A 72,089-nucleotide genomic window follows, 5' to 3' on the forward strand; every position below is an offset into this window, starting at 1 on the left:
GTAGTATGACTGAGGGATTGAATTGCACAGTAACTTTCCACTGAAGGGTATGTTTGGATTTGTCCAATACATTCCTCATCTTCCGGGTAGACATGATACGTTGCTAGACGTCAATCATGTCTTGTGGGTTGATCGGATCAAAGAGTTTGATTAGATCAAAGCATCAGAAAGGTTCGGATTGCTAAGTCAGGTTTAGCACTAAATTGAACCTAAATTGGATTAGAGGTATTCTAATCAGGTTAGGTCAACTTGCACCTGCACCTACTGCTGGCTAAGATAAGGAACCCAATGGGTCACACACAAGGGAATTGATCAAGGGTCTAATTGGATTAGATCATGTTTGCAAGATGAACATGCTAGCACGTGTTGCAAACCCTAGCTCCTGATTCAAATTAAATTCGAATATGATTCTTAGATTTGGTTGATCTAATATGATTAGATCATGACCTAATATGGGTTAGCTAAGAGTTGAAACCCATTTGGCTTTAATTGGACCTGATTTGATTAGGTTTAATGTTTTCTTTAAGTTGGTTAAACCCAATGGGATTGGGTTTGATAGGGCCTTCACTTCTGGACCATTGGATCGCTTCCTGGATGAAGGATCTGGTCCACTGGTTGGCGCCTTCATCTGGACCATTGGATGGATTCCTGGATGAAGGATCTGGACCATTGGTCAGCGCCTGAATCTGGACCACTGGATGGATTCCTGGATGAAGGATCTGGACCATTGATCAGCGCCTGAATCTGGACCACTGGATGGCTCTCTAGATGAAAGATCTGGACCGTTGCTCAGCGCCTGAATCTGGACCATCGGTGATGGCATCTTACTTCTGGACCATTGGATGGCACCCTGGATGATGATGTCTTGATCTGGACCATTAGATGGCACCTAGATCTGGACCGTTGGCTTTGGTTCACTGCATTTGGGCCCTTGGATCATCAGGATTTAAGAGGAAGATGTGAGAAAGAAGTTGATACACCCTTCTCCTTAGCACCCCATCATGATGGGATGCATCTCTTGGCACATGCCTCATCATGATGAGGTGTGTGGATGGGATGCATCCCTTTATGATGCATCCCTCCATCTCTTATAAATAAGGAGGTGCCTTGGGGTTCTAAAGATCATCAAAGAAAAAGTCTCTCCTTCTCTCTCCCTTATCCCTTCTTTCTTACAAGCCTCTCTCTTTTGTCCTAACCCAAGACAAGAGGATCTTCTTTAGGACAAAAAGGCTAGTGAATGTTTTAGAGGTAGAAAGGAAGAAGGAAGTGAAGGAAAATCAGCCAATTAAATTCTTTGGAAGGATTGAACAATTAGAATCAAGTTTTGGTGGAGCTAGAGTCTTGAACCCATTCCTGTGTGGATCAACATCGGAGGGTGAACATTTGGGCACCTTAGGACATCTTCAGACATATTGGATATAGCATGATAGGTATTCTTCTATACCAAGATTATATTTTCTACATTATTTGGTTATACTATTAAGGCGATCTTGGCTTATTAGGGTTTCATATAATAGGTTTTATAAGAAAATTTTATAATCCTGTATCTTCCGCTACGCCCTAGGGCACTGGGAAACCCAACAGTGGTATCAGAGCCACCCTTAATCAGTTTAACCAAATGATAATACATGCTATTATCTTGATGCTATGAGATAGCTAGGTTGTTTGTATGCATGATTAGTTTATGCTATGAGATAGTGTTATATTCATGTTGTAGCACAGTATAATTGCTAGTACTAAATTATAGAATGTGCAATGAGACCAATATAGTAGTATGAAAACTTTGGACTGACCCATTCTGGAACAATCGACTCAGTTGGTGTCTAGGAAGGAAGCCACAGGTGGTTACTTAATTAGGACCTCACTCTCTGAGTGAGGGGTGCCTCCCACCTGCTTTCCTGGCCAATTATTTGATTGTCCTTTATGGTTGAGCTTAATGTTAGTAAGATACTACTATTTGAAAGCCCTCACTAAATTCATAATTAAGTCGTAGTGTTAATTGCTTTAAGCTGAGCCATTCTGAATCAATTGACTAAGTTGGTGTCTAGAAAAGAGGCTACAGGTGGTTATTTAATTAGGACCTTACTAAGTAAGGAGAGCCTCCCATCTGCTTACCTGGCCAACTATTTGATTGACCTCCATGAAAAAGCTAATTGCTGATATAACACTATAAAGGTCCTTCCTTCATGCTTAGATATTATTATGTCAATATCTACGCTAGCTTGTTGTGATTCCCACAAGGCTAGTATTAGGGATTGATATTGTAATATCTTGGTGCATATGATGCATATGGCATATTTTAATATGTTGCCTTGTTGTGATTCCCACAAGGGCAGCATTATTCAAATATGACTGTATAAAAATGAAGGGTTTGACTTAACTAGACACAATAGTTTGTTGTGATTCCCACAAGACTATATGTGTGCTAGAGGACAGAATAAAGTTGGGAATTGCATGGGATGCAATTGGAAAGAGTTTCCTACCTTTGAACTTATAAGGGCTTGTTGTGATTCCCACAAGGTCTTTTATAAGGAATTTGGATCTCAACCCCACTAAGAAAATTAGTATTTTCTCGTTCATCATACTTGAGGGTTATGATATTCAACAAAAATAGTGGGAGTAACAATTAGATAAAAGTCCTTGTCTGATTGAATACATGTCATCATGATTGGTCTGCTTATATTAGTGTTCTTTGTAATTATAGATTAATTCTGCAAAAATGGCATCTTCACTCTCACTTAGAGGTATCTTAGATACAAACAAATTGACTGGTCCCAACTATGTGGATTGGTTGAGAAATTTAAAGATTGTTCTCACACAAGAAAAACTTTCCTACATTCTTGAAACCCCTGACCTAGGGTCAGCAGGGGAAGATGCAACTGAGGAGGAATTGGCCACATATCGTATGTGGAAAAATGATAGTTTGACTGTCAAATGTATCATGCTTGCTTCTATGAATAATGAATTGCAGAGGCAGCATGATAGCATGGATACTCACTCCATACTCCTTAACTTAAAGGAGTTATATGGTGAGCAGAGCAGAACTGCTAGATATGAGATATCTAAACAGTTGTTCCGTGCTAGAATGATCGAGGGATCATCTGTGCAAGACCACTGTTTAAAGGTTATAGACTTAATCACTCGATTAAGTCAACTTGGTTTTGCTATGGACAGTGAGCTCAGTCAGGATTTGATCCTGCAATCACTACCCGACTCATTCTCGCAGTTTGTTGTGAATTTTCACATGAACAAACTGAATTCCTCCCTGCCTGAGCTTCTAAATATGCTGAAAACAGCAGAGTCTCACATCAAGAAGGACAAGGGTCCGATCCTTCTTATTGGTGAGAGCTCAAAGAAGAAAACGGGCAATAAGGGTTCAAAGAAAAAAACTAAACCCTAAGAGTCGCATCAAAAAGAAGAAGGGAAAGAAAATCTCTGGACCCGGTACCTGTTTCCACTGTGGCAAGATGGGGCATTGGAAAAGGAACTGCAAGAGCTTTCTTGCAAGTGTGAAGCCTGATGCAAGTGTTGCATCAAAAGGTATGTTTTTATTACATGCCAATATGACATTAAGTTCTTCTGATTCTAATGCATGGGTATTGGATACCGGTTGTGGTTCTCACATATGCAAATCTTTGCTGGACTGCAGAAAATTAGAAGACTGAAGAAAGGTGACTTCGAGCTATATGGCGCTGGAGGAGAATCCATCCAGGCTGAAGCTGTTGGCACCTACATACTGGAGCTACCCTCCAGAAAGTTCTTGAAGCTAGAAGACTGTTATTTTATGCCAAAAATCATTAGAAATGTAATTTCAATTCCTTTGTTGCTTAAGAAAGGATTCGAAATAAATGGAAAGAGCAATGGTTGCTCTATTTCTTTATCTAATGAGTATTATTGTCATGGCACTATGAAAAATGGTCTTTTAGTATTAGGTCTTAATAATGTTATGTTTCATATTGGCAAAGATAATAAAAGAAAAAGAGAAAATATTAATAATACCCTCCTCTGGCATTACCGATTAGGTCATATTAGTGAGACAAGGTTACATAAGTTGTATAAAGATAAATTCTTTGACCCTTATGATTTTGAATCATTAGGAACTTGTGAATCTTGTCTTATGGGTAAAATGACCAAGTCTCTATTCTCGGGACATGGAGAAAGGGCAAGTGAGTTGTTAGAACTCGTACACACTGATGTGTGTGGTCCTATGTCAACTCAAGCTAGAGATGGATACTCTTACTTCATCACATTTACTGATGACTTATCAAGGTTCGGTTTTGTGTATCTAATGAAACATAAATCCGAAGCCTTTGATAAATTTAAAGAGTATCAAAGTATGGTCGAAAAACAAACTGGAAAGTGTATTAAAATCCTTCGATCTGATCGAGGAGGAGAATACCTTTCTAGTGAATTTTTAGACTATCTTAAATTAAAGGGTATACTCTCTGAATGGACACCTCCATATACGCCACAATTAAATGGTGTAGCTGAAAGAAGGAATCGTACCTTATTAGATATGGTACGGTCCATGATGTGCTTCACAAATCTTCCAATTTTCTTCTGGGGACATGCCCTAGAAACTGCTGCATTAGTATTAAATAGAGTACCATCTAAGTCTGTATCTAGCACTCCATATGAGATATGGAAAGGAAAGAAACCTAATCTTAAGTATCTTAAGATATGGGGTTGTCATGCTTATGTCAAAAGAAATTTTGGACATAAGCTAAGTGCTAGATCGGACAAGTGTACATTTGTAGGTTATCCTAAAGACAGTTTAGGATATATCTTCTATGATCCTACCGAACAAAAGGTATTTGTTGCTAGTTATGCCACTTTCTTGGAAAAAGAGTTTTTTTTAGAAAAGGGCAAGGATAGAAGAATTAAACTTGATGAAGTTCAAGACCTACAAGGTGAGACACATAATAATCCTCAACCAGATGTACCCATGGAAGAGGTACAGCCACTACACACTACTCCTTTTCGAAGGTCAGAAAGAGTGCGAAATGCACCTGAGAGGTATGGATTTATTATTGAGAATGATGAAGCCCACATCGTTGATAATGATGACCCTCTGACCTATTCGGAAGCTATCAAGAGTAGGGACTCTGACAAATGGTTGGACGCCATGAAATCCGAGATAGATTCTATGTATACAAACCAAGTGTGGACTTTGGTTGATGCACCTGAGGGAGTGATTCCAATAGGGTGCAAATGGGTATACAAGAAGAAGATAGGAGCTGATGGCCAAGTAGAAACCTACAAGGCCAGGCTAGTGGCAAAAGGTTTCAGGCAAAAACAAGGCATTGATTATGATGAAACTTTTTCGCCAGTAGCTATGCTCAAATCTATTCGGATTATGCTTGCTATAGCTGCATACTATGATTATGAGATCTGGCAGATGGATGTCAAAACCGCCTTCCTTAATGGTCACCTTGAGGAAGAGGTCTATATGACACAGCCAGAGGGATTTGTCTCAAGAGGAAGAGCAAATCAAGTATGTAGGCTTAAGAAATCCATTTATGGATTAAAGCAGGCATCTAGAAGTTGGAACATCCATTTTGACATGATAGTCAAAGAGTTTGGCTTCATTAAAAATATAGATGAACCTTGTGTGTACAAGAAGACTAGTGGGAGTGCTATTGTCTTCTTGATATTATATGTGGACGATATATTGGTCATTGGAAATGATGTTCCAATGATGCAATCGGTCAAGACTTGGCTATCAAAGAAATTTTGCATGAAAGACTTGGGTGAAGCATCCTATATACTTGGTATAAGGATCTATAGAGATAGATCTAAAAGGATGCTAGGTTTGTCCCAGTCTAGGTACATAGATAATGTGCTGAAGAGGTTCAGCATGGATGGAAGTAAGAAAGGTTTCTTACCCATAGGACATGGCATACAACTCTCTAGGAAGATGTCTCCTAAGACATCTGAAGAGAGGAATAGAATGAGTTCTATTCCCTATGCTTCAGCAGTAGGGTCGATCATGTATGCTATGTTATGTACCAGGCCTGATGTAGCTTATGCCTTAGGTATGGTAAGTAGATTCAGGCAGATCCCGGGGAGGATCATTGGAAAATTGTGAAAAGCATTCTCAAATACTTGAGAAGGACTAGAGATGTTTTTCTGATTTATGGAGGATCAGAATTGAAACTAGAAGGCTATTCAGATTCTAGCTTTCAATCTGATCCAGATGATAGCAAGTCAATCTCTGGATATATCTTCACTTTGAATGGTGGAGCTGTGAGTTGGAAAAGTTCCAAACAGCAAACTGTAGCTGACTCAACTACTGAGGCAGAATACATAGCTGTTAGTGAAACTGCTAAGGAAGCAGTCTGGATGAAGAAGTTCATCACAGAGCTGGGTGTAGTTCCTGAGATTGCCGGACCAGTCCTAGTTTATTGCGATAACACTGGAGCAGTTGCACAGGCTAAGGAACCAAGGTCTCATCATAGATCCAAGCACATTTTGAGACGCTTCCACCTTGTTCGAGAGATAATCGAAAGACAAGACGTCAAGATTGAACGAGTAGACACAAAGAACAATATAGCAGACCCATTTACTAAAGCTCTACCACAGCAGCAATTCAATCGTCACCTCGATTGTATGGGATTAAAATATAAGGGCGATTGGCTTTAGTGCAAGTGGGAGATTGAAAGAGTAGATGCCCTATAAGCCAATCATTTGATGGGTTTTTCTTTGTAATCCTCCAAATCATGTACTTTGACACTCGATATATATCAATAAAGGCATTGTGTTTCATCATCTGCTGCTTATCTATTTTATTATTGGATGATGAACCCCATAAATTAGGACATTGGTTTTAAGGGTTATGATGAGATCATACCAGTGAGACCTAAAATCCTAAAATCCTAATTTAGAATATTCCCAGTCAAATTGGTATATTGAGTCGGGGATCAATATTACCGGAAAGACTGGCACATCTTATGTATGCTCAATGTAGAGGGTGATTGATCTCACAATCACTTGTGTGAGACACTAATACAAAGATGTGGGTGCTCATTAGAGGAATGAGTTCACTGAAATGACCAGCCATGAGAACATCTTATGGATTCTTACTTAATTATCAAAAGATGGTTCTCATAGTGGGAGTTGTGCAAGTGATCCTTAGACCTGAGATCACCATGGTACCTTGTGCACTTGAAGCTATGTTTTGGTTTACCCTCATTCACGACATTGCGTTGTGTACGGGGTATTCTGGATATGGTGGATTTTGTACGAAGGTTGTGAGTAGGTCAACAAGGAATCAGTCACTTCTAGTAAGAGAAGGTAACATCCTACTTACTCTAATCTTATGATGATTCAAGAAGCCTTTGATCAAAGCAAAATGAATATTAGAAAGAGTTTCTAATATTTCATTGTTTGAATTATCATATAAAAGATTGAGAGAGACATGAATAAGTGATTGAGTTTGATATTGATCCATACTCGAGCACTTATTCAGGATGTAGTATGACTGAGGGATTGAATTGCACAGTAACTTTCCACTGAAGGGTATGTTTGGATTTGTCCAATACATTCCTCATCTTCCGGGTAGACATGATACGTTGCTAGACGTCAATCATGTCTTGTGGGTTGATCGGATCAAAGAGTTTGATTAGATCAAAGCATCAGAAAGGTTCGGATTGCTAAGTCAGGTTTAGCACTAAATTGAACCTAAATTGGATTAGAGGTATTCTAATCAGGTTAGGTCAACTTGCACCTGCACCTACTGCTGGCTAAGATAAGGAACCCAATGGGTCACACACAAGGGAATTGATCAAGGGTCTAATTGGATTAGATCATGTTTGCAAGATGAACATGCTAGCACGTGTTGCAAACCCTAGCTCCTGATTCAAATTAAATTCGAATATGATTCTTAGATTTGGTTGATCTAATATGATTAGATCATGACCTAATATGGGTTAGCCAAGAGTTGAAACCCATTTGGCTTTAATTAGACCTGATTTGATTAGGTTTAATGTTTTCTTTAAGTTGGTTAAACCCAATTGGATTGGGTTTGATAGGGCCTTCACTTCTGGACCATTGGATCGCTTCCTGGATGAAGGATCTGGTCCACTGGTTGGCGCCTTCATCTGGACCATTGGATGGATTTCTGGATGAAGGATCTGGACCATTGGTCAGCGCCTGAATCTGGACCACTGGATGGATTCCTGGATGAAGGATCTGGACCATTGATCAGCGCCTGAATCTGGACCACTGGATGGCTCTCTGGATGAAAGATCTGGACCGTTGCTCAGCGCCTGAATCTGGACCATCGGTGATGGCATCTTACTTCTGGACCATTGGATGGCACCCTGGATGATGATGTCTTGATCTGGACCATTAGATGGCACCTAGATCTGGACCATTGGCTTTGGTTCACTGCATTTGGGCCCATGGATCATCAGGATTTAAGAGGGAGATGTGAGAAAGAAGTTGATACACCCTTCTCCTTAGCACCCCATCATGATGGGATGCATCTCTTGGCACATGCCTCATCATGATGAGGTGTGTGGATGGGATGCATCCCTTTATGATGCATCCCTCCATCTCTTATAAATAAGGAGGTGCCTTGGGGTTCTAAAGATCATCAAAGAAAAAGTCTCTCCTTCTCTCTCCCTTATCCCTTCTTTCTTACAAGCCTCTCTCTTTTGTCCTAACCCAAGACAAGAGGATCTTCTTTAGGACAAAAAGGCTAGTGAATGTTTTAGAGGTAGAAAGGAAGAAGGAAGTGAAGGAAAATCAGCCAATTAAATCCTTTGGAAGGATTGAACAATTAGAATCAAGTTTTGGTGGAGCTAGAGTCTTGAACCCATTCCTGTGTGGATCAACATCGGAGGGTGAACATTTGGGCACCTTAGGACATCTTCAGACATATTGGATATAGCGTGATAGGTATTCTTCTATACCAAGATTATATTTTCTACATTATTTGGTTATACTATTAAGGCGATCTTGGCTTATTAGGGTTTCATATAATGGGTTTTATAAGAAAATTTTATAATCCTGTATCTTCCGCTACGCCCTAGGGCACTGGGAAACCCAACACTGTTCATCTATGCCATTTTTGCAGAAGTGTGCCAAATGATTTCTTGATGTGCCGGGGTCGACCCAATCATCCTTTGGGTCGACTCAATCCACACTTTGCTGCATCTCAAGGTTAGATTCATTCAAATAAACAATGAAATGTATCTATATCAATTTATACAAATATCCTGAGAGTAATAGTCTTATAAATGAAGTATCAATTTAACTTATAACATACTCTAGATAATTACTTGTTAATCATCAAAATAACACTATCATCCTCAGTGACAACACTGGAGCCATAACTCAAGCAAGAGAACCCAAAGCACATCAGCGGACCAAGCATATTCTACATCGCTACCACCTGGTTCGAGAGATCGTCGAACGAGGTGACATTGATCTTCAAAAGATTGATACAAAAAAAAATCCGGCTGACCTATTTACCAAAGTCCTCGGCATCAAAGAGTTCAACGAACACAAGTCGAAGATGGGTATTAGATACTGTGCCAATTGGCTTTAGGCTAAGTGGAAGTTGTTGGGAGTTGTATCCTAAATGTCAATCGTCAGCATGTTGATAATTAAATTTTGTAAATAAATTAACAAATTAATAAAGTGTTATTTGGCATTATTCATCATTTCATTGTACATCTTCAAATGAACTCTTATATGATGAAGTCCTTAGGACTTGTTTTATGATAAAGGAGGATTTATCTTCAAGTCCTTAAAACTGTTCGCGATCAAATGATATGTTGTTACTAGGATGACAGCATTATCGAGATTAGGTCGTTGTGTGACATATACGTTAGTTGTCCTCTTAACCAATGAGTGTGGAGACACTGATATGTCACACAGGTGAAGTGTAGGAGTACATTTCACTTAACGTGACCAATTCCGGAACGCTCTATTGTCAAGAGATGTTCCGAGTGGATATGGGTATAAGTTTGGCCCTTTGATCTGAGACCGCAACCTGTGACTAGCAAGCAACTCACTGTACTTTGGTACCGGACTACCTAAATTTCTAATTCAGTGACGGAAGATCACTGGGTACAGTCAAGTACTTGCGTAGACAGTTGTGAGTCAAGATGGAATTGATCCCTCTTGAAAACAAAAGATAATGCCTTATGTTCAATTTAGCAAAACCTTAGTCAGGATAATCCTTGTGAGAAGTCACAAGATTTCTAAAGTTGATCACATCATGGATACACTTATTACAGAGTTGATAGAACTCTGAAGTCATCCTGGCATTTAGGAGTCATAGAGATAAATTATACGGTAACCATAGTCCAAGGGTTCTTGAATGTTGCTTTGCAATCATTCGGCCTATCCAGACGTCGGGTACCATTGCTAGATGGTCATTTTGATTAGTACAAGAAGTTGTTCTTATGCTACCGGCTTAGGTTCGAACCTATGGGGTCACACGCATTGAAGTTTCTAGGTTGATCAAATGGCTAATTGATGATTAAGAATCATTCAAGGGTAATTTGGTCAATTCGATTGACAAATTATCCTAAGCAAAAGTTGCATTAAAATAATTATTGAATTATTGGAGGGTTAATTAGTAATAGGATTACTAATAAATTCAATTTGATTGAATTATTGGACTTTAATTAAGCCAAATTGAATTAGATTCAATTTGGGCAAAATTAGGATTTGACTTAATTCGATCGGATTCGACCCGAGCCAATTGGGCATAACCTAATTGATCAGACTTGATCCAATTGGATTGGGATTGACTCAAGTCAATTAAGAGTCCTTATTTGATGAGGATTAAGAGTCCAAATAATCAGAATTTATTATGGAGAAAAATTTCTAAAATTTAGGACCCTATTTTTTTTCTTGGAGAAGAAAGACACCTCATCCTTATCTCTAAAAGCAGTGGTGCCTATCCTCTTTATTTTTGGCCAATTTTTGGCGTGAGGAAAGAGGAGGCGTGGGGCTATTTTTTAGAAAAATATGACACCTCAAATCTTCCTAAAAAGATAGGAATCAAATCCCTAATTTGTAGGGATTGCATGACGCATCAAGTAGGGTGGCGTGCAGCTGAAGTTTGGGGCACAATAACCTCCTAATTTTTAGGAATTATTGGCACAAGATTAAAAGAGAATTTGTTCATATCTTAGTTGCCAATTCATCAGAATTTTTTAGAAATTTTATCAGCCAAATTTATTGGCCAAAAGAGGTGTAAGGCGTGGGGGGTCTTTTGGCTATAAAAGGACCCCCACACCTAGGGTTTGTGGAGATGGTCTTTAGAAAGGGTTCTAAATTTTGAAAAAATTTTAAGATCCAGCCACCTTATCTCCTCCTTCTTATCCTTCATCTCCATCCTTCATCCTCTCGAAGAAGAATCAAAAGTTGAGTGCTTCGGAGGAGAAAAATTCAGCCACTGCAGCACCTCTGCACGAGCTAACACTCCTGCAGTTGTGGATCTTTCTAGAGCTTCGCGTGAACTATCCGTAGATGCCGGACACGTATGCGGCTATACAAGGTTATCAAGGCATCATCAAAGTTCTCAAAGCAAAAAGGTATGAGTTCTGATCTCATTAAAAATTAAAATTAGAAATCAATTAGGTTGCTGAAATTCTGCATGACTACATGTTAGACATAGAATCATGCCTACTTGTTTAGGATAAATGTTTAAAGTCCTGGATCTATTTTTGTTGTAGAGATATGATCTCTAGCATGCATAGGAATTAAATAGTTTAATTCATGCTTCCGCTGTAAAATTTTTAAAAATATATGCATGCGACCACCAGGGTTTCCAACACATGAGTGATTTCAAGTCTATCTCAAATCTCCTTAGCGGAGTTACATGTTGATACTCGATTGAATTTATTTGCATCTAAGGCACAATAAAGCACATTCATAGCCTTAACATTTAGTTGTGCCTTTTTCCTATCATTTTCATCCCAGTCCTCTTCGAGTTTGGGAATTACTGTGTTATCAACAATGTGTGTGGGAATGTGAGGCCTATTAACAATAATACTCCAAACATCATAGTCTTGGGCTTTAATGAATATTCTCATTCTTGCCTTCCAATAGGTATAGTTTGTTCCATTAAACAGGATGGCCTATTGGTTGACTATCCTTCACCTGAGGTTAATCCAAATTGGGTTGCCATTAAATCTTTTACTCTAGAAGGGACTTAGACACTGTTACTACTAAAGAGCATCTGCTCTGATACCAACCCAGTAGGCAGCCCAAGAGGGGGGGTGAACTAGGCCTTAATTAAAAATGTGGAATTTTAGCTTGTGATTAATCTAAAGTGTCAGTCTGGATTGTTAGTGGAATGAAGATAGAGAAATGAGAATACAGCATAAGGACACAAGATTTATAGTGGTTCGGAGCCAACCTTGCTCCTACGTCCACTCCCCAAGTTCCACTTGAGATTTTCACTATAATCCTAGAATTACAGCACGGTTGTTTTACAAGCTCACAACCAAACTTGTTGTTTTACCGGCTCACAACGAACCACCTCGTTTGTTTTACTCGGGCTCACAAACAACCCGGTTGGTTTTTACAAAGGATCACCAACTACAACCTTAGACCTTCTGATTTAATCCCTTGATTGAATCAAGCACCCAAATATAAGAATGAATGTATAAATACAAACTTCTAAGAAAGCAGATAAAACAATTTTAATGAAAACAGGGAAAAGAAGCTTCTCATATGATTTTAGCCGATCAAGATGCTGCTTCTTTTCTTCTGGATCCTTTTCCAAGTCAAACAACAATGAAGGATCTTTCTATTTTGGCTCTGGTGCGGAGAAAGAGTGGTTTCTTGATGAAGAGTAGCTTTCTTCCGATTTTTCTTTCGAATATCCTTTGAGCTCTTGTTTCAAATGATTTGCTTGATTTTCTTTGTTTGAATTTTTCGTTCTCATTATTGTTCTACTTAGAACAGGTCTTCTTATAGCTCCGATTTGAAAAACTAGCTGTTAGACACAAAAGTGTAGCCGTTCTGTCACGCCTGGCACTTCTGACAAAATGTCCATTGAAGCTGGAGTCGTCTCGCCCATCCAGAAGTCGGCTCGACTAAAGTAGGAGACGTCTCGCATGATTCTGGAGTCGGCTTTGCCTCAGGATCCCTCTGACAGGTTATCGATTGATTCTTGTTGGAGTCGGCTCGCGCGGTTCGGGAGTCGTCTCGCATCTTGGTCCACAGAAAAGGAGTTCTCTGCCTTTGTCTGAGAGAGTCGACTCGTAGTAGTTAGGAGTCGACTCGCACTTCGTCCGAAAGATGGGAGACGTCTCGCGCTTGTCTCGAGTCGACTCACGTCTTGCGACTTGAAATACACTTTCTGTCTGCCTGAGAGAGTCGTCTCGTAACAGTCGGGAGTCGTCTCATGCTTCATTCGAATGATGGGAGACGGCTCGAGCTTGACTCGAGTCGACTCGTACTTTGCGATTCGAAATACCTCTTTCTGTCTGCCTGAGAGAGTCGACTCGCGCTTTGTGAAGACGGCTTGAGGGTGTGCTAGTATGCCAATCTTGTGCCGGAGTCAACTCGTACTTCCTGTGAGTCGACTCTAGTTCTGGAAAATGCTTGAATGGTTCCAACACTTGAGTTTAAGATCCATGAACCATTTCCTAAGATATTCTTTTGAAGTGATAGCATTGTTACCCTGAAAATACTTGTTTAAAACTGTTAGTCCAACAAGGAATGCACTCAAAATGTTTTGGCACATCAAAACCAAGTAGGGGATCAATCAATTACTCAGCAGGTTTGAACTGAAGCAATAATTAAACTCTCTTGGATTTGCTCTTTCTTTTGAATGCACACTTAAATTCTCACCAAGATAATTTTCTTAATGAATAGCAGCTCTTAAATACTTCTCCAACCTCCAAACAGTAGTTACTAGCTGTTGGATTGAAGAAACTAGCCATTTATAGCCATTGGAGCCTTAAAAAGTACTTCTGCAGAACTAGATGTTAGGCTATTAGTCAATGATGAGAGCACAAAATTGCGACTCCTGGTTGATGTTTCTCTCTCTACGTGACTTGTAGATCTCACTTGAGGATCTGGTTCTTCTCTGTGTACCCATCGGGTGGACCTCAATAGAAGGTCCTAGCCGGCATTGCGACGACCGCTTAGACTGGTCTTTTCCATCTTTTTTTCCTAGTTTGGATACGAAGTTAGATCAAGTTCATTTCGATCCTCTAGAGCTTCTTATTTGGTATTTAGATTTTTAAATAGTTGAATGTAAATTAGTTTATCTTCTTAAGTGGTTTAGATAGGTAGAAGCAATTTGTCCATATAAAGCTAGTGATCTTTAGGCGAGAAGAGGTAAGTGACCCTAGCATGGACCTTATTAACTTTGAATTACTGCTCAATTTCAAGTAGAAATTATGAATTATTTATAAAAGTTTAAAGTGACATGACTGGCCCCTGCATGTTCTTAAAAATTTAGGATCAAGCATATAATTGTGAATAATTCATATTTTAGGCCAAATAGCATTATTGTTGAATACTTTACTATGCAAGATTTACGTATGAATTATGATTATACAAAATTTTATATCACTTTGACAATGATATATTTGGCTGATTGTATATTTTAAACTTTTATGATGTCATTTAGTTCTTTTCAAACTATTTGAATAGGTATAATTTTTAAAAAATATAAAATATTTTAAAAGCTCTTAAATAGCTATGGTTGCCTCTAGAAATTAGAGCCAATTGATACACTAGAGCTAGCATCCAACAAAAATGACCCTCTGCCAATAAGTTAAAATTGGTAACGATTATGAAGTATAATATCTTGTCAATTACGAAAATATCCTATCGCAGGTTAAAGTGACCATAGCACGAAAATTCTATGCATTGTTTTAATAGATAATATAGCTAAATGACAAAAATCTGATGATTATGAATATTTTAAGTTTTACTCAAATTCATCTTTATGAACTTGCATACATGATTATATACGGTTTGTTATTATGCCTATAAAATGCTTTATATTATAATAAAAATTCACTTTCTAAAAAGTGCATTAAATCATGTAAAACCTTATAATTAATCTGGAAAGATGGTGTATGGTTACTTATTAAGCTGCAAAGCTCACTCTTCTGTTTGTTCTTTTCAGATATATTAGGTTGCTAGGAGTAGAGAGGGATAAACTATGTAGAGGTTGAGATAATAAGCTAATAATAAGTTTACTTTTTATGACTATAAAATTATGGGTTATATATCTTTGAATATTTAAATGCTGGATTTAGATGTTCGATACCAGTACTTTTTTGTTCAATGAATGAAAAATTTTTGAACCACTTTGTTATTGTATAAATTTTTGGACATATATTTTTTTGTGGGCTTCATCCATTATGGGTGACATCTCATGGTAGCACGGCTATGTAATATTCTGGATTTGGGTTTTTTGTTTACAAAAGGTGGGAAACCCGTTACAAACAGGGGAAGGAAACCCCTCAGTCCCAGATGATTTACACGGGCGGAGATCCAATGCATGCTCAATACATGAACTTGTCCTCCAACAAAAGGTCCAGAATTCTTGTTCTGTAGAATTGGTCCTCTCTATCCAAACTTATTTGGATATTGCTTTTATCTTTTCAAAATTTATTTTGGATCCAAACGCTACCTTAATATATACCTCTCCTATTGATAAATCTATAGAATGACTGGATCGATAAGATTTCACCTGTCCCACCTACACTTGCATGTATCTCTGTACAAGAAGGCCAATAATTCCGAAATTCCCTTGCCATGATCCGTGTAATATATATGAAGGTTTAGATGAGAAGAAACAAACATATTCCTACTAATAGCCACATGGCCCACATCAACAAACTTTTATTCTTAATCATTGCTAGCTTCGTAGGCGGGAAATCAAAGATCTTCGGACTCTCATCATTTTAGTCTCCACTCAAAACGAGGAACCTACATGTACATGGAACATGTCTATCTACCAGGTCCCTTCAAGCAATCTCATTGTCTTTTGAAAAGCCTCCACAAACGTTTTTAAATAATATTATAGGGTTCTGGTTCCCAGCACCAGAAAAGTTCTTATTGCCACGTCCCATGACGTCCCAGGAGAGGATTTCATATCCCTCGATCTAGTGCAATATTCTAGCTATCAAAGCCAATTGTAGTGGGTCCAAACCACGTTCGCCACATGGCAGTGCACCATGCCAATTATAGGCACTCATTTTTGGAGCTCTCATTTATCAAGTACTCATCTTCAAGATTGGCCCATAAAACTAGCGCCTATGATTGGCATGGTGCACTAGCATGTGCTGCACGTGGTGTCAAGTATAATTTCTATTGCATACAGGCTGAACAAGTGTTGCAAAGTATTTTCTAACATCTTTTTTAAACGGCGAGCTTCCATTTAAAACCTAGGACAAACTATATCCTATACCATATGTATTATGTAGCGATGCACCACACCAATCGTAGGTGTTCATTCCTCTAGGCCTCATTAATCAAGGGCTCATCTTAATGATTGGTCCACAGAAATGAGTGCCTGTGATTGACGTAGTGCACTGCCGCATGATGTATGTGGTTTTGGATATAATTTCTCATAGGTTAGGAGTAGCGTGCTCCACTCCTGACAAAATTGATGATGATGATGATGATGATGATGAAACACAACAAACCTCAAAGAGGTCATTCTTTCTGGTCCCCAGGGATCGGACCTATGACCTTGCAGTTCTCACTTTCTCTCTCCTACTTGCTTCCTCCTTCCCGTGTTATCTTATCTCCAGCCGATCCTACCAGATCCGGCTGGAAATTTGCAACAATCTCTTAGAGAGGCAAAGCAAGCGAGCTTATTGGAAGGTGGGATGTGTGTTAATGCCCAATTTACCATTTTCTTAGGGTGAGTGAAAAAGAAATTTATAATCCCAAACAATAGGAGAACGTAAGCTGATCCAATTCCTCATCTCAGTTTGAGCTAGCTCCAGCAAGAGTCAAGTTATATATCAACATATGTGTTCTCAGATGACGGGGAAAGATCTTATTATCTTGTAGACATATAATTGTTCTGAAAAAGAATTTAAAAAAAAAAAAGAACGACTAAAACCTTGTTCAGAAAGCTTTTTACTTGACGGGTGCCAGATTAAGTAGCAGCGATAATATTCACAACAGTGGCAGCAAAGTGCAAGGCGTGGCCTTCTATGGCAATGCATGCTGATAGTGAGGCATGGGAACCAGAAAGAACATAATCACGTTATGGCTTTACGCAGCATGGAAGGTCCATCAAAGTCTGAGATACATACATCTATCATGTGAAAACTCTTGGCTAATATTTGAGACTTTAAAGTACACTATGAAGGGCTTCAGAATGCTTTAGAGATTGAGGGTATCTTCAGCTTCTCTCTGTGTGCTGCAAAATAATTATTTGAATCTACCTCTCAACATTTAGAAAAAGGATGTGGTAGGTGATAGCATCCTGTGCACGAAATCTGGCATTAGACGACACACCATGTAATATATGACTGATATTGACTTATAGCACTTCCTAGGTTGGCGGATGAGTAGTTGTACACCTTGGGGTACATAATTATGTTGGATTAAGTTCAAGCAAGAGTGTTAAAATTTAACTAATATCATCCAAGCAAAGAAGATGCAGTCAGTTATCGGGATACTTGAAACCAGCATCTTAGCAGTGAAGATAATTATTCTGAGTTTAATTCAAATATACAAGTTACCCTACAAAAAGAAGGAAAGAAGAATAAGAAGAAGAAGTACTTACATAATTTCTAATAAAAGGCATTAAGGTTTAGATATGCTAAGTGGGTAAGCAAAACTGCTAATTGATGGGCTTAACTCTCAGGATTTCCAGAAGTTCAAAGCTTTTAAGCTTATAAGGGGTTGCTTAAAGGACAATCAAGTTTCCAGCTGCATTTACCAATTTCATTTTGACCTGAACACTGGTATCAAGGTCATTCAAAGTGGCAATTAAGCATTCATTGGCCATTGGCTATAGCTCATCTATCATTATATCATACAAATTAAGCCTTTTAATACATGTTTTGTCAGAGTAACCAAAAGAGCATAAAGACTGCTAACTAATTACATGTGTTGCGGTAAGCATTATGAACAATTATAGAATGCACGTTGATGTTGCCAAAACGATTAGCAATAAGCTCTATCATATATAATTAATTAGGGTTAGAACTTCTATGGAGAAATGCGACGGCACCTTTTGAAAACTTTTCAATTGTGAACTCTTGTTTCTCCTTAAAATATTTATTTATCTATCTGAAAGGAAAGGCAAAATGGAAAAATCATTACTATCAAACTTAACATCCACCTGCTTTGCAGCGATCAGAGTTGACTACAATACCAAAGTACGACTTCACTTTGATCTTATTACTGGTATGAGGAACCCTCAGACCACAAGTAAACCTTAATTTGACTCCCTGTTCAGTTAAGCCTCATTATGAATCTCTAGTGAGAATGCAGATTGCTAAGAATCATAAATAAAATGTTTTATCTGCTTTATATGCCATCATGGAGTCCTAAGATACAAAAGTAAACAATGCATGATGGTGAAAACATGCTCTCAAGAATAATAACTTCCAGCATTTCTCAATATATAAAATCCACAAGTACCCTGGTTATGACGACCATAATAAGAAATGTAGCAGTGGTTAAGCTTTGCAACACCTTTTGTAAGAACATTTAAAATATTAGTATATTAGATAACCAAAGAACAAAAAAATAAATATTAGAATGAGCTTCTCATGCATATTTATAGAAAAACCAATTGTTTCTGGAAACTTCATGCTGAAAAATAAGCATGTAAAAGATTAGTGGAAAAGCAAGAACCGTTCAGAAGACATGCATAAACTGCTCAATCCATGCTAAATGTGTTTAGTGACAATTATATAAGCCAATACATAGGTCCCTCTCAATTCTACTGAAATTGTTAGGATCTCTTAAAATCATCTACGGTTGGCTAGAGCGTAGTACTGATGAAGAACGAAGTCTGAAGAGAACTGATGTTTAGTGCAGCACCAAAATTTAAGGCAGCAATTTGTATATGTCTCATAGAACTAGAAAATTAACACATAATCTTTTTTGATGCATGTTTGGATGTTCACATTGGTTTGGTATAATATTAAACCTGTTTAATGTGTTTTTGTTTGGAAAAAATAGATATTTCAAAAGGCTTTGTTCTTATAATTAAAACTGTTTGTATTATTCAAATACTTGGTGATCAAATCTTTCCGATCATTGCTTATTCATCTCGGATGTAGATGATTTATATTGGTAACTATAATCATTGAAAGGCCTCAGAATTAACTGCTATACAACCACTAATCCTCATATGAAACGGACCTCTTAAGTTTTATTTAAATCTATTGATGCAATTTTTCCAAAATATATATTACCCTGTCAAAACGAAAACACGAGTGATCTTTAAAAGTTAATCAAGATGTTTTTTCTTGACTTTTGCATGGAGTTTCAAGCACTAGAGTTACTCGAATGATTTTGATTCTAAATAGAAGGCAGAGTAGAGAAAAATGATCACCTGTGAGAGTTTTGCCCTGGTCTCCTTGGTGCTGGAAAGTAAGGCGTGAGGAATGAAGCCTGATCCGAGATCACTCCTTGGAGACGTGCTGATATCCCAGATGAGGAATCGCTGCTGTTTGAGAGGGAACTAGCTGTGGAAGGATCTTGGATCAAACCTCATTCCAAACACTCACTTTCCTTCTTCCAATCTCTCTCTCTCTCTCTCTCTCTCTCTCTCTCTCTCTCTCTCATTATTCTCCAATCAAAGCCACTAAGGCTGTAAGTGCTTCAACCCTCCTCCCAAGCATGGCAAGGTGGGTTGGTTGGGATGAGGATGGGGGGATGTTATTATAATCTAGTGAAGCACGTGATGGACAGGTCATGTAATGGATAAAATAATTAGAAAAGAGATGGGTTACGGAGAACTTGTCTTCCTCTATACATGCAGCCTCCTCTTTAAGGGGGTGTGGGTGCTAAGCTTTTGCAGGCTATCCCTGAGGAAAGAAAAGTTAAATTAACATGGGAAATTGAGGAAGAGGGGAGACCATGGAGAGGGAGCAGACTGTAGAGAGCCTTCTTTTATGGATTTTAATATAGAAAAGATTTGGGAGAGAAAGCTATCCACAAGGAAGGAAAAGGCAAAGGCAAAGGAAAAGATTCACCGACCAAAATCTAATTAGCATTATCACAGCAACACCAAGACCATGTATGTAAGAAGGATCATATGGTTGCATATATGTGTAGACTGTCCCATTTCTGAAAAACATGGCGAAAAGTTGGCGTCCATTTTCTTATCTTATTCATTTACAAATATTATTTCATTAAGACAGATGAACTCTTTACACAAAAAAAAAATCTACTAACAACTTGTCTGCAGCCAAATTGAATCCTAGAGAATGACACACAACACTATACTTGTTGAGATGTGTTCACTTTTGAATCAAATCCTACTTAAAGTCTTAAACTACTCTATAGCCCTCCAATAAAAACCACAACAATGACCAGACCAATAAAATCAACTGTACTTGTTGAGATGATGACGATGATGATTGCTGTGGTTTGGGTTCATGGAGACAATTTAATTTTCTAGTAGCTCTAAGAGGGTGCCAAACATCATAACCGCGAATATCTTATCCAAGCTATTTTCAATTGGATCCATCAGTTCAACACCACTCATTCAACTATGGCTGCAGATTATAGACGTTGCCGTTAATATCTTATCAAATTATTTTGCAATATCTTACCAACATTTATTAGAAGTATGACTTGGGCCATCATCAATTTAAAGTTAAGCAGCATTTCTGACAAACATCGATATAGATCATAAACTTTTCTAACGTTTGTCATAAGCATTACTATTCAACTTTATGTGATATTTATAAAGATCACTAAAAAAAAAATCTTTTTAAATTTTCAAGTTGGATGACAATTTTAAATGCCACTTTGGTATTCTATTATGATATTTATTAATGTCACTTAAAATATATTTCTGTCCGGCTATTTCAACGTTTGTCAGTATAGCTCTAATAATTTCATTAATGTGATTATAACTAAAGCAATAGGATGTATGGCTAAACTTATAAGTACTATATTGTCTTTATAAGCAACATTTACATATGCCACTTAATATTGTTCTATCTATATTTTTTTTGGTATATTTATAAGTGTCATTATAGATGTTTTTAATTGTTTCCAGAAACCAATCCATTTAGTAGTCTTGTGACATTATTTATCATCACTTTTGTATTTTTTTCTCCTATATTTACCATGAATAATAATATGTATAAGCATGTTTACATACATATTAAAATTTCAATATATAAAATTCATACAGCTATTCCAACACTAAATCTATATCAAATACACATTTTCAATTTAACAACCATTTATATTACCAATATTGAAGTCAAAAAGTATCCAATAAGCTCACATGAAGAAAAGTCATAAACAAATTTAAAATATTCAAAATATCATATTCAACAACAGTAGAAAAATAAGAAGTTATGGATTATATGTGTCCAAACTGTAGAAGTAGCCTGGAAGAATACATGCTTCAAGTCACTTGAAGGATCTAAAAGAAAAAAATCAAGCACGAAATACATGAGTCATATATGATAATGAGAATATAGTTTAGAAATATATCAATCAATATTTTATAGGTTTACCGTTAAGGCTAGCAGATGAACAATCATTATTAGTTGAAAGGGAGTGTAACCGGTGATCTGTAGAGTGGATGTTATGATGGGGCAATACCCAATTTAATGGACCTTCATTATTCTAATATATATGATAATACAATAGTTTTTGCTGAATCTTATAGGCATCTCTAGAGGATGTAGCCAAGAAACTACTATTGACTTCAACATGTGAACACTAATACATCAAATATCATACTCCAACTCCTTACCATTCCATAAGATAATTATTCTGACCTAATCAAAAATATTACACCATTTCAGTAAAAAACAAAGATTGATTCTTTTGCGCAAAAGAAGGATTTCCGCTTCCTTCGCACGAATCTACTGTTGGATCATGCAATAATTACTTTGAAATATGTGTAGATAAATAAATGAAGAGCTTAAAGTGATTTAAGATTTGTACAACATACGAGCCAATGGTTGATATTATGAAAGAAGAACAATCGCTCTTTCGTGCGAAAGATATAACTTGAACCCATAGTAATAAAATCCGGGTCTTCATTTTCATCCTTAAGCCAGGTAAAGTCATAATTCACTTGAAGTTTCAATCATTGTGTTTCAAATCATTCCTTCAAAACAAATAAAATGGAGATATTACAATTAATATAGACCATGGCACCACCCAACAAATGTTTGTTTGTTTTTTTTTTTTTTTTTTTTTTTTTGTGATGTGAGACCACCCAACAAATGTCATGCTTAAGCAAATGCAATGAGATATAAAGCACCCTTACACGACCCAAGTTTTAAGGTAATCAACTAAACTAATTCACACACGGAGGAGGAGGCGAGAGAGTGGGGGCGTGTGGCTTTACGTTTGCGAGGCACATGAGCACATCAACCACGAATGATTGCTTCCAAGCATATGGTTTCTTTCTTCATGAGGTTTTCCCATTCATTCAGAGAGATTTCCAACTTTTTCTCACTTTACTTTTTGCCCTCTTCCCTTGCTTGGAATGCCCCCTCCCCCCTGCCGTTCGTTTTCCCTTTCCTTTTTTTTTTTGTTTTTTTTTAACCCACCAACCTCTCTTCTTGCTCCCTCGAGTGCAATGCTATGAGGTTTGGTCCTCTGCATATGATATGATTGGTGATATGTCCCATCATCTTTTTGACCAATCATTTTCCCTTCTCTCTACTCCATGATGAAGGGGAAGATCCATCCATCCATCCATGCTTTGGCCCGTTCGTTTCATGCTTGGCAATCAGTGAGCCAATCAGTTATAACTCACCGGTCTCAACTCCCACTTTCCTTTTATCAGCAAATCATCATTGGGCTTGTGGATCCCACACTGTGCCTCGTCAGTGATCGTTGTTATTGAGATAGTAGCGGCGGGCCATTCGATTTGAAATAAAAGCCCCCATGTTTCCATAACTGCCTATATTTTATTTATGCTAGCAAAGGGATACATGAAATGAACACTTAAATAACAATATACAAAAATAGAAATAAAATTACCCAATCAGCATTTTACATGTAATTTCCCCGCATAGCAAAGACGAATATTTTGCATATTTATGTGTATTTACAAAATAACCTCTGGTGTTTCACACAATTATGTAGATGCATACAGGATTAGAAAGTAAAAAAAAAATGGTCGCCAAAATTCAGTAGCATTAATATATTTTTCTATTGACAAGGACTACTTATCAATTGATAGTTGACCTAGACGTTGGATGTCAATTCCTCCAAATAAAAATGCTAAAGATAGACTAAACAAGAGGATTGGTTTATTAATTTTGTTTGATTAATAATTAAAAAATAATAAAAATTAAATATATCAATGATGAGCTGTCCAAATTTAGGGTTTATGATACTGAAAGTGATTTATACTAAAAAAATAATGAGAAACCATCATTAATTTGAGTAGTTAAACATTCAAAGATTTAAAATAAAGTGTGCAATCCAACTTTAGTATAAATAAAAAGTACATAACAAAAATGGCTAATATATATGAGGAATCACAAAAATAATTATTAATTAGCTTTTCACTACGTTTTATATATACATACATGTGTGTACATACATACATACATACAGACATACATACATACATACATATATACACATACACACATATATATATACATACATGTGTGTATCTATACATACATACATATATATGTACGTACGTATGTAGATATGTATATATGTATATGCATAAGTATGCACATATGTTTGTGAATATGTATATGTGTATGTATGCCAAATCTAACTCATATCCTTGTCATTGTTCACATCTGTATAACTATTTTTTACCAAGATTTTACAACAAACAATATGCTTTTCCTTTTTTTATTATTGTTTGCTGAGTTCAAGCCACTCAACTCTTTTTCTTTATTATGTTTTTTTTCTTTTCCCTTTTCTTTTCTTCTCTCCTATCTCTATTTTATTCTGTTCCTTCCTTTTCCAAAAGGTTTTGATAATAATGCTTTCTAATAACAGATCTAATCAGAATTGTTACAAACCATTAATTTAACAGCTATTACCTACCCCAACCTATACGATTTCAAATTACCCTTTTATTAAAATAGTGGCTATAATAGCAGTCATAACAATGATATTGTGATAAAAGATAGACAATATTAGAAAATTAATTGTGTTATATTCTACTCTTTTGTTTTCTTTAAGGTTTCAATAATGATATTATTCTATTATAGTGGGCCTTTCAGAATTTGTTATAAACCATGATGATGATTATAATGGCCAACATTTTCCCCAACTTATGCTATTATTTATAAAAATAATTGTGATTATTTATGAAAATAATGACCATGATATGATAATAAATGTTATAATGATATTAAAATAGAAAAATAACATTATCATATTTTACTCCTTTCATTCCCCAGATGTTTCGATACTGGCATTATTCTACTACAACAGACCATACTAAAATTGTTATTGATCTTTATAATGATTATAATGATCATTATTTGTTCCAACATAACTGATCTGAATTTATTTATATTATTAAGATAAATGATTGTTATAGTAACTATTGTAACAACATTGTAGTGGAACATATATCATGAATCATGCCGGCCTTGGAAAAAACACCATCATAAAATTCATGAATAATTGAATCCGTTTTATCCCATTTTCTCAGCATATTTCACAAAATTACTTGAAAAAAAGAAGTGGCATGAGGAATCCCAGAATGTGAAGTAAGAACCGCTCATTAGTTTTCAAAAGAAAAATAGCTTTCAAAATTTTCCTTTTTTCTTTTGTTTCCTTTTTTTCATAAGACTGTTTATTTTGGGGCTGTAGAATGAAAGCAAAAAAAGGTTCAAATCAAGCCAACAGGATAACCCATTTCAAATGCGATTTTTTATTTCAATAAGCACTTTTTGGTGGCAAGCCAAATAATTTCTGTTTGCCCATCATGCTTATGCATTGATTGTCTGACAACTGCCCTTTTTTTCTTTTGGTAATTGATTATCTGACAAGGGCTTTGGGAGAGATTTGTCCCACATATGTACATGGACTAACCAGGCCAGCATGAGGAAGAAATGACTTGGAATTTTTCGGCCAATATGGTGGTAATATGCCACCACTCACCACCAGAGTTCAAACCCTAGCTTCAAGGATATGCTATGAATCAGCTTACTACCATTAAAATCTTGACACATTCAATCTACATTAGGATTTTAAGAGTAATATGATATTAGAGATGCGTATTCAAGGATTTTAACAAGAGGTGAAAACCGCAGGTTGGCCATAGATCTGGAAAGAAGGAAAACCTCATAGAACTTCAACAGGTATCGCGAAGGCTGGTTAAACTAAGTTCATGGCAGGAATTATAGAATTCTTCCAGTAATTCTGTAATAAACTAACTAGTAACAAAACAAAGTCACTAGTTCATATTTATATAGGCAATGCAGTTTACTGATTGAAGTGTTCTAATGGATTGTTCACTTGCGTTCTGCCCATCAGAATTTTTACTTGTCTGATGTATCTGTATGTCTTAATATTCAAATCTTAATCACAAATTTAGATGTATAAACAGTAGGATTTCAATGATATAAAAAGGCAACAAGATCCACTCATCTAAGTAACAGAACCAAGCTATGGACTAAAGTTATAACTATCTGTACAATCTCCTTTACAACTGGAAAAAGGGGTTAAATCATACATGTTCCTAATGATCACAATGGTTGAGGCTGGGGTTTCACCAGCTTAACACTGCTGTAGAAGCGCTTGAGGTCTTTCATTGCTTTCTCCTCGATCTGAATTGAGCGGATGGAGGATGGAGCATCAGTCTCTGGCTTGAACCAGCGGTTGGGGACGGAATGTTTCTGGCTGGTAGCCTCTGATGGAGAAACCTGAGAAGAAACCGAAAAGCCTGATATCCTTGATTTAGGGCTGTTGGAAAGGCACTGTTGTTTTTTCTCCTGCTCAAGTGAGGTTTGAAAACAATTGTTCAGATGACCTGTTTCAACTTGAAAGCTTAATGCAACTAACTTCTCTGTATCTGTTTACCAACAGAAGAAAGCAGTAGAAATTAAAAGAAAACCATACATGGTAGGCAGTGAATATATTGATGGCATTGATAGCTTCTAAGCAATATCTAAGGTAAACAAAAAAACAGAAGAAAATGCTTGTTGCAGTTACATGCTGGTCATGACATTCATGGAATCTTCATGAATCCAACAAATCACTGATCTGGGGCTTCCAGTGAGGACAATTTTGTGAGCAGAATATAACTATGATCAAATGAGATATATAAATAAAATTTAAATTTTGAATCCCATCACTAAGGAAACATAGGATGCCATAACATGACTTAACTTTTCCCTAGAAATAACTGAAATTTGGATATCCAATCTACAAAGAATATGAAAGCTTGAGCTGTCTCATGAAGATTATTTAACACATGATTTAATAATAATCTCACTGTATAAATATCACTAAACTAGTAAGATAATTTGTGATATGGAACATATTGATAAAAAGAAAAGTTATGGACAAAATTTAGCATTAGTACTGAACAAAATTGTGAACATAAAAATGCCTGGTAATGTTACAACTGGCTTTATTGTTTTTCATACCTGTTGCATTTGGATATCCCTCAATGATGGCCGGCACAAAACAGGTGAAGTACCAGCTGATGACCAAGGAGGTGTGCACTTATCTCCTTCAGATGCTGGAGTGTTTCGGGCTGGGACAACAGCTATAGGGCTTGATATTGCCCCGGGTAGAAATGAACTCAGTCGAATCTGTCCGCTACTTACTGGCTCTACTGGATCTTCAGACTGGCCCTTTGACCTAGGGTTCATCATGTCCTTTGTCTTACTCTGCTCATTTTGTATCTCACGAAAAGTGAGTCCTTTTGTGATTTTAACCCCACCCCATGCCAGTCCCTCACTTTTAGGTGTCAGGGGTGGAGGGGCATGTCTTGGGGTGTCATCAAGAGCACCGCTCAGAAACATTGACAGACCACCTTTCCTATTCTTTTTCTTTGATGATTTTGATTGGGAAGCCTTATTGTTATGAGATTTAGAAATGCCTTTTGGGCTGTCGAAAGAGCAGTCTTCACTGATTCCAATGTTACTGGTGGCACCCCACTCAACCTCTTCCTGTCATAAAGCAAGCCATACTTCACTAAGAAGAGATAGAAACCATCTTTCACAATCTAAGGTTATATTTAAGGTATCAAATCCCTTAGAAATATTCAAAATTCTTAACCTAAAATAGAAATTTGATACACATGATCTTCATTATTCAATTTTGTCTACTAACTAAATCTTTTGTTCATATTGAACCCGCTGAATCCAATATATGAAAAAAGCAAACATCAAAAAAGGAAAACATAAACAAACAAGGACAACTTGGTTTCTATACCAACTGACGGCAAAAAAATTTTCCAACTCCATTGGGAAAGCACAGTTTTATGTGAAAAATTGCGAGTGCTGAAACTATACACAGTTCCAGGAAAAGTGAGTGGGGAAAAACAAAAGGTTCAGCAAGCATTTAAATACACCATGCTAATAAACCAAAATTGAATACATCGATAAGCATTTAAATACACCATGCTAATAAACCAAAATTGAATACATCCATACCATAACAAGAACTTGAAAAATTCAAAAAAAAAGGGGGCAAAATGCAGGCTATAAGCACAGTGATTATACACAAGCAAAGAAGCAATTATATGTTTAAGATATCATCCACACAGAAATCTTGAATCTCACCTTTTCCTTAGATATTTGAAGAGTTTTGACGGCCAGGAATTCCTTATCTAAGTGCTGCTCCTCACATAATTCACTATTTACAGAAAGAACATCAGATTGTGCCACCTTCTGCTTATTTGTCCTCCTTTGTTTTCTAGATAAATCATCTCTCTTATTCCCCTTCCCGTCGCATAAACCAGGATAAGATAGTCTGGATTCTTTCTCAAGGGGAAAGCCAAGTTCCAAAAGTGCACTCTCAAGAGCAGATTTGGTTTGAAGCTTTGCAATCTGTTGGCCATCAAGAAGCTGACCACTAGACTGCTTAGTTTCAAGCATCTCTATTTGCTGCAATTTCTTCCTAAGTGCTCTGACTTGCTTGAAGACAGCTTGATCAGCAATGCTCTCTGTTTGCAGAAAACAGTCAAATCTTGAGTCTTCATATTTTCTTGACACAGGTTTGTGACTGTCACGAAGCCTAAGATATCCTATGTCATTATCTCCCTCCTCATCACTGTTGATAACAGCAGGAAAAGTAGCTGTTGGTGTGGGAAGGCGACGGTGACTCCAGGACTCCGACGATTTTGTATCCAACAATTTCTCAAGCTTTGCCAGAATTTCAAGTGAAGCACTTGCAATAGTTTGTGCAGAGAGAGTGAATATATAATCAAGGTTGCGTATAGCTAGCTCCTGCAGGGCACTAACTTGTCAGCTTTGCATTAAGAAACTAAAGCAAATGAGAAAGGCAACATTCTAATTTAATTTAGCATAAATGAACATAAGAGTACCTCACAGTGCTTTCTTAGGTCTTCAGCTTCTAGAGAATCAGCAATTTCCAATAATTGTATAGCATTCTTTGGCTCAACCAGAAATTCAGCTGCAACCTTTTCACATAAACTTTTCAGACATGGTACAGCCCCAGTATTGATAGCAACATTTTGCAAGGCTTTAGGGCTTCTATCAGTGTGTATGTCATTAAACAGGATTTCTTCATCTAATTCTTCTGATTCACTGTTGTCTTCCATTGGTTTTAGGTGACATTCATCTGATCTGGAAGGATAAACAGGATGATAAAGAGCACATAGGACTAGCAAATGTGTTTCACCAACACATACAGATGTAGCTCGCTTGACACCATGTAAGCGAGTTACAATAGGAGTCTCGTCCTTATTTTTCTTTCCATCCCACATATATACATCTCCTGTTGTTGTAACAGCAGCAGTCCAGTACTTACCTGCTGAGATGCTCACAATATTTCTCCCACACATTGAATAAATCTGTGAAAAATAGAAAAATTATATAAAAGTTGTGAAAAGAAAGTCAAAGTGTTAGAACAAGAAACAGAAAATTAGGAAATGTATGATTTATTGCGGGGCCCTTTCCTAAACAATCAAGAGCATAATAAATTCTAAAACTCAATGGTAAGATCATAATAAATCTTAAAAGTCGATATTCAGAAATTCACACCTGTTGACATCTTAAATTAGGATCTGATGAGACCCAATAAAAGAGAGCACCATCATCAGTAAGAACTGTGCTATGAATCATTCCAGCAGCAACTGAGATGACATGAAGACGCTCCATCCGGTGAAACTTAAGTGATGTGCTTCCACTTTTCTTTATACTTCTAGCAATCACAACACGCTTTGGTGTCACAAGGCGATGGCCCCAGGTAAATACCTGTAACAATCAAAACACATGCAGACCAGGATCAGAATGAAGATAGGGCCCACTCATCAAATTCAACCACATGCAAAAACAGACAGATCTCAACCAAACCCAAACAGGCACATGGACTGAAACTGTAGATGCACTAAATCAGTATTGAAAATTGGTTCTTAAAGATGGTAGCATATGGATCATAGTGGCTCAGCAGGATCTTAGATTATTCACGTTTTAATTTCTCTCAGAATTGTTCAAGCAAGCAGGGCAAAGAATTTATGCCAAGTTTGGTCCAGTAATGGGGGTTGACAGACTGGAAAGTATTGGTTAGAAAGCACAAAATTGCCGGTGGGATTGGATTGGCCAACACCGATCCACTGGAAGGTAAGACTAAATTCTTTTATTCAAGCATGTAAAATGTATTACCATAGCTTATGGGAAAAATATGCGGAAAATTATAATTAGATTTGAAGTGGGGAAGACGTGGCAGGAGTCAGAAACAAGAACTAATCATCTGAATTTGTCACATTAAGAAACATTTGAGAATCCATGTACAAATTCTAAGAGAACTTTGTCATTGGCCCCAATAATGTCTAAAAGTAGTTGAACAAGTTCCCTACTGGTTTCCTATTACATCCTTGAGTATTTCCTTTCATGTTTCCCTACTGTCTAAACATTGCAAGGAAGATAAATTTGTTTGCAACCCGTCTCTCACAGTAAGGTGCATGGGAAATGCATTTCCTGGTAAGAATGGTCTCTGCAATTTGAGCATCAACAGCCTGAACCAACAAGAACTTGAACCCACCAACCTATTCCAACAAATTGCTATGCAACAGTAATGAAATATAGATTCGACCAAGTAGCATTTCCACAAATATTTACCTCCCCATCAGCTCCTAAGACTATAGTATGAGACTTCGCCGCTGAAACTCCTCTGAAAACTTTCCCTTTCAAGTATTCAACCATCCGTGGTGTGTAATTTGAGGCAGAGTTGGAGGTCCCATAACCAAGCTGACCTTCCTTGTTGCAGCCCCATGTATAAACTTCCCCAGACTCTGCAACTGCAGCAGTATGTTTGTTTGCAGCAGCAACTGCAATTATTTTCACTTTGAGGGAACTAACACGCCTTGGTGTGGGTTGTGTGTCAACAGAAGTATAACCAAGCTGACCCTCTGCATGTAATCGTTGAGAGGGAAACAAAAAAAGGAAATTAGCAAAGCACAATGACAGTAATAGCTGATAGATAAACAGCAATTAATAGTATTAGATTTCAAATAGTGATCCAACGAAAACTCCGTGAGTTGAAAACAGTTTCAGTATGGATGCATTTTAAGACACAGCAAGTAGCCATTTTAAAGGCCCTAACAAAATTGGATCCGATAATCACATAGATTCAACACCAACAAAGTAAAGCTGATAAAGATGTAGCATATAAAACCTCTATTTGATCCCCAAGTAAAAACCTCCCCACTTTCTGTTGCAATTACTGTATGATGCTTGGCTGCTGCAATAGACTTCACTTGACGAGACCCAAGCCCTAATGTCACCTGCCGAGGAGTAATTACAGCAGCTTGACCACTGCAAATGATTAAAGCTCAGCATGTCAACCACTAGAGATAACTAATGTAGATTCACAACAAAATAACTAAGATAAATGGAGAAGTTAAACTAGTAGCTAAAATCTGCATTTTAATAATCCAATAATTTATGCTACATGGTTCGCCACAGCTTCCTCCAAATTACCAAAGACATCCAAAACTACTAGCGAAATTAATCAATATTAATTTGACACTTCAAAAAATGGTTACCCACTCTAGCACTCCATAAATCATCAGGATGACTCATTTTGTCTTGAACCTAGGCTTGAATGGTTCTCTTTTCAATCAATTGACTCAGTATAATAAAATTTCCATTAATAAGAAAAACTCATTAAGAAGAGTAGGATGTACTCTAAAATCCTTAAATTTCCCCCGATGCTCTAAGAAAATATGTTTCAGTATAGATGGCAAGGACTAACTTCCTTCTAGTACTGGTACATTCTGTTACCATAGTACCATTCTGACAAGAGAATGGTACCCAGGAGAACCCTATGACATTGCTGGTGAATTGGGACATCTCGACTATCCTGATTAGTAGTTGTCAAGATAGGCTAGTTCCCTTGCTGGGTCGCTTGGTACAAGCCAAGATAGCTCATCGAAAAAGAAAGACCTTATTGGCTCCCTTTACCCTCTTTGGTTCACCCATGACATGGAGCTCAGAGTGGAAAAGGGAGAGAGGGAGGGAGAGAGAGAGAGAGAGAGAGAGGAGTCAAGGAGGGAGAGAGAAGGTGCACAAATTAAGCCTTCCCTTGCTTAGATCCAGCATCCTCTACGCTGTAATCATCACACATTCTGTAAAGTCATCCACCCTTCCTTTTTAGAGAGAGAGAAGAGTCAAGGAGGGAGAGAGAAGGTGCACAAATTAAGCCTTCCCTTGCATAGATCTAGCATCCTCTACGCCGTAATCATCACACATTTTGTAAAGTCATCCACCCTTCCTTTTAAACTATTTATTTGGCCAATGGCAAAATTCTCCCATTTGGCATGAAATTTGGCTGCCTTGTAGGGTGGGCATCAACATACAAAACAATATTTTTTCATGTGCATTTTGTTTGTATAAAATTATATTATTTTTGAAATAAACTGATAATTAAAATAATGTAGAAATAATTTCAAACCAGCAAGAAGGGATATCTTGATATTGTGCCTATTTAAGTCACTAAAGAGATCTTAAAAATCTTTAACCCAACAAAAAAACATTAACAATGAAAAACCAAAAGAAACAAAAAGGAGATTTGGAGGCATTTTGCTACCTTATTGGGGCACTAGCCTATCCCAAGGGTCAAGACAAGCATCTCAATTAGGGTCGACGCAACTGTTCCGAACCGGATGATTCCGATCATACCGAGCCATCCCGACAGCGGACCTGGATGGTTCCAGTCATACCGAGCCGTCCCGACGGCAGACCTAGACGATTCTCCATTGCTGAAAGGGGAGAAAGAGAAGGAAAGAGAAGAAAAGAGAGAGCAAGCGAGAGAGGGAGGGAGAGGGAGAGGAGACAAGAGAGAGAGGTCGAGGCCGGCCGATGAAGGGCTGGCGAAGGCCGGCGAGTTATACGGAGGACGCTCCTCCGGGCTTGCCGACTTCACTTAAAAATCGCAAAATTAAAAAAACAGCCAAACCACTATTTCGAACGAAACAGGAGCCCGGCCGCGAAGCCTTTCTCCGCCTCCTGCCCAGGTCGCCAGCCTCCGCCGGCCCTCCTCTCTCCCTACCTCTCTACCCCTTCTGTCTCTCTTTTTTCCTCTCTTCTATTTGCCCTCTCCCCTACCTCCTCTATTGTGTCGATACATGCCCGGCATAGCACGACGCATGCCTATACCGACCCGTGCCACCGGGCAATCAGTCCAGGATCCGGTACTGGCACAACAGACTATAATCTCAACATCATACCAACCTGGGACCAATCCAGCACAGATGCCAGAACCAGGTCTTCAATCTTTCACATAGAATTTATGAACATTCTAATCATTTGATGATATCAGAAACTAAAGAACATGAAGTCAAATGAAACAAATGCATTTGTTGATAAGATGTCACCAATGAAAGTTGAATCTGGTCGATCATCCACTAAACTATGCATGCACTTGATCATTATCATGTTGACTCCAAAGAGCATTATAAGTCGCAGATCAACCAGATACCTGTGAATGTCAAAATCTGGGTGTCCAAGGCGACCCCCCCTCCCAAATCCCCAGGTGTAAAGCTCCCCATTGGAACCAACAGCTACACTATGGAACTTTGAAGCAGCAATTATTTTAATATAAGAGCCCTGGAGTGCATCAACTTTGCATGGCAGCTTCTGAATGTGTGCATTGCCAGTTCCCAGCTGATAATTTGTCCCACTTCCCCAGCTGAAGACTTCCGTCGCAGCTAAGATAAATAGAGAACTGTTTAAGCATCAAATTTATATAGACATACTTTATGAAATTGTTGCACAGCAAGATTCAAAAGCACTCAAATAAGTATTAAATGATAAGAACTAAGCAATCAACAACAAAGATGCAGCAAAAATAACTACCAGACAAATGTTAACTTGATAAACTTAGCTGATCCAAAGACTGTTCAAGAAATCACCCGTAAAAAGTTGATCAGTTTGTTCACATAAATTGCAATATCATGAATGAATTCTTATCAAAGTTTACATATCCTCTGATGATGAGTAGAAAAGTACCTGAGTCAAGTGCATTTCCAACAACTTGAGAGACAGGGCCAGAGAGAAGATCAACTGGGGTACGACATTTAGAGTCCTCCAGAGTGAGGGATGCACCAAATTGTAGAAGAGCACTTGCTGCGGCAAGATGACCAAAATGGAGTGCCCTGTGCAGGCTGCTCCATCCCGACTCTCCGTCCTGAAAAGATAGTGTACATTTTAGAAAGAAAACAACCAGACTCGAGCAAATATTCCCCATTCAAGTTTATACTGAACTAAGAAACATTTTGCTTCTCAGACCAATGACACAGACATTCATGAATCCAGCAACAACAAATATTACTCCAAGTTAAATTAAGATCTGCATCTAACCAAGTGAAAATTTTAACATGTGCTGATTTTAGCTAAATGTTCATTGCTTGATCCAGGAGAGTAAGAGAAAAGACTACAAATGAAAGAAATCATAAAACCAAGCCAAGCTAATAAATGAGGAAGAGAGTCAATTTGATTTTTTTCAGTTGTCTATTGCTCCTGAATAGATTATTTGATTGATCATTTATGATATAAATAGACACTTCAAAGTAATTACAGCAATAATAAGTCCAGTAGCCGTACGACCATTATTTTCACCGAAATGTTAATGTATAATGGTGTTAGAAATATCCAGGCTGAGCATATTCCTCAATGTTGTTTTCTCACTTGGAAGCCCATAGAGACATTGATCTTCAACGAAAAAAAATGACAAGTGAACTCTCTATTTGTAATAGACCAGCGCTCAGTCAGAACTAATTCCCCTGCAAGGTTCAAACTTATGTAGTAGCATGAAGTCATGAACTTTAACTCAACTATTAATGGACCATTCAATTTTCCTGTTTCTTGCAAGCGACTGCATAGAGCTATAATTTTATTTCATTAAGCGTCCTCTACACATCAATTTAGATAGTATTCTCACCAATGATAATGGATCAAGGTGCCTGAAAGATTGACTGGAGTAAAATTTTACACTAAATGTTTCGTGGGTAACCTTGGACTATGCATGCATGCATCTTCAATCTAAAGTTACATCCTGTTTGTGCCAAAGCTCCAATCCATATGAAAAATATGAGTTCCATAACATGACATACTCATCTACGTAGTTTTGCTCCATGCAACTTCCAACTTGCAAACAAATTTCTAAACCCTAATAAGAGCCAAAACTTGCTACTCAATTGTATAGACTGAATAATATATAGAATGATTGCTAACCATTGTCAATTCAAAAAAGACTGCAAATTTCCAGCAGAAACTGACCTTATCATTGGTCAACATGTTTACCACCTTACAGATTTTAAAAGATGCACTAATCACATAACCATGGGAAATGTGGTTAACTTCATGTATTATCAAAAAGCACTTCAAGATTAGTAGATCATTCAAATCCTTCATGCCTAATCAATCTTTTAGTGGCATTCAAAAGAAACTGGTATCCCAGTTACTTGAACCAAAATGGTACAGGTCGAGAAGACATAAGGGGAAGAAAGATCCCAGAAAGCAAGAAGTGCAAGGTTCCCAAAATAGCCCCCAGCTCAGGGGAAGTGGAAAACGGATAGATATTAGATAGAAATCAAATTTGATATTTGGCATGTTACTTAAAAAAAAACTGAAAGGGACATGGAAAAACATGATTCCCAATCATATTGAGCATTCAGCATGGGCAAAAACTCTCAACACAATGCATTACTCTGACTTTAGTCAAGTTGTATACAGATTTGTAGGTGAAAAAAGATAAACCTTATTAGATGTTCTTAATTTTCATTTATTAATAAAGGAAAAAACATGTCAAGATCTCTTTCTCCTAAGAACATAGGTCATAATTTTATTCTGCTTTCATCAAAGACCTTCATGCCTAAGTGCTTTTCTGATAGTATTAAAATAACGACGTTCATAAAAAGGAAGTGCTTTTCTGATAGTATTAGAATAACGATGTCCATAAAAGGAAGTATGGCATAAAGAAGCAGCTAACAAAACGGGGAGTATGAGGAGGAGGAAACAATGCATCCCCCGACACTCCCACTGCCCCTCCCCTCCAAAAAAAAAACAAAACACAGGAAGAAGAATATGGAAGGTTATCTAAAATGACCTGTGGCTCAGAAGCAGTTCTATAGTTATCCTCTCATAAGATTCTTGTAGAGAATAATATCAAACCACTTTGTTCCCTCTCAATTTGATCTATGACAAAGAAAACTAACCTCCAAAGAAATATCAAATAAATGACGGGGATTTCACATACCACCTTTCTCCAAAAACTAACCCTTTCCCTCTCCCTCAGCCTCTCAGATGGAGCAAATCTTCACAAGAAAGATATCCCAACCTTGGAAATCTCTTTCCACAAACTTCTCGACTTTCCTTTCAATTAAGTAACCTAGGCCAAGTAACATGCCTAAAGAATGGTTGCAGTTTGGTTAAGATTTGGTAGACATACTTAAAAATAAGTATGACTGCTATCCAACTTCAGATGCCCAGTCAGAAGAATAGATAAGTATCAATCAGATGCACTTAGTTTTGTACGTTTCATCGACAAAAAATCATTCAAAACAAACGAAATCAACACAACCTGATCACTTTGTATAAAGCTGTCCTTTTATGTAAGTCATATGGAATCATCTGTTTCTTCTATTGTTTCTTGTCTTTTGAGTGTTGATTGTTACCTTCTAATATCACAACATATATCGAAAAAGGCATTGCAAGTAGCTACAAAAAGGATCCTAAACAAGAATAGAAGATAAATGGGAATGTTTTCAAGATAATTGATTAAAAGAGGGATGTTCAACCCTTCCAACAAGAATGTTTAAAAATGTTTCAGACTCCTATACCATAAATAGGGAAAGATAACTCATAGGCCCTCAATGATACATCCTCATCCCCCACCAACTCCCTTTTTTCTCTCTTCGAAAAGAAAGGGCCCAGGCTCATTGACCTGATCTAATTGATAACACTCCACATGTAACCGATAATTATGGCCAAAGCTACTGGCAAATGTGGCCATTCTCTTAATGCAAATGGAACCAGAGCAAAAAATGTAACATTTACTCAAGGAAGAAAGCCTCAATGACAATACCTTAACACAGAAAAGATAATGTTTCAGGTGTTCAAAGTTCATCAAGCTCAGTGGAAAACATGAATTTTACAAAAGATAAAAAACAAAAGGTTATGAAGAAGTATTATCTTTTGAAGGATAAGCTAAAACTCTTAACACTAGAAGATAAGCAATTGAGTGTTGCATAACATAACACAAATAGAAAACATGAATATGGGCACAACAGACAATGAGATGATTAAAGGATTGAAAAACAAGGAAATGAACAACATACCCTCGCATCAGGATCAGCACCAGCAGCAAGAAGCCTCTTCAGAATGGGTACATGATTCCTCCATGTTGCTATATGTAGAGGAGTAAGGCCAAATGCATTCCTCGAGTTAATATTGCCACCATTCTTCTTCAGTAATAACAAAGCTGAATCTAGTTCAGCTAAAGATCCTTCTCTTGAAATAAACCACAGATCTTTTTGAGAACCACTTGTACAAAATTTGCGAGTGGGTGTCTGCTTTACTGTGGCTGAAGGTGATACCAAACCCTCCATGAACTTTTAAGCAGACAATAATTTTAACCAAAACAAGCTTATCTAAAGCTGAATAAGCTACTACTTCATGTCGCTAGTCACTTCTGAAATCTCACTACTTTAAAGAATAGCTACTTATTGTCCAATCTTATGCAGGCTGAGTTCCTACGACCTTGCAATGACAGTTGATAGTTGACTGCTTACCATGTCTACACATTACAGAAGTATTCCTGCACCATTGGACTATGACTAATCATATAACAGACTATCCTTGCAAGCACATATAAACTATCTGATCATGGACAGGTCCATATCCATTTAATGAGAGTTTGTTTATATGCTAAAGCACCAATTTTACGTCCATCCTCTCAGATGCATTAAAATATTCAGCAACCTAGTTTGCCAATCTATCTAACATATTTCACTCCTTCTGCCATCATAAAACAACATGCAAAGGAATCAACAGCCAGCAGGGGAACTCTCTCTAGATAAAACCTGAAAAAAAACCACAGTATTAACTCATTGATCTGATGGACCATTCTCCTATTGAGATTTAATATAAAAAAAATCACAGGAATTCAATAATATCAAATAAAAACTGACTTGAAGAAAATTACCAATGTATTAGGAAACAAAAAAATTATACTGCTTTGTGCTCAATCTTGACCAAAGCTTATAAACCTTGATATTCAAGTCAAAAGTTATATGATAATACACCTTAAAAGTTTTCCCTCTGAACAAAATCTATGCAAGTGTATTACGTGTATAACTTCCCATAAAAATACCAGCATAGGAAGACAAGCTGTAATTCATCCATCACCATTATACCAGCATTTAAATTTTGCCAAAACCCAACATGTTTTTACCAAAATGGTCAGTTTCAATGAGAGAACCAGGGTAAAACTGCTCCTATTTCTATAGTTTTCTAAGCTTCTTGCAGATGGCAAGACTGAATATCTAAGAAAAACTTGCAAAGGAACTTGAATTTTTTGGGTTTAAAAAGATATTGAAACATGTAGGTGTTACTGGATAGGTTCCAAGAAAATCCAAAGAAAAGGTTTTTCTTTCAAACATTACTCTACACTAGGTTATGTATGTCTATCATATAGACCTTCATGTATGCAGTTAAAATGTTTCCAAAAAGCCTGCATTTCATCAAATTTTAAAACTGGGTAGTTTATTAGAAAAATCAAATTTGCATATGCAGCATCTCACTCACAAATTGTTTAATTATCTAATTTTGTCAAGCCAAACTCAATATGTTCCAAACAGGGAATAAAAGATCAGCTGGGAATCCACAAATCTTAATGCTAGACACAAAAAGTCTTGCAGAAAAGAATATATCCCATCAAAAGAAACAAAACCGACCATATAAATTCCCAGAAAATGACATGAAAAACGTTTTTCATTATAAACCAACCAACAAAGGACTGGTCTTTCAGCATTCAACAGTTCCTCAAGCACTTAGTAGCGTTGGTATCATGAGAAGAAATTCTTCATCCACCGGAACCAATTAAATTTGACCAAAATGAAGGTAAAACTCAGGACTATCAATTACATAAAACACGACCTGGAGTGCAAAATATAATGCGAACTGCAAAAGTATCTTGCAGTACTTTAGCAATAAGAGAGGCCATTTGTGAAGAAGTTCAACGAGTAAAACACATCTAAATGAAAAGGGCTTCAAGACTTATAACAGACATAAATGCCAACCCACCCATTTTCGCACAGAATTCCACATTCTTTTACGAATGCTCCGTGATCTCCAAGCAAAACTCGGATCAATCCATCAATAGGTACAAATCAACTGCAAACTCTCAAAACCATTATCAAGATCAAGGGCCCAGCCAATCAGCAGCCATCAAAATCAATTTTTTTTCCTCCGAAAAACAGATCGAAAACAAATTTTTCGAAGTATACGATCCCCAAGGTGAGATTTTTATAAGTATAGCCGTATAACAACATCAGGAAAGGCGGGAGAAAAACATCATCGACAACTAAAATACGCAGAAGAATCCAAAGGAATGCGGGAAAAAAAAGGGTAACCAAGAACAAATCCTAACTCATAACATCAAATCAAAGACACAATAGGAGATTAGCAATGGGGAAAGAGGAAGAAGAACGCACCAAAAATTTGATCCCGTTAGGAAGAGAAGAAACGCATGTAGTTGTCCTTTTCGCTCCTCCCTTTTATGCCAACGAAGAAGAGGATCCACGCACGGAATATACCCCAGAGGAGTTCTGAAACCCCAACACCCCTCTCCTCTCTTTCTCTCTCTCCCCGATTTTTTTTTTTTTTTTGCTTTTTTACTTTTCCATTTTTCATCCACACGGCATCCTGGGTTTCCAAGGGGTATATCCGGAATGAAATTATGAAATAGTCCAGACTTGACTGAACTACCCTCGTCTAATTTTGTGGACCCTAAGAGCGACGGGCTGGCGGGTTGTCACTTCTTAGGTGGTTGGGCCTTCCCCTTTACCTTCCATTTTATATGAATTGATGATCAAGAATTGTAAAAGTTGGCTTTTGGCCTAATCTGGCACCTTTTTTAAGAAGATAAAAAATAAATAAAAATTTTAAAACATCTTTCTGACTCATTTAAAAACTAAATAAATAAAAAACTTCAATTTAGAGTTCTTAGGCAAAAACTCTATTTGAGTTTCTTGCGAAGTTTTTTCCGTACAAAGCTCACCTTAGAAAAAAGAATAATTTTAAATAATTTATAAGGAAAAACATACTTTTATAATAACAATTTATAATACAATATCATATAGTATAATAATAATATTATATTATAATAATATTGTATCATTATCATTATTATTGTATTATGATGGTCATTTTATATTAATATAATATTACTATAACATAATAATACTCTTTAATATTTTTATAATATATTAAAATAATAATATCACTTTATTAATAATAATATTTATTATATAACAATATTTTTATATGGTTATAATAAATTTAAAAAAATTATTATTATATTATTGGTCAAATATCAAAATGAATGATTTATAAACTAATAGTACTTTATAGAAAGAATTTTTGTGGAGTGATTGATTAAAACCCTATTTGATTTTGATGAGCTCAAAGCATTAGAGTATATATGTTGTTTACTAATGAATTCAATTGAGTGTTTCAGTGAAAATCTTGTCTAAGTGTCTCAAGACTTGGTTCATAATATTTTGGATAAGTTAAGAAGTCAGTTTGAACCAAAGTCTGAGACTCGAGTCGACTCCAGAGTATTACGAGTCGACTCCAAGCGTATCAGGATCACTGGCACGGGCTCGAGTCGACTCCTGACCATTACGAGTCGACTCCAACTGAGAACGGACAGACAAACAGAAAGCATCAACTCAAAATCTGTCAGCGAGTCGACTCCTGAAGTGCGCGAGTCGACTCCGATGTTTACCGAGTCGACTCCGGAGAAGTATGAGTCGACTCCAAGGAGTTACAGGCAGTAAAGTCAGAGAGCGGTTTTCGACCCTGAGATTCGAGTCGACTCCTGTGGAACGCGAGTCGACTCCGATGGTTGGCAGGTCGACTTCAAAGATAGTGAGAGTCGACTCTCAGCAGTACACAAGGCAAAAGTCAGAGAGCGTTTTTCGGACTCTGAGATTCGAGTCGACTCCCGCATTGCACGAGTCGACTCCGAGACACCGCGACCCCAAAGAAGACAGAAGACCAATTTGCTGTCTCTGAGATTCGAGTCGACTCCCAGACAGCTCGAGTCAACTCCAAGGCAGCGCTTCACTAAAAACACAGAAGACTAAGTTTCGGAAACTGAGAGCCGAGTCGACTCCGGAACAGTTCGAGTCGACTCCAAGACTGGACGAGCCAAAAGACAGTAGATCGAGAGTTCGGGCTCTGAGCGCCGAGTCGACTCCCAGGATTGTCGAGTCGACTCGAGTGGACCAAGTTCAAAAATAGATCCACGGACTCCATGGGATGAGCCGACTCCGAAAATGCCAAGTCAGCTCCAGAAGTTGGCGAGTCGACTCCGGGTCAAGTCGAGTCGACTCCCAATCGAAGAGGCGACTTTAATTCAAATCCGGAACAGTTGCCGAGTCGACTCCAGAAAAGCATGAGTCGACTCCCGCTACAGCCGAGTCGACTCCTGATCGCGCGAGTCGACTCCAACCCACCAACGGACATATTGTCAGGCTGTGCAGAGTGTGCAGAACGGGCAGAAAAAGGTCTCTAACGGCTAGTTTCCGTGGGGGATGGCTTAAATAGCCACAAAAGACTGTAGCAAGGCAGAGAACAACTATTCCACTCAAAGTAATTAAGCTTTCAATCTCTGCAACCTGGTTTTCAACGGAAAAGAGGGAAGAGCAACATTAACTGCATCCACCTACTCTTCCCAACATTGAAAGAGATCTCCTCCTGCATTCAAGTCGACCAGACATTCAAGAGGAGACCCGAAGTTCAAGAAGCCCTACTCTACTCCAACTCAAACGTGTTTGAGGGCTTCTAACTTCTCTTTTGTTTATATTGTTATTTATCTGCTTTTGAGAAGCTCTGTTTTTCTGTTACTCCTTTTTACTTCCATCTTGTCTTTGCTTGGTTCAATCGGGGGATTGAATCAAGGGTATTGAGGTTGGTTGGTGAGCCGAGTGTAAAACCAACGTGTAAGGGTTCGATTGTGATCCCGGAAAAACAATCGGATTGGTTCTAGTCGGTGAGCCTGGGAAAACCGACCGAGTTCATTGTGAGCTCGTAAAACAACAAGTTTGGTTGTGAGCTTGGAAAACAACCGGCTGTAATCCAAGGGGTTATAGTGAATTCCCAAGTGAGACTTGGGGAGTGGACGTAGGAGCAAGGGTTAGCTCCGAACCACTATAAAACATTGTGTTTGTAATTGTTTGTCTCTCTCTATCTCTTGCATTTCATTCACCGCACATAGAAACTAATTAATCATCTCGCAAAAGCATTAATTAGTTATCCACAAAAGTTTTAATAGCCAAATTATTTTAAAACCCAATTCACCCCCCCTCTTGGGTTGTCTATCTGGGCAACAGGTGGTATTAGAGCCTAAACTCTTCTACCCTAAGAGTCAAAGATCAAAATGACAACCCCATTTGGATCTTCCCATATTGAGGGTCAGTCCACCCAAAGACCCCCATTCTTTAATGGATCTGACTATTCATATTGGAAGGCTAGGATGAGAATATTCATCCAAGCCCAAGAATATGAGATGTGGACCATTGTAGCAAATGGGCCATACATCCCATCTATTTATGTAGAGGGGGTCACTGTACCCAAACTCGAAAAGGATTGGGATGAACACGACATGAGAAAGGCACAACTCAATTCTAAAGCAATGAATGTGCTTTACTGTGCACTAGATAGGAATGAATTCAATAGAGTCTCTACTTGCAATTCTGCAAAAGAGATTTGGGATAGACTTGAAGTGACCCATGAGGGCACGAATCAAGTCAAAGAATCCAAAATAAATATATTGGTTCATAAGTATGAACTATTTAAAATGGATTCTAATGAAACAATCACTTGCATGTTCACTAGATTCACTGACATTGTCAATGGCCTAAAAAGCCTTAGCAAAAACTATACTAACAGTGAGCTTGTCAGGAAGATTCTTCGATGTCTACCAAGGTCATGGAAAGCCAAGGTGACGGCAATCCAAGAAGCTAAGGACTTGAACAAGCTTCCACTTGAAGAGCTCCTTGGATCCCTAATGACTCACGAGCTAACCATGAAGCAACACAGCGAAGAAGAGTCCTCACATAAGAAAAAGGTAATAGCTCTTAAATCCACATCATCTAACAAAGATTTGTCCTGCAGTAGCAGCAGTGAAGAAGAAGATCATGAGGGAGATGATGATGAGGCTCTTCTTGTGCGCAAGTTCAGAAAATTCATCAACCACAAGAAGTCCTATCATCAAAGGAGAGGCCCCTCAAATTTCTATCGCAAGGATAAAGGTAAGGAAAGGGAAAATGAGGGGATTGGATGCTATGAGTGCAAGAAGCCGGGACACATCAGAGCTGAGTGTCCCTTACTTAAGAAGGGCAGCAAGTACAAGAAGAAGAAAGCCCTTGTCACCACCTTATCGGACTCCGACGCATCATCTTCATCATCGGATGAGGAACAAGAAGAAAAGGCCAATTTCTGCTTCATGGCCAACGAAAATGAGGTAACATCCGAAACGCATCTAGATTTTACTTTTGATGAACTTTATGATGCATTTAATGAACTAATGATTGAATATAAGGCTATAAACATTAAGAATAAAGAGCTAAAACTAGCTAATCAAACTTACATACATAAATATGATAAACTAGTTAAGGATAAGGACTGTATCACCAAAGAAAATCTAGAACTTAAGACAAGCAACCAACTCTTAATTAAAAAAACTAACACCTTAAGTAAAGATAATGAAAAACTAACTAAGAAAATTTCAGAACTTAAAAACAATAAACAAATCTTAAACGGAAATCTCATAAAAGACTTGAATACTCTAAAAACGGAAAAACAAACTCTAACTAAAGAACTTGGAAAATACAAACCTTTGGTTGAGAAATTTACTTATAGTTCTGAAAAATTAAATATGATACTTAATAGTCAACGTGCAGTATTCAATAGAGCAGGTTTAGGATATAAACCTAAAAATAAGCAAAAACTTCTTAGTAACTTCTTTGTTAAAGCAGGAGAAAGTAAAACTAAGAAAATAACCTGTTTTTGTTGTGAAAAATTAGGACATAAGGCAAATGTGTGTAATTATAGAAAAGGAAAAACAAAAGAAAAAATTAAAAGGGTATGGGTTCCAAAAGGAACCAACATGACTAACCATGAAGGACCCAAGAAAACTTGGGTACCTAAGATTACATGATTTGCTTGTGTAGGAGTGTCTTGCAGCCAAGGTCAACAAAAATTGCTGGTACTTGGATAGTGGCTGCTCAAGATACATGACGGGTGACAAGGATCAATTCTTCACCCTTGAAGCTAAGAAGGGAGGTGCTGTGACTTTTGGAGACAATAACCAAGGTCACATCATTGGTATAGGTAAAGTTCAAATTACCCCTTCTACTTTTATTGATAATGTTCGATATGTTGATGGTCTTAAGCATAATTTATTAAGCATTAGTCAATTATGTGATAGAGGCTATAATGTTATGTTTAAACCATCACTATGCATCATAACAAACCCAAATGATAATAGTTTAGTTTTTAAAGGAATAAGACGTGGGAATGTGTATGTTGTAGATCTTGAGGATCTTGCCAAACACAACCCATGCTTAGTTGTTAATGAAACTAAGGACAATGATGCTAGTTGGTTATGGCACCGTAAGTTAGGTCATGCAAGCATGGACACAATATCTAAACTAGTTAAAAGAGATTCTGTGATAGGTTTGCCAAAACTAAGATTTGAAAAGAATAAAATATGTGAAGTTTGTCAATATGGCAAACAATCTAGAAACTCCTTTAAATCTATAAAATGTGTCTCTACCTCTAGAGCTCTAGAATTATTACACATGGACCTATTCGGACCAACTAGAACAACAAGCCTAGCTGGAAATAAATATGGTCTAGTCATTGTAGATGATTATTCTAGATACACTTGGGTTATGTTCTTAGCACATAAAGATCAAGCTTTTTCAGTATTTAAAAAGTTTCATAAGGAAGTAACCAATGCTAGAGATACTACAGTAATAGCTATTAGAAGTGACCATGGTACCGAATTTGAAAATCATTTATTTGATGAGTTTTGTAGTAAAAAGGGAATAACTCACAATTTTTCTGCACCTAGGACACCACAACAAAATGGAGTTGTGGAGAGGAAAAATAGAACTCTAGAGGAAATGGCTAGACTATGTTATGTGAAAGTAACCTCCCTAAGTACTTTTGGGGAGAAGCCATTAATACTTCTTGTCATATATTAAATAGAGTTTTATTGAGACCCATTATAAAGAAAACACCTTATGAACTTTGGAAAAACAGAAAACCAAAGGTAAACTACTTTCATGTTTTTGGATGTAGGTGTTTTGTTCATAATAATGGGAAAGATAATCTAGGAAAATTTGACTCAAAATCTGATGAGGCTATATTCTTGGGGTACTCTACAACTAGCAAAGCCTATAGAGTCTTTAATAAAAGAACCCTAGTTATAGAAGAATCTATACATGTTGTATTTGATGATTCTAGTGACATCTCTTCTAGCAAGAGAGTTAATTTTGATGATGATGCTGAAATTCTTGAAGAAAAGATAGATGAGATGACATTACAAGATGATAATCAAAAATTAATTGAAGGTGCATCATCAAGCCAAGAGGCTATTGTGGATCATGGACTAACTAAAGCTTGGAGGTATGCTCACGGGCATCCTAAGGAATTAATTCTAGATGATCCATCTCAACCTATTAGGACTAGGGCATCCCTTAGGAACTTAAATAATCATCTAGCCTTTGTTTCTCATTTTGAGCCCAAACACATAGAAGAAGCTGAAAAAGATGTAAATTGGATAAATGCAATGCAAGAAGAATTAAACCAATTTACTAGAAACAAAGTATGGAATCTAGTTGAAAGACCTACTGAATATTCAATTATAGGTACCAAATGGATTTATAAAAATAAACTTGATGAAAATGGTACTGTAATAAGGAATAAGGCTAGATTAGTAGCCAAGGGTTATAATCAAGAAGAAGGTATAGATTTTGATGAAACCTTTGCTCCGGTAGCTAGACTTGAAGCAATTAGACTTTTACTAGCTTTTGCATGCTCTAAGGACTTTAAGTTATTTCAAATGGATGTAAAAAGTGCATTTTTAAATGGGTATATTAATGAGGAGGTATATGTAGAACAACCTCCTGGTTTTGAAAATCATCAATACCCTAATCATGTTTATAAATTGAACAAAGCACTTTATGGTTTAAAACAAGCACCTAGAGCATGGTATGAGAGGCTTAGCAAATTCCTATTAGAACATGAGTTCTCTAGGGGTAATGTAGATACTACATTGTTTCTAAAGAAGAAAAACAAAGATATGTTGTTAGTACAGATTTATGTTGATGATATTATTTTCGGTGCTACTAACAATCGTCTCTGCGAAGAATTTGCTAACTTGATGCAGAGTGAATTTGAGATGAGCATGATGGGAGAGCTGAATTACTTCCTTGGACTTCAAATCAAACAATCTGAAGGAGGCATCTTCATCAATCAAGCCAAATACATCAAGGAGATGCTCAAGAAGTTTGATATGGAGGGAAACAAATCAATCAGCACCCCCATGAGCTCATCATGCAAATTAGACCAAGATGAATCAGGTAAATCTGTAGATCAGAAACTATATAGAGGTATGATAGGATCTTTATTGTATCTTACTGCAAGTAGACCTGATATCATGTTTAGTGTTTGCATGTGTGCTAGATATCAGGCTAATCCTAAGGAATCACATCTAATTGCAGTAAAGAGAATCTTTAAATACCTAATAGGAACAAAGAATATAGGGTTATGGTATTCTAAAGAATCTAGCCTGAACTTAATAGGTTATACAGATTCAGACTTTGCTGGATGTAAACTTGATAGAAAAAGCACCAGCGGGTCATGTCAATTCCTAGGAGAAAACTTAATATCATGGTTTAGCAAGAAACAAAACTCGGTTGCATTATCTACTGCTGAAGCTGAATATGTTGCAGCCGGGAGTTGTTGTGCTCAAATCTTATGGATCAAACAACAATTAGAAGATTATGGCATTAAACAAGATAAAATACCCATTAATTGTGATAATACAAGTGCCATTAATCTAACTAAAAATCCAATTCAGCATTCAAGAACTAAACATATTGAGATAAGACATCACTTCATAAGAGATCATGTACTGAATGGTGATGTGACACTCCAATTTGTTTGTACTGATGATCAATTAGCTGACATTTTTACAAAACCCCTAAGTGAAGAGAGATTTAGTGTGCTTAGGAGGGGATTAGGAGTGATTGATCCATCCTAGTGGTAGTTTCCACTAGATTCATTGATTTTGATGATTAGATTGTGGTTAAAATAGAGTTTCTTTTCAATGATCATCAAATCAGATCATAATTTAGTGATTTTCCCTCATTCGGCACGAACATAGCATGATTTTTAGGTGCGTGCCAAAGTTCGAGACGACTCGAGTAAGTTTCAGAGTCGGCTCGTAAGGGGGAGTCGACTCGCGCTTAGTCGGGAGTCGACTCGAGGTCGATGGCAGCAGAGGTGGAGTCGACTCGCATACAGTCGGGAGTCGACTCGCGCATAAGGAGAGTCGGGGTCAATAGGCGCATAAGGAGAGTCGACTCGCGCATACTTTGGAAGTCGACTCGAGGTCGAGTCGACTCGCGACTCAGAGGAGTCGACTCACAGTCGGGATCCGACTTTTTAACCCTAGCTCCATCATTTTCAAAACATTTCTATTCTCCGCCGCCACTGTTCACAAGCCCTAGAGCCGACTCCTAGGTCGTCCCCGGTCGTCCCCAAGCTTTTTCCGTCGACTTTTCACCGTCCATTAGGGCTTTTCCTCCCATTCTAGGTCACTATGCCTCGTAAAGCCGTCGTCCGGAAGAGGCCCCAACCCGAGGCCGGTCCCGAGAGGCGCTCCAAGGCTCGGCACGATCCCGCGAGGTCACAACCTCCGGCTCGTTCCCCGCCGAGGGCGGTTCCCGCGAGGCCGTGCGCCGGGAAGGCGGTCTCCACCGGGAGATACGTCGATTTTGACTATCTCTCCCGGGAGGGCTTCACCATAGGTGAGAGATTGCGTGTCCAGGGCTTAGAGTATTTTCTTACATTAGATCTCCCCACTTATCCTGGATTAGTTAGAGAGTTTTACGGTACCGTCCATCGGGGAGATGGGGGTATCGAGGGCACGGTAGCCGGTGTCCCTCTGTTCGTTACGGAGGATCTTATTGCCCACATCCTCCACCTTCCACAAGTGGGGGTGGCTCCCACACACCCCGAGGACAGAACTGAGGCCCTTACGGCCATACTAGGATATCCTCCTCAGTCCCCTTTAGACGAGGTATCCGCTAGCTCACTTCCTGTTGAGGTGCGGATCCTCCTGAGTATTTTGTCTAGGTCCATTTTTCCGAAGACTGGCCGCTTCGATTTTGTGTCTGAGAGGGACCTCGCCCTTATGTTTTATATTCTTCAGGACACCCCAATCAACTTCCCCAAACTCATTTATAGATATCTGTGTGAGCCCCTAGATAGACCTAGGCTCACCCTCCCCTACGGTATGATGTTCACTCTGTTGTTTAGGGAGTACGAGATTCCCATTCCTGAGGGGGAACCCTCTAAGGCGTTGCGATGGACTGATCGCATGCGTCCGGGGACCCTACACAGGATGGAGTTTCGGAAGGTAGAGGGAACATGGGTTAGGAAGTCATCCACCTCCGCACATACCTCCAGACACTCTCCTAGCCCTGAGCCAGATTCTGACTATCCTGACTTTTCCTCCACTTCTGCTCCTACCACCTCAGCCGGACCTTCCTCCTCAGCTCCACCACCTATGGAGGTCCGGATTGCTCCTGAGCAGCTCCTGGAGTTGCGGCAGGAGATTGTTAGAGACCTGCGAGATGAGCTACTTCGGGAGCTCCGAGGTTCAGTGCCAGCTCCCACTCCTGCACCCACATCTTCTGAGTTGGTCCCTTCCTTGACAGCCGTGACTGACATGACGGCCCATGTACGGGAAGAGATCTACAACGTGAGGAGTTTGATTCAGGTTCAGTTCTCCAGTATGAGTGAGGTCACGGGCATCACTCGAAAGATGCGCGATGACATCCGGAAGGACATGAGCACCACTACCCAGGGGGCCGAGCGCTTGTCGAATGTGCTTATCGACAAGCTGGACGCACTGCAGAAGTCGGTCCTCGAGCTCGATACGACACAGAGCAGGGCCATTCAGGCCGTTATCCGACAGCTCGAGAACGTCACCAATGCGGTCCAAGCACTGGTTGAGCGCATGCCTCGGGGAGCCACATCCTCGAGAGGAGGAGATACATCCTCGAGAGGAGGAGATACATCCTCGAGAGGGGGAGCCACATCCTCGAGAGGAGGAGCTACATCCTCGAGGAGACCGTAGCTGCTTTTGTGTTTTATTTTGACATGTACTGTTTTGCTTTACTTATTGTATTCTCAAATGTATTCACATACACATCAATACAATGAGTAGACATCTTATCTTCATTTCTGTGCAATTTGATCTATGATTGATTGTGTGTTCTGCTTACCTCCTTTTTTTTGATACGATGACAAAAAGGGGGAGAAATATTGAATAGATATGTAAATGGAATCAACATATAAAGAAATCAAAATGAGAATCAAAAATTAAAACATAATTTGTTCTTAGTGGATTTGGTACCTCGAGGCTCATTATCTCTCTTTTGGGGCTCCTAATGGAGTAATCTCCAGAATCTATTCAAGGGATATTCGGAGATTAGCTGAATCCAACTCAAGAACAAATTGACAGATTTTTTCTCTAAATACCAAAATTTAAAATTCAAAAACTTCAATATACTAAAAGAAAATTCAGAGAATCAAAACATAGTAGAATGCATATGTTGAGGGGGAGAATCTGAATTTTTAAGAAAGCCAAATCATTAAATATATATAAGCCAAACAATTGATTGCATGATATGAAGGCTTATATAATTCCAAATGAAAGGGGGAGCTTTAACTCCAAAATTTATTGTTTCACACCTTTCAAGCTTGGATATATTAAATTACCAGACATATGAATTCATTTATGGATTTTATTTCCTTGTTTATTGAGCAATTCACTTTACATATACTCAAAGTTTTGTCATCATCAAAAAGGGGGAGATTGTGGAGTGATTGATTAAAACCCTATTTGATTTTGATGAGCTCAAAGCATTAGAGTATATATGTTGTTTACTAATGAATTCAATTGAGTGTTTCAGTGAAAATCTTGTCTAAGTGTCTCAAGACTTGGTTCATAATATTTTGGATAAGTTAAGAAGTCAGTTTGAACCAAAGTCTGAGACTCGAGTCGACTCCAGAGTATTACGAGTCGACTCCAAGCGTATCAGGATCACTGGCACGAGCTCGAGTCGACTCCTGACCATTACGAGTCGACTCCAACTGAGAACGGACAGACAAACAGAAAGCATCAACTCAAAATCTGTCAGCGAGTCGACTCCTGAAGTGTGCGAGTCGACTCCGATGTTTACCGAGTCGACTCCGGAGAAGTATGAGTCGACTCCAAGGAGTTACAGGCAGAAAAGTCAGAGAGCGGTTTTCGACCCTGAGATTCGAGTCGACTCTTGTGGAACGCGAGTCGACTCCGATGGTTGGCAGGTCGACTCCAAAGATAGTGAGAGTCGACTCTCAGCAGTACACAAGTGTGGAGTGATTGATTAAAACCCCATTTGATTTTGATGAGCTCAAAGCATTTGAGTATATCTTGTGATTACTAATGAATTCAATTGAGTGTTTCAGTGAAAATCCTGTTCAAGTGTTTCTAGACTTGGTTCATAGTATTTTGGATAAGTTAAGAAGTCTGCATGAACCAATGTCTGAGACTCGAGTCGACTCCCGAGTATCACGAGTCGACTCCAAGCGTATCAAGTTCACTGGCACGAGCTCGAGTCGACTCCAGATCAGTACGAGTCGACTCCGACTGAGAACAGACAGAAAGACAGAAAGCTTCAACTCAGAAACTGTCAACGAGTCGACTCCCGAAGTGCGCGAGTCGACTCCAATGTTCAACGAGTCGACTCCAGGGTAGTAAGAGTCGACTCCAAGAGAAACACAAAGAAAAAGTCAGAGAACGATCTTCGGACTCTGAGATTCGAGTCGACTCCCGCAGTACGCGAGTCGACTCCGAGACTGAGCGACCATCAACAGACAGAAGACCATGTTACTGCCTCTGAGATTCGAGTCGACTCACAGACAGCTCGAGTCGACTCCGAGACAAGCTTCACGTCAAAAGGCAGAAGACCAACTTTCGGAAACTGAGAGCCGAGTCGACTCCAAGGAAGTTCGAGTCGACTCCAAGACTGGATGAGCCAAAAGACAGAGAATCGGGAGTTCGGGCTCTGAGATTCGAGTCGACTCCCAGGACAGTCGAGTCGACTCGAGTGGACAAAATTCAAATTTGGATCCACGGACTTCAGTGGATGAGCCGACTCCAAAATTGCCACGTCAGCTCCAGAAGTTGGCGAGTCGACTCCAGGTCAAGACGAGTCGACTCCCAGTCAAGACTGCAACTTTAATTCAAATTTGGAACAGTTGCCGAGTCGACTCCGGAAAAGCGTGAGTCGACTCCTGCTACAGCCGAGTCGACTCCTGATCGCGCGAGTCGACTCCAACCCACCAACGGTCATATTGTCAGGCTGCGCAGAGTGTGCAGAACGGCCAGAAAAAGCAGAGTAACGGCTAGTTTCCGTGGGGGTTGGCTTAAATAGCCACAGAGGACTGTAGCAAGGTAGAGAATAGACATTCCACTCCAAGCATTCAAGTTTTCAAGCTCTCCAAGTGCTCTTAAACGAAAAAGGGGAGATCTGCATTTACTGCTCCAACAACTTCCTCCCAACAATCAAAGCTTCCTCCTCCTGCATTCAAGTCGACCACTCTTTCAAGAGGAGACCGGAGTTCCAGAAGCCATACCTCTTCACCAGCTTAAAAGCGTTTGAGGGCTTCTAACTCCTTTACGATTATATTGTTTTAAATCTGCTTTTTGAGAAGCTATTTTCTGTTTTCTTCTATCTCTTGTATTCACTTGATTCAATCAAGGGATTGAATCAAGGGGTTAAGGTTTGTTGGTGAGCCAAAGGGAAAAACCAACGTTGTAAGGTTGTGGTTGGTGAGCCTTTGGGGAAAACCAACCGGGTTGATTGTGAACCCGGAAAACAATCATTGTAAGGTTGTGGTTGGTGAGCCTTTGGGAAAACCAACTGGGTTGGATTGTGAGCCCGTGAAAACAATCGGTTGGTTCTAGTCGGTGAGCCTGTGAAAACCGACCGAGTTCGTTGTAATCTCGCAAAACAACAAGTTGGGTTGTGAGCTTGTAAAACAACCGACTGTAATCTAAGGGGTTATAGTGAAATTCCCAAGTGAGACTTGGGGAGTGGACGTAGGAGCAAGGGTTAGCTCCGAACCACTATAAAACTTTGTGTTTGTAGTGCATTGTCTCTCATCTTCTTCCCCGGACACTACTCACAGCACTTAGCTTTAGTTAAACAACTTGCTATAGCTTTAAATTAATCATCCACAAAGTTTTAAATATTCAAGTTAATTTAAAAACCCAATTCACCCCCCCTCTTGGGTTGTCTATCTGGGCAACAAGTGGTATCAGAGCCAAAAACTCTTCCACTCAAGAGTTAAAAGATCAAAATGACAACCCCATTTGGATCGTCTCACATTGAGGGTCAGTCCACCCAAAGACCCCCTTTCTTCAATGGATCTGACTACTCATACTGGAAGGCTAGGATGAGAATATTCATCCAAGCCCAAGACTATGAGATGTGGTCCATTGTAGTAAATGGGCCCTACATCCCATCCATGTACGTAGATGGTGTTAAGGTACCTAAACTAGAAATGGACTGGGATGAACATGACATGAGGAAGGCACAATTAAACTCTAAAGCAATGAATTCAATAGGGTCTCTACTTGCAATTCTGCAAAAGAGATTTGGGACAGACTTGAAGTGACCCATGAGGGCACGAATCAAGTGAAAGAGTCCAAAATAAATATTTTGGTTCATAAATATGAACTATTTAAAATGGACTCTAACGAAACAATTACATGCATGTTCACTAGGTTTACTGATATTGTCAATGGCCTAAAAAGCCTTGGCAAGAACTATACTAACAGTGAACTTGTCAGGAAAATCCTTCGGTGTCTACCAAGGTCGTGGGAAGCTAAAGTGACGGCAATCCAAGAAGCTAAAGACTTGAACAAGCTTCCACTTGAAGAGCTCCTTGGATCTCTTATGACGCATGAGCTTACCATGAAACAACACAACGAGGAAGAGTCCTCCCATAAGAAAAAGGTAATAGCTTTAAAATCTACTTCTTCTAACAAGGACTTGTCTTGCAGCAGCAGCAGTGAAGAAGAAGAAGATGAGGAAGATGGTGGTGAGGCTCTTCTTGTGCGCAAGTTCAAGAAATTCATCAACCACAAGAAGTTCTATCATCAAAGGAGAGGCCCCTCAAATTCCTACCGCAAGGACAAAGGTAAGGAAAGGGAAAGTGAGGGGATCGGGTGCTATGAGTGCAAAAAGCCGGGACACATCCGAGCTGAGTGTCCCTTACTAAAGAAGAGCAGCAAGTACAAGAAGAAGAAGAAAGCCCTTGTCACCACCCTATCGGACTCCGACGCATCATCCTCATCATCGGATGAAGAACAAGAAGAGAAGGCCAATTTTTGTTTCATGGCCAACGAAAATGAGGTAACTTCTGATACGCACTATGATTTTTCATTTGATGAACTTTATGATGCGTTTAACGAACTAATGATTGAATATAAGGATGTTAATGTTAAAAACAGGGAACTAAAAGTAACTAACCAAACTTATATCCGTAAGTATGATTCTTTAATTAAGGATAAAGATGCTATTACCAAAGAAAATCTAGAACTTAAGACAAGCAACCAACTCTTAATTAAGAAAACTAGTACCTTAACTAAAGATAATGAAAAACTAACTAAGGAACTTTCAGAACTCAAAAACCATAAACAAGTGTTAAACAAGGATCTAACAAAAGAACTAAATGATCTAAAAGCCGAAAATCAAACATTAACTAAAGAACTTAACAAATACAAACCCTTAGTTGAAAAATTCACATATAGTTCTGAAAAGTTAAACATGATACTTAACAGTCAACGAGCCGTATTTAATAAAGCGGGTTTAGGGTATAAACCGAAAAATAAACAAAAACTTCTTAGTAACTTCTTTGTCAAAGCTGGGGAAAATAAAACTAAGAAAATGATCTGTTTTTGTTGTGAAAATATAGGACATAAGGCAAATGCATGTGACTATAGGAAAAGGAAAACTAAAAGAAAGATTAAAAGGGTATGGGTTCCAAAAGGAACCAACTTGACTAACCATGAAGGACCCAAGAAAACTTGGGTACCTAAGATGACATGATTTGCTTGTGTAGGAGTGTCTTGCAGCCAAGGTCAACAAAAATTGCTGATATTTGGATAGTGGCTGCTCAAGGCACATGACGGGTGATAAAGACCAATTTTTCACCCTTGAAGCTAAGAAGGGAGGTGCTGTGACGTTTGGAGACAACAACCAAGGTCACATCATTGGTATTGGTAAAGTTCAAATCACCCCTTCTACTTTTATAGATAATGTCAGATATGTTGATGGTCTTAAGCATAACTTGTTAAGCATCAGTCAATTATGTGATAAAGGATATGATGTTATGTTTAAACCATCACTATGTATTATAACAAATCCTAATGATAATAGCTTAGTTTTTAAAGGGATTAGACGTGGAAATGTATATGTTGTAGACCTAGAAGATCTTGCAAAACATAACCAATGTCTAGTTGTGAATGAAACTAAAGATAATGATGCTAGTTGGTTATGGCACCGTAAGTTAGGTCATGCAAGCATGGACACAATAACTAAATTAGTTAAAAGAGACTCCGTGATAGGTTTGCCAAAATTTAAATTTGAAAAGAACAAAATATGTGAAGCATGTCAATTTGGCAAACAATCTAGGAACTCATTTAAATCCATAAAATGTGTCTCTACCTCTAGGCCTCTAGAATTATTACACATGGACCTATTTGGTCCAACTAGAACAACAAGTCTAGGTGGAAATAAATATGGTCTTGTTATAGTAGATGATTACTCTAGGTACACATGGGTCATGTTCCTAGTACATAAGGATCAAGCATTTTCTATGTTTAAAAAATTCCATAAGGAAGTAACAAATGCTAGAGAGTCTTCAGTCATAGCCATTAGAAGTGACCATGGTACCGAATTCGAAAATCAATTATTTGACGAATTTTGTAGTAAAAAGGGGATAACCCATAATTTTTCTGCACCTAGGACACCACAACAAAATGGAGTTGTGGAAAGGAAGAATAGAACTCTAGAGGAAATGGCTAGAACGATGTTATGTGAAAGTAACCTCCCTAAGTACTTTTGGGGAGAAGCCATTAATACTTCTTGCCATATATTAAATAGAGTTTTATTAAGACCCATTATAAAGAAAACACCTTATGAACTGTGGAAAAACAGAAAACCAAAAGTTAACTATTTTCATGTTTTTGGATGTAGGTGTTTTGTACATAATAATGGGAAAGATAATCTAGGGAAATTTGATCCTAAATCTGATGAAGGAATATTCCTAGGTTATTCTACAACTAGTAAAGCCTATAGAATCTTTAATAAAAGAACCCTAGTTATAGAAGAATCTATACATGTTGTTTTTGATGACTCTAGTGACATCTCATCTAGTAAGAAGGTTAATTTTGATGATGATATTGAAATACTTGAAGAAAAGATAGATGAGATGGGATTACAAGATGATAATCAAAAGTTGATTGAAGGAGAATCGTCAAACCAAGAGCCTATAGTGGATCATGGGCTAGCTAAAGCTTGGAGGTATGCTCACGGGCATCCTAAGGAACTAATTCTAGATGATCCATCACAACCGGTTAGGACTAGAGCATCCCTTAGGAATTTGAATAATCATCTAGCTTTTGTTTCACACTTTGAGCCCAAACATATAGAAGAAGCCGAAAATGATGTAAATTGGATAAATGCAATGCAAGAAGAACTAAATCAATTTACTAGAAACAAGGTTTGGGATCTAGTGGAGAGACCTTCTGAATATCCAATTATAGGTACTAAATGGATATATAAAAATAAGCTAGATGAAAATGGAATTGTTATAAGAAATAAGGCTAGACTAGTAGCAAAGGGTTATAATCAAGAAGAAGGCATAGATTTTGATGAAACCTTTGCTCCCGTAGCTAGACTTGAGGCAATTAGACTTCTATTAGCATATGCATGCTCTAAGGACTTCAAACTATATCAAATGGATGTAAAGAGTGCTTTTCTAAATGGGTTTATTAATGAGGAGGTGTATGTAGAACAACCTCCTGGTTTTGAAAATCATCAATACCCTAATCATGTGTATAAACTGAACAAAGCACTTTATGGACTAAAACAAGCACCTAGAGCATGGTATGAGAGACTTAGTAAATTCCTATTAGAACATGAATTCTCTAGGAGAAATGTAGATACAACATTATTTCTGAAAAAGAAAAATAAGGATATGTTATTAGTACAGATTTATGTTGATGATATCATTTTCGGTGCTACTAACAATCGCCTCTGCGAGGAATTTGCTGATTTGATGCAGAGTGAGTTTGAGATGAGCATGATGGGAGAGCTGAACTACTTCCTCGGGCTTCAAATCAAACAATCTGAAGGAGGCATCTTCATTAATCAAGCAAAATATATCAAGGAGATGCTCAAGAAGTTTGATATGGAGGGAAACAAGTCAATCAGCACCCCCATGAGCTCATCATGCAAGTTAGACCAAGATGAATCAGGTAAATCTGTAGATCAAAAACTTTATAGAGGTATGATAGGTTCTTTACTGTATCTTACTGCAAGTAGGCCTGATATTATGTTTAGTGTGTGCATGTGTGCTAGATATCAGGCTAATCCTAAAGAATCACACCTAGCTGCAGTTAAGAGAATCTTTAAATACTTAATTGGAACTAAGAACATAGGGCTGTGGTACTCTAAAGAATCTAGCCTAAACTTAATAGGGTACACAGATTCAGACTTCGCTGGATGTAAGCTGGATAGAAAAAGTACCAGCGGGTCCTGTCAATTTCTAGGAGAAAACCTAATCTCATGGTTTAGCAAGAAACAAAACTCGGTTGCATTATCCACTGCAGAAGCTGAATATGTTGCAGCCGGGAGTTGTTGTGCTCAAATCTTATGGATTAAACAACAATTAGAAGATTATGGCATTAAACAAGATAAAATCCCCATTAATTGTGATAACACAAGTGCCATAAATCTCACTAAAAATCCAATTCAACACTCAAGAACTAAACACATTGAGATAAGACATCACTTCATAAGAGATCATGTATTGAATGGTGATGTGTCACTCCAATTTGTGTGTACTGATAATCAATTAGCAGACATTTTTACAAAACCCCTAAGTGAAGAGAGGTTTAGTGTGCTTAGAAGGGGATTAGGAGTGATTGATCCATCCTAGTGGGAGTTTTTCACTAGATTAATTGATTTTGATGATTAGAATGAGGTTAAAATAGAGTTTCTATACAGTGATCATCAAATCAGTCCTTAATTAGCTGATTTTCCCTCATTTGGCACGATTATGACATGGTTTTTAGGTGCGTGCCAAGGTTAGAGACGACTCGAGTAAGTTTCAGAGCCGGCTCCTAAGGGGGAGTCGACTCGCACATTTGCGGGAGTCGACTCGCAAAGTTGGCAGCTGAGGGGGAGTCGACTCGCACAATGTCGGGAGTCGACTCGAAGTCTACATGCGCTAACAGAGAGTCGACTCGCGCATATTCTGGAGTCAACTCGAGGTCGAGTCGACTCGCGACTCAGGGGAGTCGACTCGCAGTCGGGATCCGACTTTTTAACCCTAGGGTTGTCGTTTCGCAAACACTTTTCCTCAAGCCGCCACTGTTCACAAAGCCCTAGAGCCGACTCCTAGGTCATCCCCGATCGTCTCCAAGCCCTTTTTCCCGTCGATTCTTCGCCGGACATTGAGCTTCCGTCCGTTCCTAGGTCATTTCCGGTCCGTCCCGAGCTTCCTCTGTCGGTCCTTCACCGTCCTCTAGGTATTTTTCTTCCCGTTTAGGTCAAGATGCCTCGTAAGACCGTCGTTAGGAAGAGGTCCCGTCCCGAGGCCGGTCCCGAGCGGCGCTCCAAGGCGCGGCACGATCCCGCGAGGCAACCACCTCCGGATCGTTCCCCGCCTAGGGTGGTTCTCGTTAGGCCGTTGGCCGGGAAGACCGTCACCTCCGGGAGGTTTGTCGATTTCGACTATCTCTCTCGGGAGGGGTTCACCATAGGCGATAGGCTTAGAGCCCAGGGCCTAGAGTACTTCCTCACCTTGGACCTTCCCACCTATCCTGGCCTAGTTCAAGAGTTTTACAGTACCGTCCATCGGGGAGATGGAGGTATCGAGGGCACGGTAGTAGGTGTCCCGTTGCGTGTCACAGAGGACCTCATTGCCCATATCCTTCACCTTCCATTAGTAGGGGTGGCTCCCGCACACCCTGAGGATAGAGTTGCGGCCCTTACGGTCGTCTTAGGGCATCCACCTCAGTCCCCCCTAGATGAGGTATCTGCTAGCTCACTTCCTATTGAAGTGAGAATCCTTTTGAGCATTCTGTCCAGGTCCATCTTTCCTAAGACAGTGAGATTTGATTTTGTGAATGAGAGGGACTTAGCTATTATGTCTTATATCCTTCAGGACACCCCGATCAACTTCCCAAAGCTCATTTATAGGTATATGTGTGAGCCCCTAGATAGACCTAGGCTCTCACTCCCATACGGGATGTTATTCACTCTACTTTTTAGGCAGTACGAGATTTCCATTCCTGAGAGGGAACCCTCTCGTGCCTTGCGATGGACTGATCGCTTATGTACGGGGACTATGCACAGGATGGGGTTTCGGAAGAGAGAAGGGATCTGGGTTAGGAAGTCCACTCTCACTGCTCAGACCACCAGACCATCACCCAGTCCTGAGCCAGATTCAGACTACCCAGACCTTCCAGACAATCCAGACCTTCCATCCACTCCTCCTGCTCCTACCACCTCTGCCGGACCTTCCTCCTCAGTTCCACCATCTATGGAGGTCCGTATTGATACAGAGCAGCTCCGGGAGCTGCGGCAGGAGATCGTCCGAGATCTGAAGGACGAGCTGCTTCGGGAGATCCGCGGCTCGGTGCCTGCTCCCTCTTCTGCGCCCACTTCCTCTGCCCTGGTCCCTTCCTTGACAGCCGTGACTGACATGACGGCTCATGTACGGGAAGAGATCTACAATATCCGGAGTTTGGTCCAGGCCCAGTTCCATAGCATGAGTGAGGTCACGAGCTCCACTCGACAGATGCGAGAGGAGATAGGTCGTGACATGCACACCACCACCGAGGGGGCCGAGCGCTTGTCGAATGTACTCATCGACAAGCTGGACGCACTACAGACATCGGTGACTGGACTTCAGGCGTCGGTGACAGAGCTCTCCACTACACATAGCAGAGCCACCACGTCTATTATCACGCAGCTCGGACATGTGACAGATGCAGTCACCCTCCTCATGGAGCAGAGCCGATTGAGAGGAGGAGCACCATCCTCCAGAGGAGGTGCTGTTGGAAACCCGCCCACGCCGCTGATATTTCAAAAATTTTTCAGATGGCAGCGGAATCGGCATGCACGGGATCTACGTTCATCGCATGAACGTTGTTTCGAGACCTTTCATAATTAGGTAAGAATTAAAACTTTTAAAACTATTAGGAAGATCAGATCTTCACCTTGCGCGGGTAGATGATCACCACAAATCTGAATTCGTGGTTTTTGGAAGAGGGTTCGCTTGAAGCCGTTCAAACGTCCGGCCTCTACGGGTATCCACACGAAGCAGGATCCGATCCAAGCTTTCTATCTCACCGGGGTGCTAGCTCCCTTGCAGAGATAACTTTTGATGGCTGATCTCCTCTCTTTCTTTCAACTCATGAATGTACTTGAGAGGAGGAAGAAGAAGGAAGAAGAAGAGGAAGAAGCAAGGCCCCTGCAGCCTACTTTCTTTTCCCTGCGTTGGAAGGAGGAAAGGAGGAAGAGGAGGGCGCCATGGCTTCTTTTTCCCTTCTTCTTGCTGGCGGCTGAACCAAGGGAGGGAGAGGGTGGCCACGTGATGGAGAGGAGGGGGATTCCTATATACATTAGGTCAGCCCCCAAGAGTCCTCCTTTTATAACATCTAGGGCTCCTACAAGTTAGGAGCCCTTGATGTATTACCAAGAGGGGCGCCGGCCCCTCTTGTTGCCGCACCAAGAGATCCAAGGAGGAGGGGCGTGAGCCCCTCCCTCTCATGTTGCCCTAATCCTCATCTAATGATGATTGGGAGGCCCTAATGTGGTTTAGCCTTAATCCAATTAGGCTTAGCCCAAGGGTGAACCAATTTGGATCCAATCTAGGCTAGTCCTAATCCAATTAGGACTTGAATGAACCATGACTCAATTGAACTCTTCAATCCTAATCCAATTAGGAGTCATGTTGATTCATTAGATTAATAATTAATTTAGACTTAAGGAATCCTAATCCAATTAGGATGTATTTAATTTTAGTCCTAATCCAATTAGGACTCTATTTGAATCCGAAGTCCTAATCCAATTAGGATTTCTAGGAATCCTACTCCAAGTAGGAATCCAATTTTAATTCAAAATCCTAATCTCATTAGGATTGTAGGAATCCTATTCCAAGTAGGAATCCCAGTCCTACTCCAACTAGGATTCCCAGTCCTAATCCAATTAGGACTCTAGGTATCCTACTCGAAGTAGGACTCTTGTTTCAAGTCCAATTAATTAATTCCCTTTGTTCCTTCTTCAACTTCTTATCAATCAAATTGATTACTTGTGATTCCTAATCACGATTTCAACCATCGGATCGGTCAATACTTCTAGTGTGTGTGACCCCATAGGTTCTATTCTGACTGGTAGTGAGATATATTGTGATCTTTATCTCAATATCATTGAAAACTCCTTTCAATGGGTTGGAACGATTCCAACTCAACTCATTAGGGTTTATCGATCATCAAGATAATCCCTATGAGTCCCACCATCCACCAGTGACACCTAGCAGCATGTAGTGGCTACCCAGCAGAATGGAATGATGAACCTCTAGGTGCAGTTAACGTGTGATACAGTCCTACTATCGTGGATCCCTACAGGGCGGAGGTCATGGACAACTCGTCAAACCCCATCGTCTGTCATATGTCAAGATTTATTCGACTTGAGTTCGCTAATGGAAAACTCTTTTTCCACTTTATATTACTGCCCTGGCCAAAGTCTTAGAACTCAGTCTAACAAATCACATAGGATCACTCCTCTTCTATCAAGGTCGATAGATTCCTTATAGGTGCATACCCTACTCCTACAGTGAACTTACTGCAGCCAATCTACACTGCATGGACCCATATGGCTAGAGACCATGTATGTGTGCAGTCAAACTACAATAACCTCACTGTGAGTAGCCGAAGCACCGCAGGTCAAAGGACCAGTCATACTACTGCAACATCAAGCAAGTCACTGACGAGTGGATAGACATCCAAGTGACTTCTTGTCTTGGTCACGCTCAGTACCCTTGTTCTCTAACAAGCACCTGCACTATCACTTCAGTGTCCCTACACTGTGGACTCAAGTCTCGTCCATCCAGAAGGAAAGTGATCTGTGCACTGATCGGATCGATCACCGTCCTCGTGATGATCCATTGATCAGGAGCATTTAGAAATTAATCACCAATGATACATGCCTTAAATTCTCAACTCTTGAGAATATGTATCATCATCTTATTAATTCCTTGGACGATTCATAGACACATAAATAATATGAATGAAAAGATGCCTTTTATTTATTCAATAATAAATAGTCAAGTACAAAATTATGTCCCTAGAATCAACAATGTGTCAGCCAAATTGGCTTCTAGGGCATACATCTAACAATCTCCCACTTGCACTAAAGCCAATTGGTCATATATCTTAGGCCCATCTTCTCAAGGTGGGCTTCAGTCTTTTGCTGACTCAGCTGCTTAGTGAACGGGTCTGCCACGTTATCCGCGGAGTCTACTCTCTGCACCTCTACATCATAGTCGCGTATGAAATGGAAGCGCCGCTCTATGTGCTTGGACTTCTGATGAGACCATGGCTCCATAGCTAGTGCTATGGTGCCAATGTTATCGCAGTAAAGTGTTATGGCATCTAATGACATTACACCTAACTCTGCAATTAACTTTTAATCAGAAGGTTTCCACTGCACCCTTAGATACGGCTTAACATTCAGCTTCTAAGGTAGAATCTATAATGATCGGTTGTTTGGAACTCTTCCAATTTACTGAACCACAATTGCACATATTCTGATGTAGACTTTCTATCATCAATATGTGTGCATCCTTCTACCTTCAACTCTGATCTTCTCCCAAAGACCAAGAACATGTCCTTAGTTCTTCTCAAGTACTTAAGACTGTTCTTCACAGCTATCCAGTGCTTCTTGCCTGGATCCGATCGATATCTGCTTGTGACACTCACAGTAAGAGCTATATCAGGTCGTGTACACAGCATGGCATACATGAGGCTTCCTATTGCCGATGCATAGGAAATCTTGCTCATGCGTTGAATCTCTTCAGATGTGTTGGGGCACATCTTCTTGGAGAGATGAATTCCATGTCTTAGGGGTAAGAGACCCCTCTTGGAGTTTTCCATACTGAACCTCTTCAGCACCTCCTCTATGTACATTTTCTGTGAAAGGCCAAGCATCCTTTTAGATCTATCTCTATAGACCTTTATTCCCAAAATATAGGATGCTTCCCTAAGGTCTTTCATGGAGAATTCTTTTGACAACCAGACTTTGACCGAGGTTAGCATGGGAATATCATTCCCAATCAGGAGAATGTCATCTACGTACAACACGAGAAAAATGACAGAACTCCCACTAACCTTTTTGTAAACACACGGTTCCTCTTTGTTTTTGATGAAATCAAACGTTTTGATTGCGTCATCGAACCGAGTGTTCCAACTCCGAGATGCTTGTTTTAGTCCATAGATGGACCTTTGCAGCTTGCAGACCTTGTGATCTCCATCACTGGAAGTGAAACCCAAAGGCTGTTCCATATAGATATCTTCATCAAGATATCCATTCAGGAAAGCAGTTTTCACATCCATCTGCCAGATTTCATAATCATGAAATGCTGCATTGGCAAGCAATGTTCGGATGGATTTTAGCATGGCTACAGGTGAAAAGGTCTCCTGATAGTCAATGACTTCGCGCTGACTATACCCTTTCGCCACAAGCCTTGCCTTATAGGTCTCTACCTCTCCATCCGAACCTATCTTCCTTTTGTAGATCCATTTGCATCCAATAGGTACAATACCTTCTGGTGGGTCTACTAAGGTCCAGACTTGGTTGGAATGCATGGAGTCTAACTCTGACATCATAGCTTCCAGATATTTCTCGGAATTGATATCAGATATCGCCTCGTTGTAGGTTTTGGAATCCTGTATGTGATCCCTATCTCCCACTAGGAACATTTCCTCGGTATCCTCTTCTAGTATACCTAAGTATCTATCGGGAGGATGGGAGACCCTACTTGATCTGCGAGGTGGTTGAGGGACATCGTGTACTGGCTCTGTATTAATGGGTTCGATAGGATCCATGACTCGTTGCTTTTCAGAGACTTTCTCTTCAAGCTCAATTTTCCTCCCACTGCCTCTATCAAGGATAAACTGTTTTTCCAAGAAGATGGCATGACGGGTCACAAACACATTGTGATCCTCTGAGACGTAAAAATTGTATCCTAATGACTCTTTAGGATATCATATAAAACGAGCACTTATGATCCTAGCCTCTAGCTTGTCCGCCTGTAGTCTCTTGACGTGGGCCGGACATCTCCAAATCTTGAGATGACCCAGACTTGGTTTCTTACCATGCCATATGTCATACGGTGTGGTAGGAACGGATTTAGAGGGAACTCTATTCAATAAATAAATCGCTGAAAATAGGGCATCTATCTAAAGAGACAAGGGTAAATCAGTGAAGCTCATCATGGATCGGACCATATCCAATAGAGTCCGATTCCTCCTCTTCGACACTTCGTTGAACTGAGGTGTACCAGGAGGAGTCCATTATAAAACTATACCATTCTCCTTGAGATAATCACGGAACTCTCAACTAAGGTATTTACCTCTTCGATCTGATCGAAGAACCTTAGTGAGTTTTTCTATATGTTTTTCTACTTCATAGTTAAACTCTTTGAACCTTTCAAAAGTTTCATATTTGTGTCTCATACACATATCCATACCGTGAATAATCATCGGTAAAATGAAGTAAAAAATTACAACCCCTAGCCTGCACATCGAATGGGCCACACACATCAGTGTGTACTAGGGTAAGTATTTCAGTGGACCTCCCTGTGTCCTACAAAGGATAATTTGGCCATCTTTCCTTGAAGGCAGAATTCACAAATCAAATATGACTCGAAAGTCAGTGAGCCCAAAAGCTCATGTTTCTCCAATTTGTTTATTCTGTCTTCTCCTATATGGCCAAGCCTGAGGTGCCTTAAATACTTTAGATTTATCTCATTTTTGGATCTATTAGATCCTATGGTATTCACTGTTTGCTCAGATATATTCACAGATACATCCATATGTATGTGATAGAGACTGTCAATCTTAAAACCATGTTAAATCAATTTAATTTTTCAAATAAATAAAAATCTTTCTATGCTAAATAAAATACAGAAATCAAATTTCTGCTAGCAATAGGTCACAGTCCCTAAGTATCCTGAGCATATCCGAAAAACCTTCTGAAGGTCTGTCACCCTTCATGTACTTTATGCTTCCCATGTATGTAGGACAGTTCCTCTTCCAATGGCCGTCCATGATGCAATGGAAACACTTTTCCTTGCAATTGGCCTTTTTCTTGGAACTTCCTTACTTGGTGTTTTCTTAGTCTTCTGCTTCTTCGCAGGCTTCTTCTTCTTCCAAATAGACTCTCTCTTGAAAGTAGAAACCAACTTGACAGCGAAAACGATGCCCCTTGAACTTCTTCAAGGTTCCTAAGGTAGTTACCAATTTATTTAACAATTCTATTTTAGTGCATACAACCTTGTTCATATGGTAGTTTACTATAAACTATTCATATGAAGCTGGAAGGGATTGCGAGATCAAATCCGTTTGCAATTCCTTGTGCATGGTCATGCCAAGCTTCTCAAGCTTCTCTAAGTCCTTTATCATGGTCAAACCATGATCATGGACAGACTGCCCATCGTTCATCTTAGCTTTGAAGAGCCTCTTGGACACTTCAAACCGAGCTGCGTGACTCTGATCACCATACAACTTTTGCAGGTGATTTAATATGTCCCTGGCAATCTTTATGTTCTCATGCTGGCATTGTAATGCATTGGACATGGATGCCTTTGTGCAGCACCTAACTTTATTGTTATTGTTCGTCCACTTAACAAGCGTCTTACGCTGATCAGTGATCGGACGGATTGGTAACATGGGGATTCCATGGTCTAGCATATACCCAAATTTCTCACAATTCAAAACTATTTTTGAAATTTGCTGAGCCAATCTTTATAATTGGGTTTGGTCAAACGGTTGTTTTATAGGATATGAGTTAAGAGTCTAGAAGCTGACTTTATAATCCTCAGAGAGTAAAGATTCTAGTTAGACTTTTGTACTTGATCCTAATCTGTTCTAAGGTCTTTTAGAACAAATGTAACTCCCACTATTTTCTCGAATCCCTCACACTCCCCTGGTAGGGAAACGGAAATCCCACACGACTAGGGTTTCTAGTGGGTACTGCGGTCCCACCGATTTACATGCCACCTCACCTAACAGTTATTGGTGACACATAGATGGATGAGTGTACAACTCTTGTACAATGCTTCTCAAGCATGTTGCAGTGTAACTTGGTCTCTAAGCCATGAAAACCTCACCTAACAGTTATTGGTCCCATTTCTTAGTTAAGTCAGACCTACCGTATAACCGTAGGAATAAAGTCGTCATTGGGTCCTCACCTAACAGTTATTGGTGCCCAACCCCACCTTTACCCTACAACATCTTATGTCTATAGAGAGGTCCAGCCCCCCGATGCAACTTGACCACTGTGTCCAGCCGAGACAAATCAACATCAGAAAGGCCTTAGCAGCTCTACTACAGTGGAAGACCTATTGACTTAATATTGGTTAATCAGGTCTTAGTGTTTGCAACTTGAGCCCTTCATAAGAGGTAATCGAACAATTGGCCAGGTAAGCAGGTGGGAGGCTCTCCTTACTCAGAGAGTAAGGTCCTAATTAAGTAACCACCTTTCATGCTTTCCTAGACACCAATTAGATCAATTAATCTAATATGACTTGCTCATGTCGGTTCACTCTCGACTTGATTGAGGAGGTTTTGATTTAGGTCTCAATTGGGTTTGCTACATCATATGTAAACCTATCTACCCGACTCGCATTCACATCACATGTAAACGGCACATCACAGGCAGTTATAATCGCAGCATCAAATTAAAGCTAAACTTTAAATAGGTGATGATCATGGATTCTAATTAGGTCGTATTACAAGCACATGCACATCAATCGATCAAGTGGTCTTCAACTCTTGAATTGGTTCCAAGCCTCCTTGATTCGATCCTTGATCAACTCTTGATCCCATCGCCATCAACCGCTTAGATCACCTTTCATCTCATGCCTTTGCTTCAGCTTGATCGTTGATGTACATCACATCACAGAAATACAACCAGATGTAAAATAAAAATAAAAATAAATTACATCCCCTTTCAGGAGGCACGCAGGCCTCTCAAAACATCAAATAAGATGCATGCAAGCATCTAAAAAATTACATGACATCACAGATCACATCGCAGGTCATTACATTTGATACCAAAAGGGTTTGAATCCTATGATCATCACCGTATGCAACAATTATAATTTTCAGATCTGAAAACTAACTGATTATATCATGACATAGGTCGCTGATCATGCTAATCATGATTCTAAACTTTGTAATCCCATTAACAATGTAATTAGAATCATCTTTTTATCACATAAAAATCAGCATGCAAAAATCAGCACCCCTGAAAAATCTGCATGCAGAATTTTTCAGCATGCATGATCATTCAATTTTCAGATCTAATAAGCCTTTAGATATTTAATTCTTACCTTAATCTACGAAGCCTAGGCTCTGATACCACTGTTGGAAACCCGCCCACGCCGCTGATATTTTAAAAATTTTTCAGATGGCAGCGGAATCGGCATGCACGGGATCTACGTTCATCGCATGAACGTTGTTTCGAGACCTTTCATAATTAGGTAAGAATTAAAACTTTTAAAACTATTAGGAAGATCAGATCTTCACCTTGCGCGGGTAGATGATCACCGCAAATCTGAATTCGTGGTTTTTGGAAGAGGGTTCGCTTGAAGCCGTTCAAACGTCCGGCCTCTACGGGTATCCACACGAAGCAGGATCCGATCCAAGCTTTCTATCTCACCGGGGTGCTAGCTCCCTTGCAGAGATAACTTTTGATGGCTGATCTCCTCTCTTTCTTTCAACTCATGAATGTACTTGAGAGGAGGAAGAAGAAGGAAGAAGAAGAGGAAGAAGCAAGGCCCCTGCAGCCTACTTTCTTTTCCCTGCGTTGGAAGGAGGAAAGGAGGAAGAGGAGGGCGCCATGGCTTCTTTTTCCCTTCTTCTTGCTGGCGGCTGAACCAAGGGAGGGAGAGGGTGGCCACGTGATGGAGAGGAGGGGGATTCCTATATACATTAGGTCAGCCCCCAAGAGTCCTCCTTTTATAACATCTAGGGCTCCTACAAGTTAGGAGCCCTTGATGTATTACCAAGAGGGGCGCCGGCCCCTCTTGTTGCCGCACCAAGAGATCCAAGGAGGAGGGGCGTGAGCCCCTCCCTCTCATGTTGCCCTAATCCTCATCTAATGATGATTGGGAGGCCCTAATGTGGTTTAGCCTTAATCCAATTAGGCTTAGCCCAAGGGTGAACCAATTTGGATCCAATCTAGGCTAGTCCTAATCCAATTAGGACTTGAATGAACCATGACTCAATTGAACTCTTCAATCCTAATCCAATTAGGAGTCATGTTGATTCATTAGATTAATAATTAATTTAGACTTAAGGAATCCTAATCCAATTAGGATGTATTTAATTTTAGTCCTAATCCAATTAGGACTCTATTTGAATCCGAAGTCCTAATCCAATTAGGATTTCTAGGAATCCTACTCCAAGTAGGAATCCAATTTTAATTCAAAATTCCTAATCTCATTAGGATTGTAGGAATCCTATTCCAAGTAGGAATCCCAGTCCTACTCCAACTAGGATTCCCAGTCCTAATCCAATTAGGACTCTAGGTATCCTACTCGAAGTAGGACTCTTGTTTCAAGTCCAATTAATTAATTCCCTTTGTTCCTTCTTCAACTTCTTATCAATCAAATTGATTACTTGTGATTCCTAATCACGATTTCAACCATCGGATCGGTCAATACTTCTAGTGTGTGTGACCCCATAGGTTCTATTCTGACTGGTAGTGAGATATATTGTGATCTTTATCTCAATATCATTGAAAACTCCTTTCAATGGGTTGGAACGATTCCAACTCAACTCATTAGGGTTTATCGATCATCAAGATAATCCCTATGAGTCCCACCATCCACCAGTGACACCTAGCAGCATGTAGTGGCTACCCAGCAGAATGGAATGATGAACCTCTAGGTGCAGTTAACGTGTGATACAGTCCTACTATCGTGGATCCCTACAGGGCGGAGGTCATGGACAACTCGTCAAACCCCATCGTCTGTCATATGTCAAGATTTATTCGACTTGAGTTCGCTAATGGAAAACTCTTTTTCCACTTTATATTACTGCCCTGGCCAAGGTCTTAGAACTCAGTCGAACAAATCACATAGGATCACTCCTCTTCTATCAAGGTCGATAGATTCCTTATAGGTGCATACCCTACTCCTACAGTGAACTTACTGCAGCCAATCTACACTGCATGGACCCATATGGCTAGAGACCATGTATGTGTGCAGTCAAACTACAATAACCTCACTGTGAGTAACCGAAGCACCGCAGGTCAAAGGACCAGTCATACTACTGCAACATCAAGCAAGTCACTGACGAGTGGATAGACATCCAAGTGACTTCTTGTCTTGGTCACGCTGAGTACCCTTGTTCTCTAACAAGCACCTGCACTATCACTTCAGTGTCCCTACACTGTGGACTCAAGTCTCGTCGATCTAGAAGGAAAGTGATCTGTGCACTGATCGGATCGATCACCGTCCTCGTGATGATCCATTGATCAGGAGCATTTAGAAATTAATCACCAATGATACATGCCTTAAATTCTCAACTCTTGAGAATATGTATCATCATCTTATTAATTCCTTGGACGATTCATAGACACATAAATAATATGAATGAAAAGATGCCTTTTATTTAATCAATAATAAATAGTCAAGTACAAAATTATGTCCCTAGAATCAACAATGTGTCAGCCAAATTGGCTTCTAGGGCATACATCTAACAGGTGCCACATCCTCGAGAGGAGCCACACCCTCCAGAGGAGGAGATGCATCCTCGAGAGGGGGAGCTTCATCCTCGAGGAGGACATAGATGTGTTTGAGTTGTGTTTTGTCTTGCTTTGCTTTACTTATTGTATTCTCACATGTATTCACATTCATATCAATACAATGAGTAGACATTTTCTCTTCAATTATGTGCCATTTGATGATTGGTTGTGCCATTGATTGTGTGTGATTACCTCCTTTTTGGTATGATGACAAAAAGGGGGAGAAATTTGAAAAAATATGTAAAAGAAATCAATGAAAATAAATAAAAAGATAAACTCTTAATAACACACACAAATTTGTTCTAAGTGGATTCGGTACCTCGAGGCTCATTATCTCTCTTTTGGGGCTCCTAATGGAGTAATCTCCAGAATCTATTCAAGGGATATTCGGAGATTAGCTGAATCCTACTCAAGAACAAATTGACAGATTTTCCCTCTAAAAAGATAAAATTCAGTTCAAAAACTTCAAAGCATTAAAAGGAAATTCAGAGAATCAAAACATAGTTGAATGCATATGTTGAGGGGGAGAATCTGAATTTTAATCAAGCTAAATCATTAATGACATATAAGCCGAACAATTGATTGCATAATATGAAGGCTTATATAATTCCAAATAAAAGGGGGAGCTTTAACTCCGAAATTTAATGTTTCACTCCTTTCAAACTTGGATAAATTAAATTATCAGACATTTGAATTCATTTATGGATTTTACTTCATTGTTTTATGAGCAATTCACTTTACATATACTCAAAGTTTTGTCATCATCAAAAAGGGGGAGATTGTGGAGTGATTGATTAAAACCCCATTTGATTTTGATGAGCTCAAAGCATTTGAGTATATCTTGTGATTACTAATGAATTCAATTGAGTGTTTCAGTGAAAATTCTGTTCAAGTGTTTCTATACTTGGTTCATAGTATTTTGGATAAGTTAAGAAGTCTGCATGAACCAATGTCTGAGACTCGAGTCGACTCCCGAGTATCACGAGTCGACTCCAAGCGTATCAAGTTCACTGGCACGAGCTCGAGTCGACTCCAGATCAGTACGAGTCGACTCCGACTGAGAACAGACAGAAGGACAGAAAGCTTCAACTCAGAAACTGTCAACGAGTCGACTCCCGAAGTGCGCGAGTCGACTCCAATGTTCAACGAGTCGACTCCAGGGTAGTAAGAGTTGACTCCAAGAGAAACACAAAGAAAAAGTCAGAGAACGATCTTCGGACTCTGAGATTCGAGTCGACTCCCGCAGTACGCGAGTCGACTCCGAGACTGAGCGACCATCAACAGACAGAAGACCATGTTACTGCCTCTGAGATTCGAGTCGACTCACAGACAGCTCGAGTCGACTCCGAGACAAGCTTCACGTCAAAAGGCAGAAGACCAACTTTCGGAAACTGAGAGCCGAGTCGACTCCAAGACTGGATGAGCCAAAAGACAGAGAATCGGGAGTTCGGGCTCTGAGATTCGAGTCGACTCCCAGGACAGTCGAGTCGACTCGAGTGGACAAAATTCAAATTTGGATCCACGGACTTCAGTGGATGAGCCGACTCCAAAATTGCCACGTCAGCTCCAGAAGTTGGCGAGTCGACTCCAGGTCAAGACGAGTCGACTCCCAGTCAAGACTGCAACTTTAATTCAAATTTGGAACAGTTGCCGAGTCGACTCCGGAAAAGCGTGAGTCGACTCCTGCTACAGCCGAGTCGACTCCTGATCGCGCGAGTCGACTCCAACCCACCAACGGTCATATTGTCAGGCTGCGCAGAGTGTGCAGAACGGCCAGAAAAAGCAGAGTAACGGCTAGTTTCCGTGGGGGTTGGCTTAAATAGCCACAGAGGACTGTAGCAAGGTAGAGAATAGACATTCCACTCCAAGCATTCAAGTTTTCAAGCTCTCCAAGTGCTCTTAAACGAAAAAGGGGAGATCTGCATTTACTGCTCCAACAACTTCCTCCCAACAATCAAAGCTTCCTCCTCCTGCATTCAAGTCGACCACTCTTTCAAGAGGAGACCGGAGTTCCAGAAGCCATACCTCTTCACCAGCTAAAAAGCGTTTGAGGGCTTCTAACTCCTTTACGATTATATTGTTTTAAATCTGCTTTTTGAGAAGCTATTTTCTGTTTTCTTCTATCTCTTGTATTCACTTGATTCAATCAAGGGATTGAATCAAGGGGTTAAGGTTTGTTGGTGAGCCAAAGGAAAAAACCAACGTTGTAAGGTTGTGGTTGGTGAGCCTTTGGGGAAAACCAACCGGGTTGATTGTGAACCCGGAAAACAATCATTGTAAGGTTGTGGTTGGTGAGCCTTTGGAAAAACCAACTGGGTTGGATTGTGAGCCCGTGAAAACAATCGGTTGGTTCTAGTCGGTGAGCCTGTGAAAACCGACCGAGTTC

The 72,089-nt window shown here is 39.2% G+C and overlaps 1 protein-coding gene across 2 annotated transcripts; it reads right to left on the reverse strand.

The window, feature by feature from the left end:
- Positions 1–25,662: 25,662 nt before the first annotated feature.
- LOC103698035 lies at positions 25,663–39,673 on the reverse strand. Of its 2 annotated transcripts, none has more exons than XM_008779987.3 (11): positions 39,509–39,673; positions 37,133–37,876; positions 33,804–33,981; positions 33,274–33,502; positions 30,970–31,109; positions 30,414–30,703; positions 29,337–29,549; positions 28,658–29,146; positions 27,894–28,559; positions 26,751–27,278; positions 25,663–26,093 (listed from the first exon to the last, which is right to left on the reverse strand). In XM_008779987.3, exons 2-11 carry the CDS (start codon positions 37,400–37,402, stop codon positions 25,848–25,850), a joined length of 3,249 nt encoding a protein of 1,082 aa, XP_008778209.1. In that variant the 5' UTR covers positions 37,403–37,876; positions 39,509–39,673; the 3' UTR covers positions 25,663–25,847. The 2 variants fall into 2 exon arrangements, with proteins under 2 accessions (XP_008778209.1, XP_038975929.1); XM_039120001.1 differs by lacking the exon at positions 39,509–39,673 and adding an exon at positions 39,099–39,445.
- Positions 39,674–72,089: the final 32,416 nt, after the last annotated feature.

This window comes from Phoenix dactylifera, unplaced genomic scaffold (assembly GCF_009389715.1).
Source record: "Phoenix dactylifera cultivar Barhee BC4 unplaced genomic scaffold, palm_55x_up_171113_PBpolish2nd_filt_p 000682F, whole genome shotgun sequence".
Taxonomy (NCBI): Eukaryota; Viridiplantae; Streptophyta; class Magnoliopsida; order Arecales; family Arecaceae; genus Phoenix; species Phoenix dactylifera.

Excerpts from the sequence above, each read along its gene's own strand:
- LOC103698035 (XM_008779987.3), bottom strand. The coding sequence starts at position 37,402 with ATGGAGGGTTTGGTATCACCTTCAGCCACAGTAAAGCAGACACCCACT. Across the intron at positions 33,982-37,132 it reads GTGCTGATCCTGATGCGAGG|GACGGAGAGTCGGGATGGAG; the intron begins GTATGTTGTTCA and ends CTATCTTTTCAG. Across the intron at positions 29,550-30,413 it reads TCTTAGGAGCTGATGGGGAG|GTATTTACCTGGGGCCATCG; the intron begins GTAAATATTTGT and ends TGATTGTTACAG.